This window comes from Primulina tabacum, chromosome 1 (genome assembly GCF_025594145.1).
Source record: "Primulina tabacum isolate GXHZ01 chromosome 1, ASM2559414v2, whole genome shotgun sequence".
Taxonomy (NCBI): domain Eukaryota; kingdom Viridiplantae; phylum Streptophyta; class Magnoliopsida; order Lamiales; family Gesneriaceae; genus Primulina; species Primulina tabacum.
The window spans coordinates 8,310,551-8,375,507 of NC_134550.1; the positions used below are offsets into that span (position 1 = coordinate 8,310,551).

The 64,957-nt window shown below is 32.0% G+C and overlaps 6 protein-coding genes and 1 long non-coding RNA gene across 12 annotated transcripts in view; 3 read left to right on the top strand and 4 right to left on the bottom strand.

Moving 5' to 3' along the window:
* Positions 1-2,238, bottom strand: part of LOC142517651 (NADPH-dependent aldo-keto reductase, chloroplastic-like) — a 2,476-nt gene extending 238 nt beyond the window's left edge. The window contains exons 1-5 of the mRNA XM_075620012.1: positions 2,048-2,238; positions 1,495-1,670; positions 1,095-1,338; positions 628-807; positions 1-114 (exon numbers count right to left, since the gene is read on the bottom strand). The exon at positions 1-114 is cut by the window's left edge and continues 238 nt beyond it. Of these exons, the coding sequence (XP_075476127.1) occupies positions 1-114; positions 628-807; positions 1,095-1,338; positions 1,495-1,670; positions 2,048-2,167 (834 nt within the window). The 5' untranslated portion in view covers positions 2,168-2,238. The remainder of the gene's footprint in view (positions 115-627; positions 808-1,094; positions 1,339-1,494; positions 1,671-2,047) is intronic.
* A 10,928-nt stretch (positions 2,239-13,166) lies between these two features.
* LOC142517658 (putative aquaporin TIP5-1) lies at positions 13,167-14,654 on the bottom strand. The gene is made up of 3 exons (XM_075620023.1): positions 14,471-14,654; positions 13,812-14,059; positions 13,167-13,651 (listed from the first exon to the last, which is right to left on the bottom strand). Exons 1-3 carry the CDS (start codon positions 14,592-14,594, stop codon positions 13,265-13,267), a joined length of 759 nt encoding a protein of 252 aa, XP_075476138.1. The 5' UTR covers positions 14,595-14,654; the 3' UTR covers positions 13,167-13,264.
* Positions 14,655-15,273: 619 nt separating this feature from the next.
* LOC142556967 (cell number regulator 6-like) lies at positions 15,274-18,022 on the bottom strand. Its single transcript, XM_075668452.1, has 3 exons — positions 16,538-18,022; positions 15,439-15,671; positions 15,274-15,331 (listed from the first exon to the last, which is right to left on the bottom strand). Exons 1-3 carry the CDS (start codon positions 16,961-16,963, stop codon positions 15,274-15,276), a joined length of 717 nt encoding a protein of 238 aa, XP_075524567.1. The 5' UTR covers positions 16,964-18,022.
* A 14,910-nt stretch (positions 18,023-32,932) lies between these two features.
* LOC142539443 (putative trehalose-phosphate phosphatase F) lies at positions 32,933-38,213 on the top strand. Of its 3 annotated transcripts, none has more exons than XM_075644917.1 (13): positions 32,933-33,407; positions 35,285-35,339; positions 35,424-35,902; positions 35,996-36,136; positions 36,236-36,307; positions 36,417-36,539; positions 36,638-36,694; positions 36,803-36,904; positions 37,012-37,089; positions 37,199-37,268; positions 37,372-37,442; positions 37,526-37,618; positions 37,868-38,213. In XM_075644917.1, the coding sequence occupies exons 3-13, from the start codon at positions 35,612-35,614 to the stop codon at positions 37,922-37,924; spliced, it is 1,155 nt and encodes a 384-aa protein (XP_075501032.1). In that variant the 5' UTR covers positions 32,933-33,407; positions 35,285-35,339; positions 35,424-35,611; the 3' UTR covers positions 37,925-38,213. The 3 variants fall into 3 exon arrangements, with proteins under 3 accessions (XP_075501032.1, XP_075501042.1, XP_075501025.1); XM_075644927.1 differs by having other exon boundaries at positions 32,933-33,355; XM_075644910.1 differs by lacking the exon at positions 32,933-33,407 and adding an exon at positions 33,810-34,767.
* A 4,771-nt stretch (positions 38,214-42,984) lies between these two features.
* LOC142539456 (monocopper oxidase-like protein SKS1) lies at positions 42,985-47,441 on the top strand. Its single transcript, XM_075644941.1, has 9 exons — positions 42,985-43,367; positions 44,052-44,161; positions 44,275-44,545; positions 44,630-44,768; positions 45,052-45,418; positions 45,930-46,295; positions 46,380-46,458; positions 46,788-46,990; positions 47,077-47,441. Exons 1-9 carry the CDS (start codon positions 43,233-43,235, stop codon positions 47,174-47,176), a joined length of 1,770 nt encoding a protein of 589 aa, XP_075501056.1. The 5' UTR covers positions 42,985-43,232; the 3' UTR covers positions 47,177-47,441.
* A 1,591-nt stretch (positions 47,442-49,032) lies between these two features.
* LOC142539481 (uncharacterized) lies at positions 49,033-51,308 on the top strand. The gene is made up of 2 exons (XR_012818925.1): positions 49,033-49,513; positions 51,088-51,308. It is a non-coding gene; the product is annotated as an uncharacterized LOC142539481 (long non-coding RNA).
* On the bottom strand, positions 49,507-54,249 carry LOC142539464 (NAC domain-containing protein 7-like). 4 transcript variants are annotated; one of them, XM_075644976.1, is made up of 4 exons: positions 53,904-54,249; positions 52,332-52,517; positions 51,904-52,175; positions 49,507-51,690 (listed from the first exon to the last, which is right to left on the bottom strand). In XM_075644976.1, the coding sequence occupies exons 2-4, from the start codon at positions 52,489-52,491 to the stop codon at positions 51,094-51,096; spliced, it is 1,029 nt and encodes a 342-aa protein (XP_075501091.1). In that variant the 5' UTR covers positions 52,492-52,517; positions 53,904-54,249; the 3' UTR covers positions 49,507-51,093. The 4 variants fall into 4 exon arrangements, with proteins under 4 accessions (XP_075501091.1, XP_075501083.1, XP_075501066.1 ...); XM_075644968.1 differs by having other exon boundaries at positions 53,856-54,249; XM_075644951.1 differs by having other exon boundaries at positions 52,332-52,514; positions 53,856-54,246.
* Positions 54,250-64,957: the final 10,708 nt, after the last annotated feature.

The window sequence follows — 64,957 nt, forward strand, 5'->3', positions numbered from 1 at the left end:
ATCATCGTCTTCAAGTTCGAGATCAAGGGCTCCTATATTCTCCTTCAACCTTTCTTTGCTGAAACTCTTTGCGATTACGCTTACCCCCTTAGACAATCCCCATCTCAGAGCAACCTTCAAGAAACATAAAAACATGTTACTTTTGGCTGAAGTGATGTACTTGGTCCAACTTCATCTAGATTTTTCATGAAGGCACGTGTCTATGCATTGTTAACCGGGGATGTTTCTAAGTTGGATACCATTTTGTGTATTTTACATTTACACAAATTCACTTTTTAACTGTTAACTCAAACACAAAAACTGTTGCACTCGACGTATATGAAATTTCTCATACGTTTTTTTTACTGTTAACTCAAACACAAAAACTGTTGCACTCGACGTATATAATATCTCTCATATGCCTGTACTAGTTTTGCATGGTACTTTAGGTCTCTACAAGAACACTAGGGATTTTTCTAGGTTAGTTAAATTGTATTTGTTCAGTTATTTAACATAAATGGATGCTTGAGAAAATCGCAAAAGACACACAAGGGAGATATGAATCATTTTCGTATATGCCAATGCAACATGGAGTGAACGTATAGCAAGCACTTTACCAATTCGAGGACTAAGACTTTCATGGCTTACCTGAGCTGGGGTCGCATTGTGTTTATTTGCAATGGATTGAATAATGGGATTTTGAACCACTGCTGTTGAACCCCAATAATTGCCTGGTCCACCAAGGGCTGAATATGCACTTACATGGATATTGTAATCCTTGCAAAATTCCCTCAGTTTACTTTGCCTCCACATAGGATGCATTTCCACCTGTATCAAATCAACTTTATCAGATTTCCTCACCATTAATTTCTCCTCTAATCATCTTTTGAATCTTTTCCTAGTTGATCACTCGTAGAAAAAGTTGATTACACTATCCATGTTCAATCATTCCTTTTTAAAAGTACTGTTTGTACATCATTGTCTCTCTTGTGATTCAATGGAAAATATAATTTACGTGCTAGCATTTGATTTTTTATATGATAAAATTGTTTTTTAAAAACGTAATAATGGTGACTCCATACAATATAGCCCTTTGAGATTGACACAAAATATACCTGATTGACAGCAGGAATGACTGATGCATAATCCAAGAGCCTCTCTATCTTTGTGCAAGAGAAATTGCTCACACCAATTCCTCTACACAAACCCAATTCCAGACATCTTTCCATTCCTTCCCAAGTTGTCTCAAGGTCTAGTTGATCAAAATCTTCTTCATTTGGCAAAGGGTTGAGAACCCATGGCTTCAATCTCACAGGCCAATGCACCAAGAACATATCTACATATTCCATCCCAAGATTGCTGCAGAGGACATGGATACTTTCAAAACCAAGACCTTGTAAACTTTCTAGAAATGTAAATTTTATTTCAAAATGTACTGATTCGCGATTTTCGCCAGGATTTTCTGGATTAGGCCTCACTAAAGTGTACTTTGAAGATTTTGTAATTAGTACTTACTTTAAAGTTTGTTCAAGGGCTGAAACAGGGTCGTGGTGATTACTTCCCCACAGTTTAGATGTGACAAAAAGTTCCTCTCTTTCAACAAGACTATTGGAGATTGCTTTGTTCAAGGCATTTCCCAAGGCCGGTTCCGAGCCGTAAATTTGAGCAGTGTCAAAATGGCAGTATCCCATCTGTAAGAGTTAAATCTTGGTTGAGTTCATGTTCAACATGCCACTAACATTTAGAGATATATAACAGAAACATGACTGTATTCGCAATGTATTCTTTTCCATCATAAAGGGCGGTTCGACGGATTTCGAGGGCGGAGGCGAGGCGATTGTTCCTGCTCACCATCACACCAGAAGTAAATTCTTATATATGCATGTTATTTTTTTCTTGAAAACCTTTATCACACAAAGCGAAGGTGAAATCAATACATATTCTTGCAAACCTTGAAGAAAACACATTATGAAAGCTAAATTCAAAGACAAAAATTTGAGCAAATATCTACTAAAGAAGCACATTGGTTAAATAAGATTTTATCGAAAATGTTTCAAAATTTGCATACCTTGATGGCCATTTTGACAGCATTTTCAGTGGTTCTTCTATCATTTTCGGGGGAGTAAGTCCCCATTCCAATTGTTGGTATGGCCATTCCATTATTCAATACCTGATAATTGTCTCTCATTCTTTGAAATCCTCAAATATATTCTCTCTCAATTTGTATTCACGATTTGCATGGAAAACTCCATATGTGGATTGGCTTATTTATACTCAAATTCTAGAGGGAAGAATGCCCATTTAATGTAATAAACTAGATTGTTATCTTTGAAGTAGTTATTTGAAGATGTCAAGAAAATATTATAATAATAAAGAAATGAGGGGATCTTCCATGTCTTGAGAGATTACCCAATTCTAAAAACAGTATCCTGAAGTACACAACAAGGTTTAGGGATCTTAATGTATTTAACTTTATTTTTAAAAAAAATACTTTAATTAAAATGAAAATACGTGGTACTTTGTTGCAGATCTTCTCTAATAAGTTTTACAAGTTGAAAACCAGTTTTAATATATTTTTGACAAAATACATTATTAAATAAGACAAAAACTTGTGTGAGACGGTCTCACGTGTCTATTTTGTGAGACAAGTCTCTTATTTGGGTCATCCATGAAAAAATATTACTTTTTATGTTAAGAGTATTACTTTTTATTGTGTATATTGATAGGGTTGACCCGTCTCACAGATAAAGATTTGTGAGACCATCTCACAAGAGACTCTCTCATTAAATAATTATTAAAATAAAACTAGAATTACTTTTTTTCCTCCTTGTTGAACACATTGTTAAAAATCAATTTCGATCACTTCCTTTTCGTCACAAACTTGACATGGAAAAATCATCAACAAACAGAACATTAATATTTTACAATCAACGATTTAAAATTCTATGTAAAATTATCCTAGGATAATGTATAGGAAAATAACATTTTTCGGTTCATGAACTTGTCTCGTTTTGGTCAACAAAATGTTCAAATATTAGTTTTGATGCATTAACTTTAAGTTTCATGTTATTTGATATAATTATTGATGTGACACCAGACACGTAAACAATTTCTGATATTCGTAAGTAATACATTGGTGTATATTAGTATTTTTCAGTGTCATGTCAGAATTTTTTTATTCCATGCCAACACTTCGATGAAATAGAACTAAGGAAAAATCAAAATTAATGTACCAAAACCAAAAACTTTGAATAATTAATAGACCAAAACCCAAAATGAGATAAATTGGTAAAGAAAAAGTTGTTTGCTCTAATGTTTAAGGTTGTTGAATACTGGATAATATCTTCAATCCAATTATTTTTTAGAATTAAATTTATCTTAGCATCATTTTATCAGTTTCCCAATAACCATGTAGCAGCACAACGTTGTAATTTAATATTATTTTCAAAAAGTCAAATTAATTTACATCTAAAAAAGTGCATACAATTCAAATATTAATTCATATTTTAATGTAATATTAATTCATTAGACTGAATTGAATCAATCAATCCTCAATCACAAACGATCACTATGTTAATTAGCTTAATTCATTTTGGAGGGTGGTTGCTTGTTGACTTTAAACATTTTCCCTTTTTATATAAATTGACTTATTTCTTTGTAATTAAAAAAATAAAAAAATTGAGATAGAGCGAGGTTGTAAGTATTTGTTTGTCGAGAGTCAACCGCCGCCGTCTTCTCCGTAGATTCTCCGGCGGCTAGGTGGCGTTCGGGTATGAGTTTGACCAAAAACTAAAAAGAAAATTAATTAAGAATGTCAAAAGGTTGACTTAATTCATCTTGAAAGAAAAAAAATGGTGTAATTATATATGATTAAGGCTCCCATTTTTAAAGTCAAATGTACTTAACTGAAAACATTCATAATCACAATTGATTATTGGCTGATTTAGTCAAGCTCTAGGGTACTATCTATCACGTTCCAAATCAACCATGATATTTTATATAGTTGATAGTCAACTAATAATAATAATTATATTAAACACACATTAATATCTAAGTTTCATCTCACTAATCCCGTCTAACGGGATGATACTCTAGGTAAATTTGGATGCAGTCACAATCTATACTATCTATATTTTTAGGACACTCCATATACACAATATATTTACGTACACATGACCACGTAAATCTTATACATAATCTCCGGATTTATTCCATCATACACTAATGACAATATCCAAAGTGTTCATCTGATTTTTCACGTTGTCCAATGCATTATCTCGTATAAAAAATCATATATGACTAACTCCTTGTATGACATTCGATTCACCTTTTAGACATTGCCGCAAAGGTAGAGGATCGAACAAACTCTAACTTTTTATAACGCACAAACACTACGAAAAAAATTTGATTCGATGTATAAACTATATGAGTATATATCAATTGAGAAATGACCTAATCTCAATCTTTTGATAATAGAGAAACACTAGGAAACTAATTATAATATAATCACTTCTTGAATTTTCCTCAAGTCAATCTCAAAACTGACATGAAAATTGGTCGGCACAAAATAATCTTTAAAGTCAAAAACAATTTTAAAAAAAGATGGAAGCACCTGTCCGCTTAAATCTCAGATGGTCTACGCGCATCCCTAAATAGATTTTAAGACGTGATTACAAGATTGAGTACTACTCATGACCAACTATAAAATAATTATTTAATAATATACCCAAAATTTGTATGTCTTATATTAATTTTTTTAAAACTATATACATGTAGTTATTGTTGAAAAATATATTTAAAATGTGAGTATTGAATATTTGAATGTTGAATATTTGAATGTTGAAAATAAGAGTTGTAAATATTGAAAATTAGTGTGTGATGATGTAGGTAATGATGTATTTTATTTTTGGATTATTTGTAAAGATTTCCTATAAATAGATCTCTCATTTGTGAAGAAAATCACAATTGAGTAGAGAGAAAAATATTATAAAGTGTGTAGTTTGGTAAATTTTGAGAGTTTGAGATTTTTACTTTTTACCATAAATTTTTACTTTTTCACAACACGTTATCAGCACGAAGCTCTAAAAGTCCTACATACTTTTCCAAGCTCCAAACAGAAGAAAAAGGTAACAAAAATAATTATATTTATTTTACTGTTATTTATTTATTGTGTATTTATTTAATATACAATATAATGTTATTATTAGAAATAATAAAAATAAATTTTTCATAAACTTGTTATAAATCCTGGGAGGATGTTAAGACGACATCCCACACTCCCGGTAAGGGATACGACAAGTATAAAAGCCTATAAGGTTTTTAAACAAAATAAATTATGACACTCATTATAATATTATGATATGATATACATAATTATTTAAACATGTCTAATATTATATATATCATATTATTATCATAAAATTATACAAATACATACCTTTATTTTTTTTGTACCCCAACGGTCATAAATGGTAAACAACGGCTATTTTTTGCCCTATAAATATGATCTCACAAACACATTCCATCACTCCAACTTTCTCTTCTTCTCTAAAAATTATTCATCATCAAATTTTTCGAAGAAAAAAGAAGATGGCTTTCTCAAGGTTATTTTTAATTATTTTGGTTATCATACTCACGAGTCTTTTATTTATTGGAGAATATCCTCCTCGTGTGTTTTCTTTATTTTTACAAATACTTGTACTTGTTGTTTATCCGTTACTTTGTATTGCAATAATTATTAACTAATAAAATGCATCGTAATTTTTTAGTACCACCATGTCAAATTTAACAAAGCTCGAATTTGTTGCGCTCGACATCACGGGAAAGAATTATATGCCATGGACTCTAGATGTAGAAATGCATCTTGAGTCATTGGGTCTAAGCGAGACCATTAAAGAAAATGGCATATGCACGTCACAAGAAAAGGCAAGAGCCATGATATTTTTGCGTCGACATCTCGACGATGGATTGAAATGTGAATATCTGACTGAAAAAAATCCCATGGCTTTGTGGAAGGGATTAAAAGAAAGATTCGAACATATAAGAGAAGTTATACTTCCGACCGCCCGGGATGAATGGAATACATTGAGATTCCAAGACTTTAAAAAGTCAGTGATTACAATTCGGCGATGTATAGAATAATCTCGCAATTAAAATTTTGTGGACATGAGGTCACAGAATCTGAGATGCTTGAAAAAACATTTTCCACGTTTCATGCATCAAATATTACTCTACAGCAACAATATAGAGTACGTGGATTCGCGAGATATTCTGAACTCATCGCCTGTCTTCTTGTGGCGGAAAAAAACAACGAGCTATTAATGAGAAATCATCAGTCCCGACCCACTGGATCAACAGCATTTCCAGAAGTAAATGCTGTAAGTAAAAATGAATTTAAACCTGAAAACCAAAATCAAATTCAAAGACAAGGTTTTGGTCGAGGTCGAGGTCGAGGTCGTGGATGTGGACGTGGACGTGGAATTGGCCGTGGTCGTGGTCAAGGCCGTGGTTTTGAAAATAATCGAGATAGTTATTTTTATAACTCATCTCAAAAGAACGTCCCAAACCATCCACAGAAAAGGCATCATGAGAATACAAGTGTTAATGAGAAGCACTCAAAAAGATATGAAAGTTCTTGTTACAGATGTGGTACTCCAGGACATTGGTCCAAAGTTTGTCGAGCCCCTGAGCACCTTTGTAAACTTTATAAAGAATCATTAAAGGGGAAAGAAAAGGAGACCAACTTCACTGAACGCAGTGACTGTTTGAGTGATTCAACTCATTTTGATGCTGGTGATTTTATGAATGATTTCTCTGGAAATGATCAATATGTTGGTGGGATAGAAATGAACAATATTGATGCTGCAAATTTTCTCAACGATTTCTCTGAAAATGAACAATATAATGGTAGAATATAAATGTACAATAATCTATTTTTCATGTATTCATAGAATAATGTTTTATTGTATAATTATGATTTGTGTTATATTTAAATATATATTGCAAGTAATTTATTTCATTGCATATTTTTTTGAAGTTCAAATATGGAAAATGCTATGAGCAAAGCTGAAGTTTGCATACCCGATAGTGGTACAACGCACACTATCCTCCGAGATAAAAGATATTTCTTGGAACTAAAACCAACAAAAACAACGGTGAATACAATATCAGGTCCTGTAGACTTGATTAAAGGATGTGGTAAAGCACAATTTTTGTTACCTAATGGTACAAAATTTTTGATCAATGATGCTTTATATTCACCACAATCGAAAAGAAATTTGTTGAGTTTTAATGATATATATTCCCATGGGTATGATACTCAAACAATGAATGAAGGGAATGAGAAATATATGTGTCTTATCACATATAAATCAGGAAAGAAATATGTGATTGAAAAACTACCAATGCTCCCTACTGGATTGCATTATACACATATAAGTCCCATTGAATCAAACATGGTAGTTGATAATTCTTCGATATTAACCAATTGGCATGATCGATTGGGACATCCTGGTTCAACAATGATGCGAAGAATTATAGAAAATACACATGGTCATCCACTGAAAGACCAGAAGATCTTTCAGAATAATAAGTTTCAATGTAAAGCATGTTCTCTTGGAAAACTTATTATAAGACCATCACCAGTCAAAATCCAAACTGAATCACCAATGTTTCTTGAACGTATTCAGGGTGATATTTGTGGACCAATCCATCCACCATGTGGACCATTCAGATATTTTATGGTATTGATTGATGCCTCCAGCAGATGGTCACATGTATGTTTATTATCAACTCGAAATATTGCATTTGCAAGATTACTTGCTCAAATAATAAAATTGAGGAATCAATTTCCCGATTATACAATCAAGAAAATTAGACTTGATAATGCTGGTGAATTTACTTCCCAAACTTTCAATGATTATTGTATGTCTATGGGAATCATTGTTGAGCATCCTGTTGCTCATGTACATACACAGAATGGATTGGCTGAATCATTGATTAAACGTCTGCAAATGATTGCTAGACCAATGATAATGAAAACAAAGCTCCCTATTTCTATATGGGGACATGCAATTTTACACGCTGCTTCATTAATTCGCATCAGACCAAGTGCATATCATAAATACTCCCCATTGCAGCTTGCATTTGGTAAAGAACCAGACATTTCTCATCTGAGAATTTTTGGATGTATGGTGTATGTGCCTATTGCACCACCGCAACGAAAGAAAATCGGACCTCAAAGAAAGGTTGGAATTTATATCGGTTATGATAGTCCATCAATCATTCGATATATTGAACCTCAGACAGGCGACGTGTTCACAGCACGTTTTGCTGATTGTCATTTTAATGAGGAAATCTTCCCAATGTTAGGGGGAGAACAGAAACATAACGAAAAAGAAATTACATGGTATGTATCATCATTGTTACATCTGGATCCAAGAACAAAACAATGTGAAAAAGATGTACAACAAATTGTACACTTGCAAAGAATAGCAAATCAAATACCAGATGCATTTGCAGACACAAAAGGGGTAACTAAATCATATATACATGCTGCAAATGCCCCTGCTCGAATTGAAATTCCAAAGAAACAAATGGAAGATACTCATGATGTCATTAAACGCCTGAAGCGTGGAAGGCCAGTCGGTTCCAAGGATAAAAATCCTCGAAAAAGAAAATTTATAGAGAAACACGATGATCACAAAATAAAGAATGACGTTTCTGAAGAAACACATGATGATCACAAAATAGAGAATGGTGTTCCTGAAGAAACACATGATGATGAAAATGTTCTGTCAGAACCACAAACTGACGAGAATCATGAAATCTCTATCAATTATATTAATACTGAAAAAATATGGAACCGAAAAGATATAGATGAAATTGATGATATATTTTCTTATAATGTGGCAATCGACATCATAAATGATAACGAAGATCATGAACCAAAATCTTTTGGTGAATGTAAAAATCGGCAGGATTGGATAAAATGGAAAGATGCCATCCAGGTTGAATTAAATTCGCTAAATAAACGTAATGTTTTTGGACCTATAGTCCTTACACCTGAAGGTGTAAAACCTGTTGGATACAAATGGGTTTTTATTCGAAAGCGAAATGAGAAAAATGAAATAGTAAGATATAAAGCTCGACTTGTTGCACAAGGTTTTTCTCAAAGGCCTGGAATTGATTATGAAGAAACGTATTCTCCTGTGATGGATGCAATTACGTTTCGGTATTTGATTAGCTTGGCGGTATCTGAAAATTTAGAAATGCGTCTTATGGATGTTGTTACAGCTTACTTATATGGATCACTTGATAGTAATATATATATGAAAATCCCTGAAGGATTTAAGATGCCTGAAGCACAAAGTTCAAAACCCAGGGAATGTTATTCTGTGAAATTACAAAGATCATTATATGGGTTAAAGCAATCAGGTCGAATGTGGTATAATCGACTAAGTGATCATTTGATGAAAAAGGGATATGTAAATAATTCAATATGCCCTTGTGTTTTCATTAAGAAAACAACATCCGGATGCGTAATTATTGCTGTATATGTTGATGATTTAAACATCATTGGAACGAATAAAGAAATTCAAGAAGTTGTGTCATACTTGAAGGAAGAATTTGAAATGAAGGATCTTGGAAAAACCAAGTATTGTCTGGGTTTACAAATTGAACAAAAAGAATGTGGAATGTTTGTTCACCAGACAAATTATACAGAAAAGATCCTTAAACGTTTTAATATGGATAAAGCAAATCCTTTAAGTACTCCAATGGTTGTTAGATCATTAAACATAGAAAAGGATCCATTCCGTCCATGTGAAGATGATGAAGATATTCTTGGTCCAGAAGTACCATATCTAAGTGCCATCGGTGCCCTTATGTACCTTAAAAATTGTACAAGGCCAGATATATCTTTTGCCGTTAATCTGTTGGCAAGATTTAGCACATATCCAACAAAGAGACACTGGAACGGAATTAAACATATATTCCGTTATCTACGAGGAACGACAGACTTGGGACTTTTGTATTCAAAAGATGCTAATCCAAGTATAATTGGTTATGCTGATGCTGGATACTTATCTGATCCACACAAGGCACGTTCCCAAACTGGATATGTATTTACTCGTGGAGGCACTGCAATATCTTGGCGTTCTCAGAAACAAACGCTCGTAACAACTTCATCAAATCATGCCGAGATTATTGCACTACATGAAGCAAGTCGTGAATGTGTGTGGTTAAAATCAATGACCCAACATATCCAAATTTCATGCGGATTATCATCTGATGAGAAGCCTGTGATACTATATGAAGATAATGCTGCATGTGTTGCTCAAATGAAAGAAGGATACATAAAAAGCGACAGAACTAAACATATTCCTCCTAAGTTCTTCGCATTCACTAAGGAGCTAGAGAAGAATAAATATATTGATGTTCGTCACATTCAATCAAGTGAAAACTCATCAGATCTCTTCACAAAGGCACTTCCTACGTCAATATTCAGAAAGCACATATATAATATTGGGATGCGCAATCTACGAAATTTGTGAAGAATTGTTCGTGTCAACATGAGGGGGAGTTTACGTGACTGCACTTTTTTTCCCTTACTATGGTTTTTATCCCAATGGGTTTTTCCTAGTAAGGTTTTTAACGAGGCAGTATAAAAACACGTAATGAAGACAATCATTATGATCATCATCACAAGGGGGAGTGTTGAAAAATATATTTAAAATGTGAGTATTGAATATTTGAATGTTGAATATTTGAATGTTGAAAATAAGAGTTGTAAATATTGAAAATTAGTGTGTGATGATGTAGGTAATGATGTATTTTATTTTTGGATTATTTGTAAAGATTTCCTATAAATAGATCTCTCATTTGTGAAGAAAATCACAATTGCGTAGAGAGAAAAATATTATAAAGTGTGTAGTTTGGTAAATTTTGAGAGTTTGAGATTTTTACTTTTTGCCATAAATTTTTACTTTTTCACAACAGTTATTATATTTTATTTTTTTACTGTATTTTATATTTTTATTTAGTCAACAATTTTTATATATTTTTTTAATATAACGAATTAGTCTATTTTTTAAAAATTAAGAAGTTGGAAAAGTAGTAATAGATAGCGACGCAATAACACACAAACAACCTTTTGACCTTCAATCGATATCTCAATTAACCTTTTCATATGCATGCATCTAAATTTAATAATATACGGAGATTATAAATTCATGAAAAATATATTAGAAATGATGTTTTCATTATATCTAACAAGTATACTACAATTTAACAAGTTTAATTGTTGAAAAATAGCAAAAAAAAAAAATCCTAAAATTAAGTTAAATATTTGAGAATTTATCAGGCTTGAAAAAAAAATACTTAATTTAATTTGTATTCATGTATATTTATTTTTATTTTTTCGCAATTTGAGTCCTCTATTTTGAAATTCTAGTCTTTTTCTTTTGATATAACTAATTTCATCATTGTTTTGGATGAAAAATCACAAAAATTTCTAAAAATTTGAAATACTAAAATTCGATAACATAAAGAGTAAAATCACGTGAATATATAAGACATGCAAAATCATGTAGTCGACCAAGTTTTATCCAATAAAAATCCGATGACGACTACGACGATAATAATAAATTTATAAATATTACAAATATATGTAAATGGACTGAGGAAGTTGAGGCGAAATGTATTGGATTTCAAGATCCCGACATGTGGCTTAAAGATTATGCCAGGTTCATCGAATTCACGAATTTTGATTACATAAGATGTAGTTTCGTATCACATTATTCTCATATGTTTTTTTTTTTTTGGTGATTTATAATTTTCATTCTGGTTTCGCCAAATTAATTTCTACAAGTTTCTTCGCTTTAATAATATAAAAATTCAATCCTATGAAGCCGAAACATAATTATTTTGCTTTATATATATATATATATATATATATATATATATATATTATATATATATATATATATTCTATTTTATTAAAGTTGAGGATATGATAATAACCACATAAGAAGGACACCAATTTTTTCTTCCAATTTTACCCTTATAATATTACACTTTTTTTTTGTTTTAAAAATTTCAAACCACACTTTTATTTTTATTTTTTTAATTCAACAATTCAAATATCAAATTATTCCCTCCATAATTTCTCAAATTTCATTTTAGTCCATCGATAATGATAAAAAAGACTGTACACACACGCATCACGTGTCTATAGTAACTAGTATATATAATGTTTAAGCACTTCGATTTTGGTTCCATAACCTATAAAGTTAGATGGGTGCATGAGCAGGTAGAGTTCAATCAATCTTAAGATATTATTAATAATTCATGTTTTGTTACGTTACACTCACTGCAAGAAATTTTCTAATTAACAACGCACATACGACAACGGTTTTTTTAACAACGATTTTAGTAAAAACCGTTGCTGTATATTGTTTTTTTAAGTAAAAGACAACAGTATTATAAAACTGTTGTCTTTTGGGGGGTCAAAGATAAAAAACCATTGTCTTCTGGGGGTCAAAGACAACGGTTTTTTGGGTCAATGAACCGTTGTCTTTGAGCGTTTATGACAACGGTTCATAGAACCGTTAGACGAACCGTTGTCTATTAGCATGTTTTTTTTTTGGACAATTGACAACGATATTGTAGCTGTTGCCATATTTAGCGACGGTTTTGCTAAAATCGTCGCTAAATTTAGCGATGGTTATACCAAATCGTCGCTAATTTCAAAATTGCGACGGTTTTATGAACTGTCAACACTTAAAAATTTTTCTTTCGCTTTAATTTTTGATAAATTTTTAATTGTTAGTTAAGCTCAGGAATATTGCAAAGATAGTAAGATTATAAGTTTTTTTTAGATTTTTTAAATTAATGGTTAAAAACCATTGTCTTTGAACGAGCCCTTTAACCACAGAGGTTTTAACATTTCATCGTTGTCGTGTGATTTTTTTTTTCAGTGACTATATCATTGATTATACTCGTGTCTTGAGATATGGACTATTAGATAGATACATGATTGACATCTAATTAATCGCGCGAGCACGAATCCACGTTGACCTCGTTCTAATAAATAAATAAAATTATATTGTGAATTTATAATACATGTGAATTAATGAAAATAATGTAATAAATAAAGAAAAAGATATATTGTGCGTTGGAATGTATAAAGGTTTTTTCAACTTCTCAAAAGTTCCTAAAACAAATATATATATCAACATCATACAAAAAAATAACCAAACCTAGCTAGCTAGTTTCTTTAAGGAAATCAAACCCCACCAAGGCCTTCAGCAATGCCCCTTAACTCGGGCGGCACGGCGACGGGGAACACTACATTATCGTACAGAATCCCAGCGATGGCGGCTCCGATCAAAGGCCCGACCCAGTAGACCGCATGGTTCTTGAAATGCCCTCCTACAACGGCTGCCCCGAAGGAACATGCAGGGTTCATCGACCCTCCTGTGAATGGCCCGGATGCGAGTACATTTGCTCCGGCTATGAGTCCGATTGCCAGTGGCCCTATCGCTCCGATCGGACCCTTCTTCGGGTCAGAAGCTGCGTAGACTGTGTACACCAATGCAAATGTCATCACACCTTCGAGTATGGCTGCGCCGAATCCTGTCATCTCTTCAGCGATTCCATGCACCGGAACATGCTGAAAAACATGCCAAATAAATGGACAAATTTTTTGAAGAAATTAATTTCTCAAAAGTACTGATCATATTTTTCTATAAAAAGGATAACTGTTCATTTGAAATTTTTTTGTTACTTACATGAACTAACGTTTTCTATGTGTTGAATGGATTTAATTTTACCTGGCTAATGGTGATGGTTTTCAGCAAAAGGCATGCCATGACAGAGCCAAGCATTTGAACAATCCAATAAAATATGGTCATGGGAACCGAAATGTGTCCCCCAATCGCCATACCGAAGGTCACGGCCGGATTCACGTGTCCGCCCGAGATGTTGGCGGAGATATACACTGCCACCGATAATGCAAAGGCAGTAGCCACCGCATTGGCAACCAGGCTGGAAGAATCCGGCGCTGCATCCATCATCCGCCCTGAGATTTTACATTCAACAAATAGAGCTTAATGTCATCTTAAATTCGCCATATTATCTAAAATCTTTTCTACATATTTCTAAGACTAGAATATATATTAGCTATATACTTTATCAAAAAAATTATAATTCTAGAACATAGACAAATTTTGGGCTCTTATGTTGATCCACTAAATCACTTGCGAAGCCTAATCAATCAACTCGTTCAGTTCAATTATAACAAGAGTCCGAAATCAAGTTTAAGTTTCAACAGTCGCTCGCATTTTCAATGTCCATTCGTGACCAAATTATTTTATGATAAAATCATCCGCATGCATATATTTTAATTTTGGCATGCTTGAAATGCTAAAATGGAGACAGAGGAAGGAAAAATCCAAAGATAAAGGACGAGAACGCGAAGAAAAAAGCATACCGGAAGCCATGGTGGAGCCGATGGCGGCGAAAACGAAGATGAAAGTTGAGATGAACTCCGCCAAATATGATCTTAGAGCAATGGGAGTAATCGAGTGTTGCAAACGGGATCTGAGTGACGCCATTTTCAGGATAAATAAGCTTTCTGCAATCGATTCTGCAATTCTCAAAAATTACTCTTTTGGATTTTGTTAATGAAAAAGGATGGAAAATAGATAAAGTTGGTTATATTTGGTTTTAAGGGCGGGATGAGCAGTTGTGACGGTTGGTGATGGATTTTGAATTCTTAAGAGTGGGCCACGTGGCAGCTTGTGGTTGGCCCAGGTTTGACATTTTATTCGTTACTGATTGATTAATTAATTCATTCATTCCGAATTCCATTTTTTTCCTTTTTTTTTTGTGCATGCACGTTCATAGATATTTTAAGTCAAATTCAAGTCCAAATTGTTCATAGATACTAGTCATTCTATATACGCGATGCGTGTGTGTACAGTCTTTTTTATCATTATCGATGGACTAAAATGAAATTTGACAAATTATGAAGGGACTAAATTGATATTTGAATTGTTGAAATAAAAAAATAAAAATAAAAGTGTGTTTTGAAATTTTTTAAAAAAACAAAAAACAAAAGTGTAATATTAGTATCATATAATGGTAAAATTGGAAGAAAAATTAATGTCATTCCTAAATGATGAATATCATGTCTTCAATATTAATAAAATATAATAGATTTTAAGTCAACTTCAAGTCCAAATTATTTTTTCAACGGCGTATGAAGCACCAGAGAATTTAAATATATGTAAACTAAATGAGCTCGTGATCCCTAGTTATAATTTGACCTTTGATTAATGATGGTTGATACCTAAGTTTTAATCAAATGGATCATAAAACTCTATAGAACTCGAGCACAAAATGATTCGATTTTTAACTTCCAACTCGGGTTTATATAAAAATACAAATAACATTAACCTCGTCCAAGATAAATTCCGCTTTCCATTAACTCGCTCAGTATCATTCCTAGAGGGCGATGCCGAATCCTGTCTATCAACAGAAGCATTCATTTCTTGAACATGAGGTGGATTCACAATGGCCATTGGTGTTATGGAATCATCTTCTAGGTGAGCTTTCATCTCTCTGTGCTCCTGGCAGATTGCACACCAATGCATACAGCAATGCACCATGCAAGGGTCGCAAGGCGAGTTCTACATTGGAGCATGGATATGGTGAATTAAAAATGAAACAACATATCTCCCTACTTTAGACACTTGGTGTTAAGCCATAAGCCCGACAGCGAACCCAAACCTAATGAATGTCAGAGTCTCAAACTGATCAACCATTCCAAAATTTAACAACAAACCATGTTAGTAATATTTCATCTAGGAAAGGCATGAAATAACAGAAAATGAAAGAGCAGCACTCATGAATGAACACCAGCCAGCACTTTTGAAACAGAACTGATACCTACTCGTTTTTTAGAAGTGAAACTATTAGCGACTGAGCACTGTGTGTTCATATGATACGTTAGGATTATTGTCTCATTTTTAGTAAAAATTAATTTCACAGTATTTGGTGATAGTGATTCTAAATATTATAATAATTAACAAAAATAATTGGTTAGTTATTGTGAAGGTATTTAAACGATTTTTTTAAAAAAAAAACATGCCAAGAGACCAAGTGCAGTTATTATGTGGTTATCTCTCTTCTTAATATAATCGGCCTTAAAAACTAGGGATTCAAAAATAATATCGTTTTTTACTGAAACAAAACTCTTATATAACCAATCCAAACACACCCACAAATATTATTTGTTTGAAAAATCTCTGGCGGGAAAAGAAGAAAACTGATGAAAAAAGAATCAAAGACGATGGAACACATGCTTGACAGTTGGAAAATGACAGAGAGAAGACATTATATGAAAAACATATCTACAATGAAGCAACAGCTATCCGAAAAGGTGAAATCACATATAGCCTTTAAGCAAAAAAGAATTAAGAGCCTCTCAAAGTTTTAATATTTGGCAGCTTATCAATAATAAGTAAAACCAAATAAATAAAAGAATCAAGTTCACCTCGAGATGGTATTTCTTCTGCAATGACTGTCGTACAATCCCGGTGTATATTCCACACATCCACCAACTAAAAAACAAACCCTCCAAAATGAGGCAGGTAGTCCCTGGATCGATAAAACCATGTAGGGCTGCTGTTGCTGCAGCAAGTGCTAGGCCACCCTCCACAAACACGGCATGACAAATGCAGGGCCCAGTCCATGTAGCGTCATCTCTCACTTGTTCAAAGTTACGACCAAACAAAACGCATGGACAAAATAGTCCCGTCCAGCCTATTGCAGGAATCAAGAAAGGAAGGCCATTAATAGTATATTGAAAGTTAATGTGCTCACATAACCATGAAAGCATTTCCCCACACTTCATAATATAGTTGATATATGTGAATTTTATGACTTTTTTCGCGCATATTTCACTGTCGTGCTCGTGCATACTGACATTATGACTGTATTTTTGTTGACTGTAGGTTGACCGATAAATCAAAAATGGGAAAAGTATGAAGGAAAGCGAACAAAATTCACGTCACGTAGACTCAATGAGCCAAAGGACGTATCGCATGCCTGAAGATGGAGAGAAGACAAAGTGTTGAAAAAATTGACCAAGGTAACCATGGATCTATCCCTGCTCCATAGTTACAACCGTGCTAGGTGTCACAAGGAACTCTCGTAACACTAGGCCATTTTCAAGGAATCAAAGGAAGCACAGCCATGGATCCATGGCCATGACAATGATTGGTTCCATCACCAGGCTCTGCAGATCTAATCTCTGTTTTACACTACGGAAGCCGCTGCCCAAGAACAGAAACATGTTATGCACAACAGCTAAGCTTTTAAGGCTGATCACGGATTCCTGCGACATCTGTGACCAAATCTGTACACAGTGTCAGGCCTCAATATTGTATTGGGGGAGTGACCATGTTTTCCATCCATGGTACATTGTCATCCTAAAACAGAAATGGTATTCATATAGAGTGGAAATGGTATGTCTCAAAACCGTGCTTAAATATGAAGGATCGACTCTCTATCCAAGACTATGTAACAAGCATGGAGATCAACTACGTTACCGTGATCCACATGAAGGTCAAAGAAAAGAACAATACAAGAGACCTGTTTACATTCCACGGTAGAAACCATGATCCGGTATCTTAACTGAAGAAAGGAGGCTCATGGACATGAGACTGCACGTTTTTCATCCGCCATAGAGAGATTGTGGACACACCCTCGGATCCTTGGTTCATCGATATGGACCAACCCTAGGGATTTTTGTTTCTCATTTGTTTGGAACCAAGATGCACTTTGTGTTGGAAAATTGGTTGCTCACAGCATGCTCCATATACTGGATTCGGAAGGTTGTTAGACATGAATTATCTATTTCATTTACTTGCTGTTCACGTATCCGGCGCTAGTCTTAGCAAGTCTTTTTTAATTGGACATTGAGCTCTAAGATCAATCAAATAAATTAAGAGTGTGATCAAACATTTGACAACATCTGACTATCCCTGATTTTGTAAAAAGTGGCTGATTTTGTAGGTAGATTTGTTTGGGTGCCGAGAGGTATCCCTGATCAAAGTAACCATCAAAGAACCAATGCAAGGTAAATCACAGCTTTCTCCAAAGCTTATCACAGAACCAGGTGTATTCCCTGTAATAACTTCCAAAACATTTATATTAGAGGATGATTCTCCTTATCATCGCTTTGCTACCTTGTTATGTCGATTATTGTAACGGATTTGAAATCATTTGCTCTGATCATCGAACTTTATCTATTTCGATTGGAAATTGTTTTGAAAGGTGTGTAGTACAAGAAGTTGTATTTTTTTTTAATGACGTGGGCTCTATTTTTTGATATGCACTTGGTAAACTCTCGGAGGCTAACGTAGTAGTCTGCAAATCACGCTAGCCAAATAGCTCTAGACTGACGTTATATCACACATCAATCTTCTTTATCGTTTCATCCTACAAGTCAAATAGTCATGCTCACAAATAGCTAGAGTGCTTATCAACTGACATTCTACTGAAGTTCAACTTTGATCGAGTTTGAGTCAACCTTGTGCACCTTCTTGTGTTTCTCAAGAACATTTTATTTCAAGCTCGAACACTCAGAGTTCGAGTAATGGAAGCTTTTTATTTTTAAATATTAATTAATTAAAATATTATTTTATCTTTAATTGTATCACGAATTATATATTTTGACAATCGATTTGTTATATACGTTAAAGAATATTCCGGTCAATAAATATCGAACTTCAGCTTAAATTTTCCGAAAAATTCTTGAGCCAAAATTTTAGCTTGATAAAGCTCACTCACAATCTCAAATATTTAATATATAGTCGATTGCCAAACCATATGAAATCTATGAATCTAAAAAGTTCGATGATGTTTATAAAATTTGTAGCAGTAGACTTAAAAAGATGATTAACAAATGACTATGATTTGAAACATCTTACTCTGATTATTGCGTAAATTCGATCAAAGTTTAAGGATTTAACAAATGGTCGATTTCTTGAAATAAGAAAAGAGTAAGAAAATCACGAACCATCCATACTTTATTATAATAATATTTTCTATAAATATGATTCTATTATAATTTAAGGTCATTTAGATGAGGGGGAAAAAAAGAGAGAATCCGTATATTTAAGCAAAATCTTAAAAAACGACGATGACTATATAAAATTACATATAGTAAGTTTAAAAAAATAATTATGTTTTGTTAATAATGTGCGCTAAATACAAATAAATAGATAATAAATAAGAATGGGTTTCCAATAATAAATAAATAAATGAAGGAGTGAGTCCATCTGACCTGGCCCATAGCCCGAAGTCCGGCCCATCGAAAACTATACTTTGTTTAAATTTGTTTACAGTTATGTGATGATGATATGGATCCAAAGAAATATATATGTGGTGGAGGGTATACAATTTTTCACGTCGATCATTTAGCATAAGGCGAAAACAGCTTTAAACTTCTACAATAAGAAAAAATTAAGACAAATAATTTGATGCTTTTAATAGCCTTGATTGCTTAATACACGCAATGGATTTGTTTGTGTATTTTTTTGTTCTTGAGAAAGTTGTTGAGGCCAACAGTTTATTTGGTGCGCATTACTGCTCGACATTTTGGGTGCACAGCCACGGAAATGATGGGTGCCGTCTTTTTCGAGGTGTTGTTTCTCATGGTAATCTATTGCTATGTGAGATCAAGGTATCATCTTCTGTCATTTTATCCTTGTTCTTGGTTTATTTCAATACACAGTGTGTTGGAACTTTTCAAATTCGCAATCTTAATTTTGATGTTAACAAAACTTGTTATTTTGTGTTACTAAATTTTTACTTTAGTCTGCAGAAGATAGGATCAATTACGAGCTGTTTACATCACAAACTGAAGACCCAACTGATCGCACAAACTGAATCAGGCGAACTGATACGTCAAATGAGTAGCTCGGCTGACTGTCCAGTTGATGGGTAGCTCAGCAGGAGAACCTCAGAAGCCAGGCCAGCCAAAGGAGTGTTCAACTGATGAAGAAACCCAGCTGATCAGTTCAACTGAACGAGAGTGAAATCAACTGACGAGTCAACTGATTTCACAAGCCCAACTGAAGATCAGTTCAGCTGACTAGTTCGGAGCATCAGTTAAGAATCTTTCAGTTGTAAATGAAGACAAACTCATTCAGTGGATTCCAGATATACATAAAGATACAAATAAATTGTCCAGTCAAAGGATAATAATGAACGTTTCATCAGAGCATTAAAGACAAATGTTTCAGAAGGGCAGTCGAGACACGAAGTCCAAGGAAAGAATTCAAGATGCAACGGATACAATAATTGAGTCTCACTGTACGATCAATTTCCCGCCTATAAATAAAAGATCAGTGAATATCAAAAATATGGAGTGTGTGAAGATACAAAGAAAATGGGCTCGCATATTGCATATTAGCTTACAAGAAGCAATCAGCCTAGAGGGACACTTCAACGTGTTATCAGCTTAGATTAGAAGTATATTTCCCTCAGTGTGTGGGAACACATTTCCGGTGTATTCTTTGTTCAGTTCCCCCACACACACACGCTCACCGCCTCCACCCAAATACAGTCTTGTACAAAGACGTTAAACTTGTGTATGTAGTCTTTGACACACAAACGTTAAAGATGTGTAGACTGAAAGGTGTTGCCTTCAGTTTAGGCTAGGAGTTCAGTTGAAGCAGTAGTGTAAGTCCTAAACTGAGTTGGTTTATACAAGTAGTTGTATAAATCAAAGTTTTCTAGTGGATCCTACCCGAGGTGGAGAAGGGGTGACGTAGGAGCGGTTGAAATCTTCGAACATCCATAAACATATCTTGTGTATTTAACTGATGAACTGTTGTTTTCAAACTGACTTGATCAGATAGAGCATCTGTCGGTTCACTTCTTGCTATAACTGAACTGATATATGTGACAACTGATCTTCTGTTTTTCAGTTATTCAGTTTATATAAGTTAAAATGTTTTCTAATTTAACAGTCTTCTTCACGAAGTATTACTTCGAGTTTCTTCTACTTGGTTTTTAACCAAACTCGATTTAATTCACCGATGTTAACATTCACAGGTGGTAGTCTCGAGCTCGAGCGACCTTTATCCTTGTTTTAGACCGCTGATTCGACTAAGTACCTGTTTAAAATATACGGTACACTTGCTAATAAGTTTCATGATCTTACCTTGCGACACAGACCTTATGGTACCTATTGTATATTCAAGAACTTTATTTATGCAGTTTGAATGGGTATACAGATAAAGTATAATGTCATAATCGAATAAAATCGTAAAATATGATTAAAATAGACATTGTTTTACATCAATAAAAGCATAAACCACAAGTTGGCTTGCCGGACACCTAACACTTTCAAATACTATCTTAATATAATAAAAACCATCCTATCCCAGGCCGTAGACATCGGTAAATTTTCACCTTGATCATAGTAGGCGAAGTCTTCTAAAGGCTTTCTGAATAACTTCAACGTGCTTTCTATGGTAGTCGTAAAGTTTGAGACGTGGAGCCAATGTCCAGCTTGGTCCCAAAGTCATTTAGCAAAAGCGCTTTCGAGGGTAGTCATGAAGAAGGAGACATGGAGCCAATGTCGAGCTCGGTCCCATAGTCATTTTAGCAAAAGCATGACGAAAATTGACACGATTGAATCGTGGGCGGAGTAAGTGACAGAGAATAGACACACTGTTCAGTCTTTCTTTATATTTAGCTTGTCTTTGGATCATTCGTTGCGTTTGGAGTGGATCTCCACATCTTGGCATTTTTTGATAAAGTAAAATGGTGACACTTCAACCTAACAGCCTACCGCATCATGTGTTTCAGGTACCATTCTGAATTCTGGTCCAACTTTCTGGGCCACTTATTTTGACCGACAAAATGGTGCTGGGCTGAAAGGGAAAGTGAGGGGTAATTTAGTTGAAGTATGGAGCATAGGATGTGTTTCAAACCGAGTTCATGATATTCTCGATGCGTGCGTGCGTCGACGCAATTCTATACGGTGTTTGAATGAACCTGTTGTGACTGTTTTTGTCTTGCGACCACCAGTAAGTTATCATATCAAACACTTCATATGCATGCCTACAAATATGAGCTATTTTGCTACTCTAAAAGAACCGGTATTTCGGCGCACATGATGTGTGATAAAATAGTGGATCGTTCTTAATAATAATAATAATAATAATATAATGATATAACACATGTTATATACATGAAACGAAATTAGTTTAATGATTAATTTGGTTGATTTTGGTTAAAGTAGTGTGAAATGCAATAATAATATTAAAAAAACACGTGTAAGAAAAAAAAGTTGAGTTGGAGGATTTTTCATGCAAAAAACGTTTTTGTCTTATTGTCTCGCTAGTAAATTTTGTGAAACGGATATGTGATTCGGCTCAACTCAAAAAATATTATTTTTTATGTCACAATTGTTACTTTTCATGGTAGGTATTGATTGAGTTGATCCGTCTAACAAATATATGTCATGATTGATTTTCGAACTTGATATATCATTCTAAATTTGTATATCTTCGTGTCATATTAGTTATAAGTCATCGCATAATAATAATGATATTTTAGGTGAAACAAAAAAGTTTTCCCAATATCCAAACACATCAAAAATAGTTTGGACAATAGATATGAAGTGTTATTTTGCAATTTTCAAATTCTTGGAGGGTCCAGATGTAACTTCTATAAAATTTAAGAATCATTTTGATTGTAAAAATTACAAAGTCAGAAAATTAATGTACTTTGAAATTATAGAAATAGGGCAATTTTCACCATCTTCCATTTATGACATGGTGTGTAAAAGTGTCATTTTACTTTTATAGGTTCTTGGTAATGTTACATTATTGGTAGAAACGTATATATGTTTGTATTTTATTTTATTTTATTATTCATTTATTTGATATATAAAAATTATTTTAATCCCATTAAAGTTATACTGATTTTTTTTTTAAAAAAAAAGCACAGTAATTTGAATAATTGCAGTGAAAATAACATGTTTGAACAAGGGATTCCTTCTAGAACATTTGACCCACAACAATAAAAACATCTTCGAAGAAATTGACCGAACATCCTCGAACAAGGTCCCAACAGCTAATTAAATCTCGGGAAAATATATTTTTTAAACGAGCTTTTATAAAAGTTAAGTTTTAGGTTAACCGACGGGAGAACACAAGCTTAAATAATTATCTTTTGTTTTATTAAAAAATGAATATGTTAAAACCTAAATTAGAAAAAAAAAAACTAAAATTTTCATTTTTAAAAAAAATTTCAGTAAATTTGGTTTTTTTTTTTCTTTTGAAATGCCGATAATATTATTTTATACTAGTTTATTGGGCTCTAATTCAATATAACTGGTAATATTTGAGTTTTTTTAGAGTGAATTTTAAAATAGTTTTTGCATCATATATATACATCATACCTTTTTGTGTACGGAACGGTCCAATCTGGTAGGCGTAATGTCGATCATGTTGCGTCTTGGCTTTTCATCCGACTTTGGTCCATTTTAGGGAGTCTTGTTTTTTGTTTTTTTTCCTCTTTAAACAAAACTTATGTAGGAAAATGTAAAAATAAGACAAAAATACATATTTGTTGAAAAATAATATTTAAAATATGTGTATTGAATATTTGAATGTTGAATATTTAAATGTTGAAAATAAGAGTTGTAAATATTGAAAATTAGTGTGTGGTGGTGTAGGTAATGATGAATTTATTTTTGGATTATTTGTAAAGATTTTCAATAAATAGATATCTCATTTGTGAAGAAAATCACAATTGAGTTGAGAAAAAATATTATAAAGTGTGTAGTTTGATAATTTTGAGAGTTTGAGATTTTTACTTTTTATCATAAATTTTTACTTTTCACAACAATAGATATATTAGGCACTAGAAATTTGTCATTTATAGAATCCAAGGAGTCAATACTCAATAATCTGTAAGTTGGCTGCGGTAGCTGCCTGAGACAATTACTTTAAAATAATTTCATGACTAAATTATTCATATTTTTTAAAAACGTGTGGCATTCAACGAAATCAATAATTTAGTAACAAAAACTTGTGTGAAACAGTCTTATGGGTCGTATTTTGTGAGATAAATATCTTATTTGGATCATTCATAAAAAAATATTACTTTTTATACTAAGAGTATTAATTTTTATTGTGAATATCGGTAGGGTTTTGACACGTATAAAAATTCATGAGATCGTTTTACAAGAGACCTACTTTAATTTAATACGCATATAATCATCATCTCTATGGTGGTATAGTGATATAAATTTCTTTATATTTGAGTTTGAAACTTGCTTACAGCGAAAAAACCGATCTTCCAAAAATTACGAAATTTCATATTTTTAACAACATTTCCTTCAAATTTGGTTCTGAAATTTTGAAAATAAAGTCGTTTCATTTAATTTTAAAAATCGATAAATTTTATTTAAATAATTTTTCTTTAAAAAAAAAACTAGTTTATTCTGTTTTAATTTTGATCACATGCATCATAAATATCACTGTCTATTGTTATATATATATATAGTAAACACCTAGAAAAGACACCAACTTTTTCTTCCAATTATATCTTTATATGTTACTAATATTACACTTTTGTTTTTTTGTTTTAATTCCAACACACATTTTTATTTTTATTTTTATTTTTTCAACAATTCAAATATCAATTTAATCTTTTCATTTCATTTTAATTCATCGATAATGATAAAAAAAGATTGTATACATCTATACTATATTATTAAGTGTGAGGACATGATAATAACTAACTAGAGAGAACACCAAATTTTTTTCCAATTTTATCCTTATATTATATTAATATTACACTTTTGATTTTTGTTTTTTTAAAAAAAATTTCAACACACACTTTAATTTTTATTTTTTTTATTTCAACCATTCAAATATATATCAATTTAGTCTCTGCATAATTTGTCAAATTTTACCTTAGTCCATCGATAATGATAAAAAAAATTGTACATACATGTATCGTGTGTGCAGAATAACTAGTATATATTGTGTCTCAAGAGTAAATGAGAGAGAGACAAAAATCCAGCTGACATTGAAAGTGACAAAAAGGAAAAAGGAGCCCACGGTATTAACGTGGCCGTGTCATCACTGACACGGTTCACCCGTGGCATTACAGCAACTATCCCCACGAAGTCGTACGTCCACGTATGCGCCTTTACAAAGATTTCCCTTTTAGGCCCCATTTTTTATGAACGCTTTTTCTTTCCCTAATGTATATATATATAATATTAAAATATGCCACAAATAGTTTGATACATACGTGCAGCCGGTGGCTGAAGTTTGTCATAATTGTGATTATAATTTAAATTTGTAAAATAAAAATATTGATGTTTTTATGTAGGTGTGCATAGGGGTGGGAAAAAATACCGAAAAACCGTACCGAAAAAATACCGAACTTACCGAAAAAATCGGTATACCGAACATTTCGGTACGGTATCATACCGTACCGAAATTTTCGGTATCGGTATCGGTATGAAATATTTTTTTTTTCGGTATTTCGGTATATACCGAAATACCGAAAATAATTTTTTATTATTATTATTTTTTAAATTTAAGTTCGGTATACCGACAAAATTTTCGATGTCGGTACGGTACCGGTATGAAATTTTTCCATACCAAAAATTCGGTATACCGCACAGTATACCGTATCGATATGAAAAAATTACATACCGATATTTTCGGTACGGTATACGGTACCGTAGTTCAGTACGGTATACCTACCGTACCCACCCCTAGGTGTGCAATCATTAGTTTGTTCGAAAATAAGAGAATGAGTGATGAAAATAAAAGTTGTAAATATTAAAAATTAATATGTAATAATGTATTTATTTTTAGATTATTTTCAAAAAAAATTTATAAATAGGTCTCTCACTTTTTGTGAAGAAAAACGTTTTTAAGTGAGAAAATTTTATATAAGCGTATAGTTTAATATATTTTGAGGGTTTGATATTTTTACTTTTTGTCGTAAATTATTACTTTTAATATGTTATCAGCACGATACTCGAAGGATCTCCATATTTTTTCAAACTCCAAAATACAAGAAAGGGTAACAATATTCAAAAGTAAAAATATTTATTTTACTGTTTATTTATTTTTTGTATATATATATTTAATATATAATATCATGTTATTATATAAAAGGAGTTTATGACACCTCATTATAATAACGTGATGTAATAATATTATTACACTGCTTATATATTTTTATTGCATATATTTGAATAATATCATATTATTATATAAAAAGAGTCTATGACACCTCACTATAATAATTTGATGTGATTATTTCATTGTTTATATATTTTTATTGTGTTATATAATAATTATATATATATATATATTTGTATAATGTCACAATATTATATAAAAGGAGTCTTTGACACATCATTATAATAATGTGATATGATATACAAATGATTTAAACATGATTCACATTATATACATCATATTATATCATAAAAGTTACATATACATACATTTATTTTTTAGATATTTTGTAATGGTCATAAACGACTAGTTTTTACCCTGTAAATATGATTTTACAAATACATTCAATAACTTCAAACTTACACTTCTTCCCTAAAAATTTTCTTAATTAAAATTTTCGAAAAAGAAGAAGATGATTTTTTCAAAGTTATTTTGTATAATTATTTTGGTTATTATACTCACTAGTCTTGTATTTATCGGAGAATATCCGCCTCATATTTTTTTTTATTTTTAAGAATGCTTGTATTTATAATTTATCTGTTACTTTCTATTGTCATATTAATATATTTATAACTTAGTTAATAAAATGCATTGTTATTTTTATAGTACCATCATGTCAAATTTGGCAAGGTCGAATTTGTTGCGCTTGACATTACGGGAAAAAATTATATGCAATGGACTCTCGATATAGAAATGCATCTTGAGTCATTGGGTCTAAATGAGACCATTAAAGAAAACAGTATCTCATCATCACAAAAAAAACAAAAGTTATGATATTTTTGCGTCGACGAATATCTCACTAAAAAGATCACATGGCTTTATGAAAAAGATTAAAAGAAATATTTGAACTAATAAGGGAAATTATACTTCTGACAACCCCGGATGAATGGAATACATTAAGATTTCAATATTTTAAAAAAGTCAGTGAATACAATTCAGCGATGTATCGAATAATCTCGCAATTAAAATTTTGTGGACATGAGATTACTGAATCAGAAATGCTCGAAAAAATATTTTTCACTTTTCACGTATCAAATATAACTCTACAATAACAATATAAAGTGCGTGTATTTGCGAGATATTCTGAGCTTATCGCATGTCTTCTTGTGGCAGAAAAGAACAACGAGCTGCTAATGAGAAATCATCAGTCCCGACCCACTGGATCAATAACATTTCCAGAAGTAAATTTTGTAAGTAAAAAATGAATTTAAACCTGAAAACCAAAATCAAAGTCAAAGATAAGGTTTTGGTCGAGGTCGAAATCGAGGTCGTGGACGTGGACGTGGAAGTTGTCGTGGCCGTGGTCGCGGCCGTGATTTTGAAAACAATCGAGGTGGTTATTTTTATAACTCATCTCAAAATGATGTCACGAGCACCCACTGAAAATGCATTATGAGAACATGAGTATTAATGAAAATCACTCAGAACAATTTAAAAGTTCTTGTTTTAGATGCGCCACTCCATGACATTTATCTCGTATTTGTCGAGCCCCCGATCACCTTTGTAAGCTCTATAAAGAATCGATAAAGAGAAAAGAAAAATAGATCAAGTTCACTAAATCCAAGTGACTGTTTGAATGATTCAACTCATTTCGATGCTGCATATTTTCTAAATGATTTATCTGAAAATTATCAATGTATTGGTGGAATAGAAATGTAAAATATTTTATTTTTCATTTGCTTATATGCTAATGTTTTATTGTATAATTATGATATGCATTATATTTTTCAATAAATTACATATATATTGTAAGTAATTTTTTTCATTGCATGTTTTTTTTGAAGTTCAAATATGAAAAATGTTATGAACAAAGCTAAACAGGGAACCAATCTCATAGAAGTTTGCATACTTGATAGTGGTACGCCGTACACAATTCTCCGAGATAAAAAAATATTTCTTAGAACTAAAACAAACAAAAACAGGTGAATACAATATCAGGTCATGTAGATTTGATTAAAGGTTGTGGTAAAACACATTTTTTTGTTACTTAATGGTATACAATTTATGATAAATGATGATTTGTATTCACCACAATCAAAAATAAAATTTGTTGAGTTTTAATGACATATATTAACATAGGTATGATACTTAGACAATAAATGAAAGAAATGAGAAATATATGTGTTTTACCACATATAAATCACGAAAAAAATATGTAGTTGAAAAGCTATTAATGGTCCCTGTTGGATTGCATTATACGCATATAAGTTCAATTGAATCAAACATGATAGTTGATAATTCATCAATATTGGCATGATCGATTAGGACATCCTGGTTCAACAATGATGCGAAGAATTATAGAAAACACACATGGTCATCCGCTGAAAGACCAGAAGGTCTTTCAAAATAATAAGTTTCAATGTAAATCATGTTTTCTTAGAAAAATTATTATAAGACCATCATCAGCTAAAATCCAAACTGAATTACCAATGTTTCTTGAACATATTCAGGATGATATTTGTGGGCCAATTCATCCACCATGTTGACCATTTAGATATTTTATGGTATTGATCAATGCCTCCAGCAGATGGTCACATGTATGTTTATTATCAACTCAAAATGTGGCATTTGCAAGATTACTTTCTAAAATAATAAAATTGTGGAATCAATTTTTCGATCATACAATAGAGAAAATTAGACTTGATAATACTGGTGAATTTTTACTTCCCAGACTTTCAATGATTGTTGTATGTCAATGGAAATCATCGTTGAGCATCTTGTTGCTCATGTACATACACAAAATGGATTAGTTGAATCGTTGATTAAACGTCTAAAACTAATTGTTAGACCAATGATTATGAAAACAAAACTCATTGTTTCTATATGGGGACATTCAATTTTATACGTTTTTGTATTAATTCGCATTAGACCAACTGCATATCATAAATACTCCTCATTGCAGCTTGCCTTTGATAAAGAACCAGATATTTCACATCTAAGAATTTTTGGATGTATGGTATACGTGCTTATTGCACCGCCTCAACGCAAAAACGAGACCTCAAATAAAGATCAAAATTTATGTTGGTTATGATTGCCCATCAATAATTCGATATTTTAAACCTCAGACAGACGACGTGTTTACAACACATTTTGCTGATTGTCATTTTACTGAAGAAATCTTCCCAATTTTAGGGGGAGAAAATAAGTATATCAAAAAGGAAATTACATGGTATACAACATCATTGTTACATCTGGATTCAAGAATTAAATAATGTGAAAAGGATGTACAACAAATTTTCTACTTGCAAAAAATAACAAATCAAATGCCATGTACATTTTCTGACACAAAAAGGGTAACTAAATCATATATACATGCTGTAAAATGCTCATGTTCAAATTGAAATTTCAAAGAAACAAATTGAAGATACTCATGATGTCATAAAACGATTGAAGTGTGGAAGACCAGTCGGTTTCAAGGATAAAAATCCTCGAAAAAGAAAAGCATATAGAAACACGATGATCACAAAATAGATAATGATATTCCGACAGAAATATATGATGATGAAAATGTTCTGTTAGAACCACAAACTGATGAGAATCGTGAAATCTCTATCAATTATATTAAGACTGAGAAAATAAGGAACCGAAGGATATAAAAAAAATTGATGAGATATTTTCTTACAATGTGGCATTTGACATCATAAATGACAATGAAGATCACTAACCAAAATCTTTTGGTGAATGTAAAAATCGACATGACTGGATAAAATGGATCAGAATGTGTAAAACCTGTTGGGTACAAATGGGCTTTTATTCGAAAGCGAAATGAGAAAAATGAAATAATAAGATATAAAGCTCGTCTTGTTGCACAAGATTTTTCTCAAAGGTCTGGAATTGATGATGAAAAAACGTATTCTCCTGTTATGGATACAATTACGTTTCGGTATTTGATTAGTTTGGCGGTATCTGAAAATTTAGAAATACGTTTTCTGGATGTTGTCACATCTTACTTATACGGATCACTCGATAGTAATATATATATATATATATATATATATATATATATATCATTAGAAAAACAACATTCAGATGCGTAATTATTCATGTATATGTTGATAATTTAAACATCATTAGAACGAATAAAGAAATTTAAGAAATTGTGTTGTACTTGAAAGAAGAATTTGAAATGAAGAACCTTGGAAAAACAAAGTATTGTCTAGGTTTGCAAATTGAACAAAAATATGTGGAATATTTGTTCACCAGTCAAATTATAAAGAAAATGTCTTTTGTAGGACCGAGCGCTTGCCGCTTTACCAAAAGCTATAGCTAGTAGTAATGGTGCAACTCAAATCTTTTAAACCACACAGCAGCCCAAGCACCACGATTCGATCGCTCTACCAATCAAGGACAATTATTGCACACAACAATCTCCCTCTCAATAATTGCACTCCTTGCAATCAATGGGAACCGAACCCATGACCTTGGCTCTGATACCAATTGTAGGACCGAGCGCTTGCCACTTTACCAAAAGTTATAGCTAGTAGTAATGGTGCAACTCAAATCTTTTAAACCGCACATCTGCTCAAGCACCACGATTCGATCGCTCTACCAAGCAGGGACAACTATCGCACTCAACACCATTAAACGTTTTAATATCGATAAATCAAATCCTTTAAGTACTCCAAAGATTATTAGATCATTAAACATAGAAAAAGATCCATCATGTCCATGTGAAGATGATGAATTCTTGGTCTAGAAGTACCATATCAAGTGCTATTAGTTCCCTTATGTATCTTGCAAATTGTACAAGATCTGTATATCTTTTGCTGTAAATTTATTGACAAGATTTAGCTCATATCCAACAAAGAGACACTGAAACATAATTAAACATATATTCTGTTATCTACGAGGAACGTCAAAATTGAGACTTTTGTATTCAAAAGATGCAAATCAAAGCATAATTGGTTATGCTTGTGTTGGATATTTATCTAATCCACACAAGGCACGTTCCCAAACCAGATATGTATTTACTTGTGGAGGCACTGCAATTTCTTGGCATTTACAGAAACAAATATTCGTAACAACTTCATCAAATAATGCCGAGATTATTGCACTACATGAAGCAAGCCATGAATGTGTGTAGCTAAAACCAATGACTGAACGTATCAAAATCTCATGCGGATTATCATTTGACAAGAAGCGTGTGACACTATATGAAGATAATGTTGCATGTGTTACTCAAATGAAAGAATGATAGATAAAAAACGACATAACTAAACATATATCCGCTAAGTTCTTCGCATTCACCCAAGAGTTTGAGAAAATTAAATATATTGATATTCATCATATTCGGTCAAGTGAAAACTCATCAGATCTCTTCACAAAGGCACTTCCTATGACAATATTCAGAAGACATATATATAATATTGAGATGCGCAATCTACAAAATTTGTGAAGAATCGTTCGTGTTAACATGAGGGGGAGTTTACGTGACTGAATTCTTTTTCCCTTATTATATTTTTTATCCCAATGAGTTTTTCCTAGTAAGGTTTTTAACGAGGTAATAAACACGTAATGAAGACGATCATTATATCATGATCATCATCACAAGGGATAGTGTTGAAAATAAGAGATTAAATGTTGAAAATAAGAGTTGTAAATATTGAAAATTAGTGTGTGATGATATTTTTATTTTTGGATTATTTTCAAAAAAATTGTATAAATAAGTTTTTCATTTTGTGGAAAAAACACAATTGATTTGAGAAAATTTTATAAAAGTGTGTAGCTTAATATATTTTGGGAGTTTGATTTTTTTTATTTTTTACCATGAATTTTTAATTTTAACAGGGTTTTTCATTATACCAAAACTATATATATATAAGTATGAGAAAATTGTTTTTGGTCATACATATTTATTTATTCGTGATTTTGATCCTTTATGTTGTCAATTTTAGTTTTAATCTATTATTTTTGTTGTTTTAGTAATTTTAGCTTTTTTATTATGAGGTTGCATTGATGGAAGCTAATGTTATGTTGATATGAAGCTCACGTGTGCATTGTCATGTCAATATTTTCCATAAAAAATTGATTAAATTGCAAAAAAATGAAAATGAATTACTATAATTGAAATTTGACAATACAAATGATCAAAATTATAAAAATATATATTTATAGAACTGGAAATACAATTTTCAGTTGATGAAAGGTTTTTTTTAAATAATTGACTCATAAGCTCGAGATCTAGTTATAAACTTAGTAGTGTGGAGGAATTACAATTTTACCCATGGACCACCCGAACCTAGCTCGAATCCTCCGAATTATATATATATATATATATAATAAAATATGTACTATAGGAGCGGATATGTGTATATATCCTTGCAAGGATGAAGATTCTCTAAATAAAAATGAGGTCTTTTGTGAGACGATCTCACGAATCTTTATCTGTGGGACGGGTCAATCATACCGATATACACAATAAAAAATAATGTTGTTAGCATAAAAAATAATAATTTTTAATGGATGACCCAAATAAGATATTCGTCTCACAAAATACGATCCGTTAGACCATCTCACACAAATTTTTGTAAATTAAAATTTGGTACGAGGGAAATGGGTTTAGACTTAGTTTTCACATATACGAGAACGAAGAATCTCCAATTATTAAAAAAGAAAAAAAAAAAGAAAAAAGAGACTGAGACGGAACTTAGATCGAGTTTTGGATTCTCTCCGCTCCAGCCATTGTCATCTCCAGTAGTAGGTGATAGAATCATAGGCCCCAAAGACCAAATATTAGTCAATTAAATATATATCTGGAAAGCGTCATTAAATTTACACAAAACTCGCAAGCAGCAGTCAAACGAAATCGCGGGCAGAATTGAAACTTTCCAGCATTGTGCTTTAATTGCCTCCGGCTTCAACCATCCAGTAATCTGCAGTTTCCTCTCGTTCCCACGTCTCCTCCTATTTATACTCCTGCCAAATTCGTATTCCCCTCTTTCCCCTTCCGCTTCGTTTTTCATCTAAAAGTGAACGTGCGTTCCCCCCTGATTTTCAATTTCTGCACATTTTCATCGTTTCTTGGAAATTCTCCACTGGGTTTCTGCGCTTTGTTCGAGGAGTTGTTCTTTGGGAAGGTGACGTCATTTCTGCTCTGTGAGCTGGAATATTTATCTTTGAGCCTTGACTGTATGTGCGATTTCTTGTTTCTTGAAATCTGATTCTTTTTTTGTTTGCATTCTCGAATTGGTTTAGGTTTTGATCTGCATTTCCGATTCCTTTATTCCTTTTCTTTTTCTTTACAGAGGTTGGAAAATCATGAAACGAAATTCTACATGCATTTGTGAATACAAAATCATATCTTTTGGGCTTTGTTTATAAATACTTTATTTGATTATCTTGTTGGAAAGGTTTGAATCTCTCATATGATTTGCGTTCGGAAATTTTTCCCTTCCCACTATGGTTTTGAAGTGTCTCAAGATTCAAATTTTCATTTAGTGTATTCCTTATAAATCGCAACGATTGAGAGTTGTAGCTGCCCATAGTTCATCTTTCTTCTTCAGAAAAGTTCTGCTTCTCTTTGCTGGAGCCACAACGAAAATGCTATTTTGAATTACCTTTTTCTCAAAAAAAAAAAACAATATGTGAGAAAATCTTGGAACAAGTTTCTTCTGAATAATTTTGTTATTTATTTTTTTAAACCGTGTTTTTCTTTCTTTTTGGTAGTCGTTTGAGTCAGTTGACGTGTTTCTCAACATTTTCTTTTGATATCATTTTTTGATTTTGTGACCTTTTTTGTCCTGCAATTTCAAGTTTGGTTCTTTCCTTCTCTCTTTGTGACAAGACAGATTGAATAGGAATCTAATATGTCGGCATTATAGTTGTGTTATTGTTAGAATATAAGGTGCATTATTTTTTACTTTTATCTCCAATTATATATATATGTAGTCCTATTGAGGCATTTAGTTGTCGGCTGGTTCATTGTCGAAATTATTTTCTTATCTTTATCTGTTAAGTTATTACCTAGTGAGCACCATGAAACCTAATGAAGGGGGCCAAAATAATAAATTAGTATATGAAAACTAGAGACCAACTGCTCCACCAATGGACTAATTAATTTGCATCTGTGATCTCTGATGGTGACAACGTTAAAGGGACATCCACCCGAATTTTTTTTCACATACTTTCATGAATAACATGGTTTATTACATTTTTGTGAATTTTGATGAAGCCGGGTCCATATGTTTAATGATACCCTTGTTTCTTTGTAGGACCAATAATATGTGGTTGTACACGGTTTTATTTCCTCTGTATAGATACTATTGGTTTGGGAAAACATAGTACAGCTATAAACCATTGTTTCTCAAGCTTTATGCATTAGCTCTGACTACCAGTCTTTGAACTCTGTGACTGTATCTTCATGGCCTTTAAGTGGCCAAACTCTCAGACAATGTTTGTTCAAAGTCATTGAGTTGCTGGATTCATTCTCTAGTTATTATCCTTCCTTGCATAAAGGAACTTTCTTGACTTGAAGGCCGTAAGTTCTTTGGTAATGATGTGTTTGATCTCTTCATCTTGTTGTTAACTAGTTGTTTACTTGATCTCGCCAGTTTACCGAGTTAGATGGGACATCAAAGTTTAATGTGGATTTCCTTAATTTTTGGGTCAGATAGTTTCAGTTTCTTACTCTTGCGGTTTGTTCAAATGTCAATTATCTGCCGCTGATGTGCAAATTTGTCCATTTATTTTTTTCATTCATGGTTTGCCACATGCCCATGGTAGCTCTACAATATCGCTATATTATTATATTATAATTATTGAATTAATATATTTAAGCACGATGATGGGTAAGAAACATCCAACGTTCAAATATGTTTTTTGTATCTTTATTTTAAAAAGCATTTCTTTTGATCTGGCATGGTATATGTCTTTATTTTTCCTCCACTTTTTCATGGTTTACTGATTTAGAGTTCTCATTTGTACGAGTGGAAGTGGGTGTGTCTTGATGCAAACTCTTGATGTATAATCACGTTTTGTCTGAAAATTCAGTTCTTGAAATTTTGCAGTTACTTTTGCTGACAAGAACATTTGGAACGACTTAGAAGGAATAGAAATGCAAGAGTAAGATTTGGCTTACATCTGCTAGATAAGTTTTAAATTCCTCTTATCAATTAATTAACACGCGCTTTGATTATTATTTGTCAGGAATCATCTTCTTGATGGACAGTTTTCCCTCCATCAGTGATAAACATAATCTTAAAAACTGGTTCTCTATTGACAAAACTGTTGGTTAAATTGGCTTTCAAGATTTTGCAAATAATCTCATTCTATCTGATTCTACCTGCTAACACATATTTGGAATTTCATTCTTTTCAACCCAAAATCTTTATACAATGGATCTGAAATCAAAGCATACGTCCCCTGTTCTCACCGATACTGTCCCTATGAATAACTCTAGATTGGGCATCCACTCGGCTATACTGCCATACCCAACCAACGGCCCTGCTTTCTCTTCGAATCTCTTCCTAACAATCCCAAGGAAAAAGTCAGGAATCCTTGATGATGTCCGGTCAAGCCTGTTTGATACTATGAAATCATCATCTCCGACTCATAATATGTTAACAAAAGAGTCAAGTACAGAGACCGCTTTAAGTGACTCTGATCTTGCTTACCGTGACTGGCTGGTAAATTTCTCGTGCCCTTCTGATTTTCCTCTAAAATGCTATCATGAATATGAAACTAGTATCATGTTGTAATGTACTGTTTTGGATCTGCAGGTTAAATATCCGTCAGCACTTGCTGCATTTGAGCAAATAGCAAACATTGCAAAAGGAAAGAGAATAGCATTATTCTTGGATTACGACGGGACTTTATCTCCTATAGTGGACAACCCGGATCAAGCCTTCATGTCAAATACGGTACCATTTTCCTATCCTCCCAAAAATGTAGAATTCCTTAATAGCCTTTGGCCCCGTCTCCTTGAGTTGTTTCTGAATCTTGAATAACTCGTTTTCCAGATGCGTGCTGCTGTCAGCGACGTTGCCAAGTATTTTCCCACGGCAATAATTAGCGGAAGAAGTCGTGACAAGGTGAATTGGCTACTTTAGATTGATTTCTTTCTCACCCATGTTTTAAATGTACCAAGATTAAAATCAGTGTTCGTAGTTTTTAAATCTGTGTCTCACGTCATTCATTCAGGTTTATGAGTTCGTAGGACTAACTGAACTTTACTATGCCGGAAGTCATGGTATGGATATCATGGGCCCAGTTCGGCCTGTTAGCAGCGATCACAAGAATTGTATTGGGTCGACCGACAAGCAGGTAATGGTCTGAGAAATCCATCTTTCTTGAATGTGTGAACTCAAGCGATTCTGCATGAATTTATGGACCAATTGTTGACAAGGTTTTCTGTGATATAGGGCAAGGAAGTTAATTTATTCCAACCTGCTATTGAATTCTTACCTATTATTGAAGAGGTATGTTAGTAACAACCTTGGCGTCATTTACCATTTAATACATCAGTTCAAGAAAGATAATTTTTATTCTGTATTCTGAAATCTGTGTGTTTTTGCTGCGAAACTCAGGCTTTTAGATCTCTTGTTGAGATTACTAAAGGCATAGTCGGTGCTAAAGTGGAGAACAACAAATTCTGTGTATCAGTGCACTACCGCAATGTAGATGAGAAGGTATACAATGGGTTTCAAGATTTTAGTAGTTCAATATAGTGTTTTTATCTTACTCTGTTTCAGCTAATAAAATGTGTTTTCCCTCTTCTTCTGTGTTGGTTTAACAGAGTTGGACAACAGTTGGTGAATATGTTAATGACATTCTGAAACAATATCCTCGTTTGCGACTAACACATGGTCGGAAGGTAGTATACAAGCCAGTCATATTGTTAATTATCTTGACTGCCTATTTTCAGTATTCCTTCAGTTTTTTTTCCATCTTTCTAGTTTCTTGATGGTTCGGTTATGATTTAGGTTTTAGAAGTCCGACCAGTCCTCAACTGGGACAAGGGTAAAGCAGTTGAATTTCTACTCGAATCACTCGGTGAGTGGTTTTATTATATCAGTAAAACAAAACATTTCTATGGTGCTAAAAGGTTTCCTCTCGTATGAAGCATCTCATGAAATCAATGCACATAAAACTACAGGTTTAATGAACTCTGATGATATTATCCCGATATATGTTGGAGATGATCGTACCGACGAAGATGCATTCAAGGTCTGTTAACAAACTTTTGAAAAAGCTTTCTGTAATTACTTATTACAACAAAACATTCTTAACTAGACTTCAACAATGTACAGGTTTTGAGAGAGGCTAATCGAGGCTATGGTATCATAGTTTCTTCAGTGCCTAAGGAAAGCAATGCATTTTACTCTCTCAGGGATCCATCCGAGGTATTACAATATCTTTTCTTAAATTTTGCATCAACCTCGTATTTCTATTGTCTCGACGTACTATTTCTCCGAACTACACTGCATAGTTTTCTTTAGCATGAAGTCTAAAAGTAAATCTCATGTTTCTTATATGTAAATAACACCTCAAAATCGCACAATAAAATGCTTCAAACTTGATGGACATCCATTTAGAACTAAGATTTCTCTCCCTATTCGAAAAATAATTCGCATTTTCTTCATCATTTGCAGGTCATGGTATTCCTCAAGACCCTGGTGAAATGGAGGAAGAAAAGCGTGATACATTGACGTTTGAATACATTGTCGTTTTCGATGCTACTTGTCGTATATGTTAGAAGATGGAACATGTTAATAACTACAAGAGGTTAAGGAGCAGAGGTGGTTATTTCTAGCACCAAGGATGCCTGTACCCATTTTTTCTCCCGAGTTTGTATTTGGTTCCCATATATTTCAAAAAATTGTTGATTTTTAAAGATCTCCCCAAGGGAGGCTTCAAGGTTGATTTGTTATTGTGTAATGAAACTTGTCCATTCTTCTTTGGACTGGTACTCAAACAAATCTAGCCGAGAGCAGGGAATTAAGCAAGAAATCTACAAATATATAAATAATTTCATGATAATCGTATTCCTTCGTGTTAGACAATATTGTGATCATTATGTTTGACTGTCTGATTTCAGGCAAATCAAATCATTAAAAAAAATGAAAATTTATAATTTTTCTTTGAATAAATTAGAGTTTGAATTCATAATTGAAAATGAATAATTTTCACCGATTCGAATTCGAACTCATCTATATAATAAGGGATGTTTGATTTTTTTTTTCTTTTATATTAATATACTATCAGATTGTGTTTATTTTCAAATACTTATTTATAAATAAATACGTGTATTTATATATTATGGAATATATAAATTATTATATTATATTTTGTTAAGAATTTTTATATTACCTTAAGTTATGTGATTGACAATATAATTAGCATCGAGTTGTTACAAGAAATGAATCACTATATTGTTATGTATTTCAGGTTTTCGATCACTGATACACAGTCTAGACGCTATAAAGTTTTTATTCATCACCAGCAGCAGATCACATATTTTTAGACTGGCCCATATCGGTCATAAGTATACAAATCAATGAAGATATGTTTACTTACAAGCGCTTAGAGACTTCCAGTTTTAGCATGAAGTAAAAATACATTAACTTTAATTGAGACACTTAGAATAAGTGACTTTGGTGTCATGATCTGTTTTTCAAAAACCAAAAAATACAAATTTTTTCAAACGACAAAATTTTTTGTTTTGTAAATATTCTTCAAACACATTTTAGTAAATTGACATTTTATCAATCTATAATATCCTAATAATTGTTTTTATCTATATATAATTGAGCTTTTAAATTAAATAACCATATATTTAATAACAAATAAAAAATATTTATTTATAAAAAAAATTTAAAATTTTAATTTAATCTCTCGAAATTTAAAACAATTATTTAACACCAAAAATTTTAGTATGTATGTACACCACATGTGTAGAAACACTGATATTATTTATGCGTCCATACATTAAATTATTGCATATACTTGCTTAATATGTATTTATAAATTATATATATGCTCGTAATATATATTATACATACACAATATATTGTATTTATAAATTATATATACACATGATATATTATATATGTACAATTATCCCCCTCTCCCGCTTGTACAGAAGCAAGCCAAAAAACGTAAAATATTTTTTTTACTGCCTCACCAGAAGCGGGGCATCGTGCACAAATTTTTTTTTTAAAAAATTCAATTTATTTTTATAATAATTTAATAACATATAAAAAAGGTATTTTGATAAATTAAAAAAAAAAACTATATCAAGAGTTATTGTTGATAAGAATAGTACACTCAAATCTTTTAAATCATACATTAACTCAAATATCAAATTTGACCATCATCCAAGCAACACGATTAGAGGTGTAAAGAACCAAATTCAGTAGAATATCAAGAAAATTTTAAGGCTCGGATTCTTATAGAAGTAGATATATTTGATCTAGAGTTTGATTCGAATATCGAACTTGGCTCAAATCCGATAATTTTTTATATGAATCTAATATTTTTTTCAAATCAATTCGATCATTTACAATACTAAACACGATTGTTGTTGAACGAAAATTTTTGTATAGATAAGAAATATTTTTATAAGTCATTATCAAATTAAATTAAATACAATAAAATTTTATCAAGAATTTATTGTAATCTTAATAATCATTATCACAAATTCATCAACCAATCCATCTCCCAACTTTCAAAATTTTTACGCTCATTTTGTCAACTTCTTCTTCCATAATTTTAGAGCTACCACTCCACTCCCGATAAAACCCAAGGAAACAAAAATTAAATGCTCAAATTGCGTGCATTAAATAGACAGAGTAAAATAAAATAAATAAAGAAGGGAGGGGGAAGAGCGGATAAATTTAAAATTTGTCATTGGTGGGGCCCACATAAACCGTGTGTAGAGGAGTGGAGCCCACAAACTTGCATGTGATTGGCCTTTCAACGTTACACCACCACTGGCGCCGACCTATAATCGATAAATAATTATAAAAAATATCGAGAGAGTTTATTATTATTTTAAATGTAAATTAAAAAATAAATAGAAAAAAAAATTAATAGAATTTTAAACTTAATAATACAGTATAGATATAATATTTTTGTTAGTAGAAAATAAAATAATAAAATTTCTAAATATTTGATCAAATTTGGGTTCGAATAAAAAATTTCATTTAAAGTTAATATAAAAATATATAATTTTTAAGAACAACAACGGGTGTATTTGCATAAATAAGATGTTTGTGCAAAAATCGTTTTGATATAACTAAGGAGATTGTTTTTGGAAAAAAGATGGGTGGATTGCATTTTATCACCATTATAAAATAAACAAAAAACCTTACGAGACTGTCTATTGACCCATATTTTTTTATTTGAGTCTCGTTTCACAAATAAAAATCTATTAAACCAACTCACAATATATTTACTTTATATAGTGTTATATCTTACTACTCATGCTTTTAAAAATTCAAGAACAATCTCCATGTTTTTAGGGAGTTATCATGTGATTATAAAATATCATTAATTTCATATAAAAAGTTAGAGTAGGTCTCTTGTAGGGATGACAATTTCTTCCGAATCCGTTGGAGGATCCGATATTCGACCCTAAATGAAGAGGGTATGGAGAGATTTTTAGACCCGATTAAATAATTGGGTAATCGGGTATGGGGATTTTCGAGTTTGGGTATAGAGACGAGTTTGATATAATCCGACCCACACCCGACCCGAATACCCGTTTAAATTAATATATATATATATATATGTATGTATATATGTGTGTATATATATATATATATATAAATTATATTTATTAAAGATTCATCTTCTGAAATCCAAGTACTTTTGTTCAACTAATATAAACTATTTTTAATATTTTATTATTTTTTCTATAAAGTTTATTTTGCAAATTTTTATCATTAATAATTTTTTTTATTGTTCATTTAAATAATTTTTTAAATATTCATAACTTCATTGAAACAATTTAAATTTGAAAAAATTCAATTGTATATGATAATAAGGTATTTGGGTAGGGTATGCGTATCCGATAATCCGATGGGTATGGGGATGTGGATGGAATTCAATACCCGATGGGTATGTGGATTAATTTAATAAATGAGTATGTGGATGGATGTATGAAATCCGACTCATACTCTACCCATTGCCATCCCTAGTCTCTTGTGAGACAGTATCACGAATCTTTATCTGTGAGACGGGTCAACCCTACCGATATTCACAATAAAAAGTAATACACTTAGCATAAAAACTAATACTTTTTCATGGATGACCTAAATAAGAGTTCCGTATCACAAAATACGACCAACGAGATCGTCTCAGACATCGTCTTTGTAATAATAATATAATAATAATAATCTGAACGTTACCGGTGTGGACATATGCTGTGTACCGAGTGAGGCATCACTTTGGTCACCGGTTATAGCCCGTTTCCCTTTGAACCAATTTAAAATTTCCAATCTGAGACTCTTGTCGTCCACATCCACATATAAATGTTATAATCTACTACATATTGGATCAAATTATTTAATGTTTAATAGAACTAATATTTTAATTAATTTGGTACTCATGTAATCTAGTGTTGATTTGGCATAACATAAAAGTTGATTGAACTTTTATAACATCATATTGTATGGATATCTTAGTGTGAATGATGAAATTCAATAGTCTTGTATTATCTCTTGTTTAATTCGAGTTTTACGACGATAAGAAAATAAAAATAAAATGTTATCTTTATCTTTAAATTTATCATCTCATCATTCATTATCTCGTCTCAAGAGTCTAGTGTTGACTTCTTGTTATTTCTGTATCATCTCGTGTTTAATTCGAGCTTTACGAAAACAGTAGTTTACAAAAATAAAAATGTTATTTTGATATTTTCAATTTATTTTAAAAGAATATATTCGTTTTAAATTTGTCACTTGATGATAGAGGCTAACATTAAAAGAAGAATTTGAGGGAGATGGAGCTACACATTAATTAATGAAGCATTAATGAATAAATTATAATAAAAGATCTTTAATGCCTTTTTGGCTACATAAGTCGCAAATTGTTAAAGAAACATCATGCCGTGATGTTTGGGAAATTAATTTACGGGTGTGAGCACTTTCTCATATTTTATTTATTTCATTCTCACATATATATATATATATATATATATATATATATATATATATATATATTCTTCTCTCTGTTTATTATGTAGTAAATGCATTACATTTTACTTTATTAAATGATAAGTTTATCAAAAAGAAAAAAATATTATACCAATATGATTAAAATATTATAAATTTGCGAATTTTGTTTATAGTTTTTTATTTATATGTATAATTTATTCACTTACTTTAATTTTCTTGTGACACGATCTCAAATATCTTATTTATGAGACAAATCAACCCTACACATAGTTATAATAAAAAACTATTAATAATTTTGACATAAAAAAATAATATTTTTTCATGGATAATCAAAAATAGAATATTTGTCTCATAAAATTGATATTAGAGATCGTCTCACATGAGTTTTGTGAATAAGATAAACAAAACAAACCAAAAAATCTTTAAATTTAAATTTTGATATACTCGAAAAAATTCATCAATATAATTAAATCATTTTGGTTAAATCAAAACTTTAACAATTTTTTATTTTTTATTTTTCTAAAGGGGACACAAAACTAAACGGGTTTAACAAGTAACCGGTAAAGCAAAACGCCCCACATTTCTAGAGCGAAGAGAGATACGGAATTCAAAAGGCACCATTTCACAGCAAAGCACAGCAAACTCCCCCAGAGCCTCTACTTACTCTCCCTGCATTTCTTTGCTGTCAAAGTCGAAGCTCGCACTTTGTTATCCTTGTGTCTGCGGCTGCATTTTGCTCAATCTGTGCGTGTTTTCATGTGATAATTAAGAGGAACGGACCTCCCTTCCTTTTTTTTCAAGATTGGATTTTGGAAACTGCGGCAATTTGTGTTGCGTTATGGGTTCTGTTGCTTGGTTGCGTTTGATTTGTGCGGTTTTGGTGGTGGGAGTGTGTTTTGGCGCGGACCCATTTGCTAACTTTGAGTTGGTGCTCTCGTACATCACCGCTTCTCCACTTGGTGTTCCTCAACAGGTAAAATGGTGTTTGTTTTTCAGTTTTTGGGTGTAGATTTGGAAATGAGTGTTTTTTGTTTGCTCATCTTTTGGGCTTGCCTTGTTTGTTTGGAATGTTTGTGTGAAATGTGAATGGACGAGGATTGTGAAGTTTGGTATTGTAGATTCGAGATGTGTTTTGGTACAAATGAGATTAGGAAATTTTGAGGAAAACTTTATCCGATTTATATCCCATCAACCATTTACTTTTCGCTGTTGTGTTTGATATTTGTCTGGCTGGAGGAGAATTTGGGTTGATAATTGAAAAGTTGGTGGCGGACCACAGATTTTAAGTAAAGGAGTTCTTGTGCTGTTCTGTTCTGAAATATATTTGTTCAGATAAAAGTAAGGCCCAGCAGACATTGTTGTTTCTAGTTTCATTTGATGTTTTTTGGCTAACACTAGTAAGTTCTTGCTTGAAAAAGCGAGCTAAATTTAGATATTTTTATTTTGTCATTTCAATTTCCATTACTTGAGGTCATATATCGTGTTTAATTAGCTTTGGGTCTCAAGTTTGTACATTTGGTAAAAGAAAAAAGATAAGTATTTACTGCTCAATAGCTTTTCATGGTATTTGTTTAAATCTTTATCTCCTTTTTTTATAACTGTATTATGCTTATGATGCAAGAAGATAAAAAATTTATGCTGTTCATGGCATTTGCAGGTGATAGCTGTTAATGGGAAGTTCCCAGGTCCTGTTCTTAATGTCACTACCAATTACAATGTTGTGGTAAATGTTAGAAACAAATTGGATGAGAGTCTGCTAATCACATGGTATGTGTGCCACAATGTATGGACCACAATGTTTTATATCTTATAAAGTGAACTGTTTTGAATCTCTAAATTTTGACCCTTCAAGGATCTGATACCTCTGATTTTGACGATAGGTCGGGCATACAGATGCGTCGTTCATCATGGCAAGATGGCGTTTTGGGCACTAATTGTCCCATTCCTCCTAACTGGAATTGGACGTATCAATTTCAGGCCAAGGATCAGATTGGCAGCTTTTTTTACTATCCATCACTTCATTTGCAGAGAGCATCTGGTGGATTTGGTCCATTTATTGTGACAAATCGTGAAATTATTGCTATTCCTTTTGCTGCTCCCGATGGCGATATAATCATCTTGATTGGTGACTGGTATACGCGTAATCACACGGTGTGTATCATATTGTCTGCATGACTTTTATTTTTGTTTCAGGGTATAATGTTTTTTGGTCATGATCATTGCTTGAAATACCAGGCCTTGAGGAGAGCACTTGACGAAGGACAAGATTTGGGCATGCCGGATGGAGTTCTTATTAATGGAAAGGGACCTTATAGATACAACACGACCCTTGTTCCTGATGGAATTGATCATGAGACCATTAAAGTTGATCCCGGTGAGGTTCTTAAACAAGTCCTTGGACATCGATGGCAATTTAATTAATTAAATTTCAAATATTGCACTATAATATCTCCCATAATACAACATAAATGAGAGGGCTGATTTTCTGCACTTCTTAACCACACCCAAATGTTAACTCTTTTATGAACGTAATTTTGCAACTTATTTTTAAAATCTCCTAGACATTAGTGACATTAATGGGTAGTTTGTGATTCTCTGTGTTGTCTTGGGAGCTACCTTGGTATGTTATTTTTGATATAGTCATTTGGACACTGCAGGCAAAACATATCGAATTCGGGTTCACAACGTTGGAGTCTCTACTTCTTTGAATTTTCGAATTCAGAACCATAATCTGCTTCTGGTTGAAACAGAGGGCTATTATACAACACAGCAGAACTACACTAGCATGGATATCCATGTTGGTCAGTCTTTCTGTTTTCTGGTCAGTATGGATCAAAATGCAAGCAGTGATTACTACGTTGTGGCTAGTCCTCGATATGTGAATCAATCAATCTGGCAACGAGTGATGGGTGTTGCAGTTCTGGGTTATTCCAACTCAAAAGGAAAGGCCTCAGGTCCCCTCCCAGACCCTCCAAATGATGCTTTTGATCCATCATATGCGCTGAACCAGGCCATGTCGATTAGGTGCCACATTTTTCTTCTTTTTGAGCGCATTAAATTATGTACCTTGTTTGTTTGTATTCGTAATGGAATTAGGATTCGTTAAAAACTGGATTAGAAAAACACATTTATTTCGTACTCATGTTTCAAGGAACATATGTTTTCTTGGAATTGCTTTAAGTTCATGTTAGGAGGCACGAAATCATGTATCCGTCCTAAACAAAATAGGCTCGGGACCCATGTATCATTTGAAAGATATTATACCGAGAGTACTCTCGATGTAGTATAGACGAAACCCATGGTGTGTGCTACCCTCTTGATAACATTAAAGAAAAGAAAGTTGATTAATTCAATTTATTTCAATTTTTTGAAATATTATCTTCAAACTTCCTTCTTGCAGCAGTTTGTGTGCGGAGACTGATGCTACTTCTCAAATGACTTCATATCCCCCATTATGTATTTTATTGTGCATCTAATGACCATGATATCTTGCAATCTGTCTTGGTTTTCTTGTCTCTATTTTTGTGTTCATCAGGCAAAACGTGACTGCTAGTGGAGCTCGTCCTAATCCACAAGGTTCCTTCCACTATGGTTCAATCAATGTCACTGACTCTTATATGCTCAAGAGTGTTCCACCATTGATTATCGATGGGAAACTTCGAGCTACGTATAACGGGATTTCGTTTGCCAATCCCGAAACACCAATACGGCTTGCAGATGAATTCAAGGTGAAAGGTGCCTACAAGCTCGATTTTCCAATTAAGCCCCGGGACAGGGCACCAAGCTTGGATAGATCTATTATCAATGCTACTTACAAGGGGTTCATCGAGATCGTATTGCAGAACAATGACACTGTTATTCAGACCTTTCACTTGGATGGTTATTCCTTCTTTGTCGTGGGGTAGTGTCTAATCTGTAGTCTTATGCGTGCTTAGAGTATTAATGGATCTTAGGATTTAATTATTGCATGAACATGGATATGCAGGATGGGTTTTGGTGAATGGACTGAGAATAATCGAGGTTCATACAACAGATGGGATGCCATATCTCGCTCTACTGTTCAGGTATGTTAAAAAAGTTTTCTTTTAATGGTATTAATTAGGGATCCAGTTAATGATTGCCTTTGATTCAATTCCAGTTGTAGAATATAGTGGCAAATTATCCCCATACATTGTCATCGGTAGCCAATGGTAGTTTAAACACTGAAACCACATGTTGACCCTCAACCACAAGATTATAGTATATCTTAAAAGGGGGCTTTATGCAAAGTTCACCCCAAAAAAGAATATGATTCACTTTTATATCCTGCTAATTTAGGCCTTGGCATCAACCATGTTTCTGATCGGAAAACACCGTTCAGCTTTCTATCACACTTGCCTTCGTTTATGAACAGGTTTATTCTGGAGGATGGACTGCCGTTTATGTGTCTCTGGACAATGTTGGCATCTGGAATCTTAGAACTGAGAATCTCGACAGATGGTATCTTGGCCAAGAAACATACATGAGAATCACCAATCCCGAAGATCCCACCAAAAAGACAGAACTACCGTTGCCAGACAATACTCTCTTTTGTGGTGCCCTCAGCAAAATGCAGAAGTATGGAACAACTAAACTCTAATTAGCTGTAATGGATGGAATCCCCTTAAATCTTTGATACTTAAATATTTACTGTTCACTTGCAGGCCTCAGAAAGGTTCTGCAGAATCAACGTTTCACTTCTCCACCAAGCTCTATATTTTTTTGCTCGTGCTGTTTTCTACGTTGATTTCCGTTCTGGCTTGAGAAGTTTTTTCCCAGTTGGTATATGTTGTGTTCTAGGGTGTCTGAATCGAACATGGCTTGGTTTACTAGATTTTTTTGTATGAATTTTCGAGTATTTCGAAACAACCTTCTGTGGTTGGAATTTAGCAGAGCCAAGGGTCGAGTTTGAAACTGAGTTTAGGTTAACTGTGTATTGTTTCATTATTGGTGTGACTGTATCATTCTTTATTTATCAATAGCAGTACGTTGCTGATACATTTAATCCATATTTGTTGATTTCTTATCCGCTGGCCTCTCCGTTTTATGGTGTTCATATATTTCAAGTTGAATTTGGGTATCTATACTTGTTGCATGATGAACTTTACTAAATAAATCTCAATTTTATTTAATGTTTCTTATTGTTTGAGTCGGACCTTTGGTAGAGTAATTATTGCTACTGAAGTTAGTTTTTTAATGATCATTCAACTTTGATAAAATAGAGATAAATTTCCAAATAAGCTCATTCAATTGTGTGTGTCCATATACTCAAGTGTAAATGGTAAATGTGTGTTTATTATATATATATATATGTGTGTGTGTGTGTGTGTGTGTGTGTGTGTGTGTGTGTGTGTGTAATACAGAGGTCCACTTTGAAAGTATTTTTTATAAGTATTTGGTTGACTGCAAGAGATAAGGATGACACACAAGACACCCTGTGGGAGACATCAATGAGTGACTGAAGAATGTGCTGTCTCCATGTTGGCTGGTAGATTGCTTTTATTGAAGCATGGCTTTGCTAAAATTTTGAAAATAAATAAATTATTTTGCTTTGTTCTTATTTTTTTTATAAAATTATATTTGAATCATTAATGTTTTTGTTTTTTTTACTGTAATTCTTATTTTTTTTAAGTCTATTCATATGGGATGAAATATACATATTTTCCGAAAACACTACCCACAAAAAAATTGTTTTACCAGCCCTTTTTTTTAAAAAAATAAACAAATAGAAGTATCTGAGATTATTTCAGGCTAATAACAATGCAAATATGTTGCATTTATATAAATTAATTGTATCTATATTTAAAATACAAAATATCGACTTATGCTATAGTTATATATTTATATCTAAAAAATGTCAAAGTTATTTGACACTAACAAAATAAAACTTATCATTTTACATAATTTGTGGAGTAGAAATATTCTATATATATTATATATGTATGTATATGTTACTGTGTAAAATTGGGAAGGTAATTAGGGAATCAAAAGACTCATACAAAAAAAAAAAAAAAAAAACCAAAATAATTATTAGGGCTCGACAATAAAATATAACTCATACCAAAGAGAACAAAGATCCATTTATGAATCTTTAGTCTAAAGTTGTGATTTTAATTTATATGATGTATCATATTATTTCTAAAACTAAAAGTATTTAGAATCTAGAAAAATACTGAGATATAGGAATATTATAATCCCAACGGGTATGTTCGAAAATTGAAAAGAATTACATAGACAACTAAAATTCTCAATATATTATATATACGTATAGTCTTAAAATTAACAAGAAGAAACTCAATGATGATTTAAAAGATAAGCCTTCTGCAGGCCTGTCCAAAGACCATGTTCTTCAAATCACACACACACACACACAAATATACATATAAAACTGGTGCTGAAACATTAATTATAGCAAAGTCACATGAAGTTTCTCACGCTGTTAATGATGTTGACTTCCTTTGCAAACAAATATCATAAATCTTTGCAAGGACATCCCATATTCATCAGATCATATGTATATCATGCATGCGCAGCTGCTTATGATTCTATAGATTTCAGAGTCAGTCCACACACATATATATATACTCGAGCATGATCGAACAAGGATGTATAGAGTCATTTCGTTTTATCGACAAAATAAAAGTTTTGATTATCTTAAAACTATAGATTAAATGGTGGTTCTCATCAAATTATGATGTCTCCCGGCCTCCTCTTTCTGAGTATAAACATTTATACACGTACTTTTGACCTCAAGCATACACTCGAAACACAGATTGACTTGGAAAAGCTAATTCCCTTTATTTCCTAGGATACCAAATTCTTGTATCTTTTTTCCCAAAGATCAAGGTCAATGAGTTGAAGTGGGATTACATGCATTCAATTTAGTGAGTATATATATCCATTGTACATTACATGAATTTTACAGCTTCTGGAAAAGGGCTGTTGAGCTTCATCCCTTGTATATATATTGATTGTGCTTCCAAATTCTTTTGACAAAATTTAAGCAAAAAAAACCAACCACGGAAATGCATGACATTTCTTGTCTATGCTTCATGTTCTTGCAATAGTTTCTTGGTATTGCTGTCGAGTACTTCACCAAAGGTATATAGATTTTCTCCTTAGTTTATGAACTTTACGTGTCAAGGCATTAAGTTCGGAGCTTGGATTGCAGCTCCTATTCAGCTCCATCACCTTGTCAAAATGTACATATACAGAAGGATATAATAATTGAAAAAATTTCATGCATGCATTTTGAATCTTTTTTTCATAAATATCTACTAAAATCACGATGATGTTGAATGTATATGAGCAATAAACTGCACTTTTCCCTTCGGAAATGTTTTCTTATTCAAGGGTTTTAACTGTCCCATTTTCTTTTGCAATTTGGAATCTCAAACTCTCTCAAAGTTTAAAACCTAACAAGCAGATCATGGGCTGTTTTTAGTTTGTCCATATTTTGAGGACATTGATGATTGTGTACAAAATCATGGTCAGTACAGTATAGGGTCAGAATTCAGATCGCTACCTCTCAATTTTTTTTTATAGATTTCATACGTAAATATATAAAATATAAGTATCACATCCGCAAACGTTTTTATATTGCGATATTTACCAGTCGTTATCTCCTCGTAAATTTCGTTCTGCTCTTGATAAGTCTATTTTCAGCAACTATACCATAGCCGTTGGACCATTTTTATCCTTCTTTATTTCAAAATTTCCTGGCTTTACTACTACAAGTTTACTTGCATGTAAAGTAGAAGAAACCCTTTTTGCATAAAGGTTTTTGTAACCGATTGTTTGTGCCTACTTCCAAGAATTGGAATAAATAATTTCATGAGGCTAGCCTTCGAAGTAAAGTTATCAAATGGACCGCAAAACAAAAGGGAAGTTATATACATTCCTTCACTTGAGATCGCTTTAAATTGAGTATACCACCCCGAAATCGCCTTTTTATAGGATAATATTATCTATAGATAATAGTAGAGACAACAGCGATATTTCAAAACTTTATTCTATATATCTTTCTCTATATCGATGGAATATTCGCGGTATATCAAATATATGGAATCATATGAATGGAACAAATAACAAAATTAATTGGCATGTATATAGCACATGATCATAATACACCAAATGTGAGAAGTTTGCAATGAGAGACTATATATAATGAGCATACATGAATACTTAAACACGATCACTCAAATTTTCGAAATAATTGATAATGTTAAAAATTTAATTTCACTAGTTATATGGCTTGAAGACTTGTTTTCTTCTATTTAACCAAAGTTTTGCCTTTTACTTGAACAGATTAATATGAAAAAAATTGAAGGGAAATTTTACAATACATTCATTTTAGCAGTACTTAATTCTTCAATACAAATGCATATTGCAGCTCTAGAATTAACCACAGTTTAAGAACATAAACAGCACTGTGGTTATCATCAGATCATTACAGAGACATCGTCCATCTTACAATTAATAAGATCACTTCTTGAATAATATACTATATATATGGTGTATTCCAAGATTCAATATTAGTTAGGTTGTATATAATATAATAATAGATTCATTTTTTATTATTTACAAGAAACTTATAATATCAATAATAATGATGATGATGATAACTCTTCATCCATAGCATATCAACATATAGTACTCATGCATCTCTTTAGCAGATCCATTCACTTCCACATATCAATCTGGCAGCTTGACAACGTTGAGTTCGAAGCATTATCCAAGGCCATTTCTTGCTTCTCCAAGTTCCTAGCAATCATATTGGAATTTTCAGCGACCGGGAATGTTTCGTTTTCTTCAGAAATTTCTTCTTGGCTAAGTTGGGATGCCACAAATTTGTCAAGAATCCTCCAGTCTGTAACCTGGTCGTTTGAATTTTTTTCATCATTGTTTTTAAACATTGAGTGAAAATTTTGATCAATGTGTATTTGTTCTTGATTAAGCCCCGATGGGTGCAAGAAATTGCTGCCAATGTTCATGTTGTTCAGGCCTGGAAAAGAAGCCATTTTCGAACTTTCTAAAAGAGGAAGCTGGAGGAAATGGTCTTGTGTGATTCCATACTGCAAATCGAGCTCTTTCTTGCAAGAATTATAGTTAGGGTACGGATATTGGAGATTTGAACGAGAGTGCTGATTAGGGGAGTCCATATCCTGCATGAAGGAAACTTGATCATCATACCAGATAGGTGAATCGTGCTCGCCCATGAATTTGCGAACCGTTGCTAATCGTTTCTTGAAAACCCTGCAAACAACCCATCCTTCTTCCTGTGTATACAATGATCAGAATTATAAGACTGTATTAGATGCTGCCACCATATACGCATTTTTTCCACGTAAATTGTGTTAAATTCTGTAATTTTTTTTAATCAAAGATTATGCTGATTTTTTGCTAAAGAGATCACGAAAAGCCTAATTTCCTATGGAATTTTGAGGAAAAAAATTATATTCATGTATTTGCATAAGTACTACTTTACTTGCCTGAGGGGTTCCATTTTCATCAGTCTCCAGACGATATTCGTGCATGATCCAATCTGATTTTTGACCATTTGGTGCTCTTCCTTTGTAAAAGACCAAGGTTTTTCTCATACCAATTAACTCTTGCTTCGAATAAATCGCCTTGTCTCGTCCAGTTGCCTTCCAAAACCCTGCTCCAGTGGCTCTATTCGTGCGCGTTCCAGTTGGATATTTCTTATCTTTGTGGCTGAAAAAGTACCATTCATTTTGCTCTTCTGTTCCTATTCTGCATAGCTCTAATGAAAAATCAACTAATAATGTTAGATTTATTTTCTTCGTTACACTAATACAATATTTATTAATATCACATTAGTGTGTGTATGTAAGTGTGTGAATTCGTGATAATAAAAACATATGAAAATATGAAGTTTGTCAAAATCATAATGTCACACCTTCAAGATCCCATGGCTCAATTTTGTAAAGATCAACATCTTTGATTACATCCAAGTCGATTCGTCTTGAATTAACCTTTCTCCTTAGATAATAATCAACAAGTTCTTCATCGGTAGGATGGAAGCGGAAACCGGGAGGAACATGTGAAAAAGTATTCATATTTTCTTGAATTATTCAGAGAGCTGCTATTCAAATTCATAGTTAATTTAGCTGATCATGGCCCTAGACTAGAAATTTTTTTGGTATTTAATTAAAAGAAAAATATTTAAACAGTTCAATTCCTCTTTCTAATCTCACGCAAATTTAAATGTAAATGATACCAGATGTTTAATCTTCAAATTGGTTCCAATTCAAAAGAATTTGAAAAAAATGTTACCTATGAAATGCAGAATCACATGATTATGTGTTTGTGATTGTACATAGGGCAGTGCTGTAATCATCATTCAGAATTCTAAATATTTTGCTAAACAAAGAAAAATTAGAAAACGAAAAGAATAAGTTTAGGAAATTATTTAAAATCACAGAGATAGTAAGTTAAAAAAACAAGGGATCAATTGATTATAATGTAAATTTTGCAAAAGAATTTAACTGCCATATTCATTACATAATGGTACGTAGTATTATAAATAAATAAAAAAATGTACTGCAATCTTTCTTTGATTTTGTTTTTAATATTGGCTGAGATTAAATTCACATATATTCAATGAATTCTGATATATTTTTTAGAAAAACCTAACATAATAAGTGAAGGTGCAGCCAAGCATGCAAGTAATCATAGTAAACACAATCACATGTTTTTTATGGTTCGATCTAAAATTCTTCCAAACATTGATAAGATCCATCCATTCACTGTACTTTAGCGTGTCGTAGGCTACTAAAACAAGATACCTACGCCATACGCTTTTCGTGTATCCCATAAACTATCCCTTCGGATAGAAATTATCCATGCAATATATGTCGAATATTTAAAAAATAATAATGAATTCACTCACTTGATTGCTAGAAATCATGCATATGAAATATATTGGTAAGGTTATTATTGTACATAGAAGTAGAAATTTGACATGTGATGATAACTTTTTTTGCATGAAACCTAACTTATCATCACTTCTTTAGGTCACTTTACACATCCTTGGCAACAAAATTATAGCGCCATAAAAAAGGGTTGCAAGAATGAAGAGAATAATCAAAAGTAGGGGAAAAGTGAAATTGAATATCGAGTTCGAAGTAAATATATAGATTAATTAGATCAGTTCTAGTATAAAATATAAGAATAAAAATAATTGTTGAAAACGTGAAGGTGTTGATATTATTGGAAGCATACTCAAGAAATTAATTAGCTTCGATCGATCAAACAAATATAATCTTGATTCAACACATGATATCAAGTAACATCGATCGATACATTTTAGAATACAATATCGAAAAAAAGAATATGCTTAGAACACTTTTGAAAGTAGTTGATGAGCAAAAAAAAGAGCATTCCTACATAAAGAATTGAAATGAATCAAGAAAACTCAAACCTTAAAGTTTTCAAATCCAGTGATATAGAACTGGTCACAACTCATCACTCGATCCGATCAACCCAAAGCAGAAAGTGTCTCTTAAAAAACCCTTACGGACTAAACTAGCAACTTCTGCCCAAATCCCAAGAAACATGTTCCGAAGCTATTGGAATATATAGGATTTAGCTAGAAAGCCAAGACAACAACAAGACAAGAAAAGACAACAGATGCTTTCCTCGGGCATCGAAGAACTGCACGTACTGTCTTCTTGTTGTCTCGACCGGGTTCGATCCGGAGAAAACGGGTGCAGTTCTCGTGCGAACGAAGGGAAAAAAACATCAAAGGAAGGATTAAAAAAAACCCAAGTGGGTGAGCAAGGGAAGAATGGAATATCAATTGGGATTTGTATATATATAAGAGAGAAAAGCAGCAACAAATTCTGCAGAGGTAGCAGAGGAAGAAAAAAGGGAAACCCTAAATGATGATTACTTTACCTAATATATATTTTTTGTTAGATTATTATCAAAACTCAGTATCAACAGTGAGCAGAATTGTGGGGAAAGTTTGATGGGTGAGAGAGAAAAGGTGGCGCAAAATTGGCAATAGAGAGAGAAAGAACGTGTGGGCACCTCCGCCAACCGCCATTGATGGAGACGAGACCCCTTTGTAATATTTAAAAGGTTTCGTTACAGACAATATATAGTCAATATGTTTTCATGTTAAATATCTATCAGTTTTATGCAGATTTTGTTTGGTATATTTATATATGGTTCTATGGTATATTGACAAAAAGTATGAGATACAATTATTTTAGCAGATTTTTTTTTTAAATATAATATTAGTCTTCGGGTTATACAATATATTTTAGATAGAAAGATGTAGGCGAAGTTTGGTTTCATTTGTAAAGTCTTGGGAACAAATCTTGAAAAAAGTTTGAGAGTAATGTTTGTTTTGCGGGTTGAAATATGTAAGATTTTGTTTATACGTTTTGAGAAAAAAACATGTTTAGGGATATAATATAATTGTACATCCCATGATGTTTTTAGGGAATAATTATAGTGTGTCAAATATGCAAGATTGTCAAACATATATGTCCGTATCAGTGTTTCGATAAAATAAGACTAAAACCAACAAAAACAAAGTTATTGGACTAATATACAACTTTGAAAAATTAGAGAACCAAAAAATTAAACATGACAACTTTGAAGACATACTAATTAACTATTTTTTCAATTTTGTTATCTTAGGTTTTGTCTATTTTTATTCTATTTCAATTTTTAGCATTCAAAAAAACTAATTTCATGTTTATCAAATTTTAACTTTTCATCCCTCCCAAAGAAATTCTGTTTAGCAATAGCATCTAATATAGTATTAAATACTTATATAACCTGACTGCTATGGAGAATATTACTTTTTTCGTCATCTGTATTTTCCTTTTTACGATATTTTGGTATTTTATATTGTCAAATTGAATCTTTTTCTTGTATTTTTTTCTTTTTTTTTTGAAAATTTTAATCATTCTCCATGGGAGTGATTTAGATTGTCAGCCACATATCAACTTTACACGAAAAAGAGCTAAAATTGAGAAAAAAAAAAAGTGAATTAAGATTGAATTTCAATTATATAAATTATGCCCATTTTTGAAAAATACATAATTGAACATTCAATCTCCGAAAAATTTCGAAAAGACTATTTTCCTCAAAACAAATTTTCAAACATACCGGAAAAACAAGCAAATAGATACCAAAAATTTTAACTCAGCTCAGTCCTAAAATTATAATTTCACTTCCACATTTTTTTTTCTTCAACATTTCAATACATATAAATGAAAAATTATATTTTTGATCACATAACTTGTGTTTTTCATTTTTTTTCTCATACTGTAACTTACGGGCTTAGCCCACTTAATTCATCATATATATTTTTTATTTAATTTTTTTAATCCTTTTTCATCGAAATTTTTACGTGGTGCCAGAAAATGAGATGTAGCACCAAAAACTGTTGGCATGGTGCAGGATTTTCGACGCGTCTGATTCCAAGCCATAACTAGAGGAAAAAAGATTGAAATTGAAAAAATAATTGCAAATTAGTGAAAAATACCATGAATTCATTGACAACAAGAAAAAAAATTAAAATAACATACAATTCACAAGACAAAATATAAATTTCCCATGTAAAGTGATGTCAATGGGGCGGAATGGGGATGATAGTCTGTGCCCATTCCGCTGTTCTATCTAACCACAAGGATTAAATCTCCATCGTCCGCTTCAAATACCTATTGAGTTGGCCAAAAATCTAAATCGATTAATCTCAAGCGATATTGAGATGGACGAGTGTTTAATTTGTTCAGATTTCTTTATGTTTTTTTAGTTAAAAGTTCCCCAAACTCATGAAAAAAACAAGAGCATGTTTTCTATGAGACAATCTTACAAATCTATATCCGTAAAATGGGTTGACTCGATTCATACCTACAATAAATACTAATACTTTTGGCATTTGACATAATACTTTTAATAGGTCAAATCAGATATTCATCTCAAAAAATTGACATGTGAGACAATCTTATAGGATTTTTGTTGAAAAAGGGTCTAATATAATTTCTATTAGATTTGTGAAAAAAAAAAACTCGTAATTTTATTAGTATTTATATATATTTATTAAAAATGTCCAACTAATTAATATTTGGGGTGTTACATTATTATTATTATCGAGATGGGTTTGAAGACGGGGCTGATAGCATCCTCATACTTGTCTCATTTTGCATTTTCAGCCCGGGAAAAATTGACAACCCTAAGTCCAATATAAAGCAATTATTCTCCAAAAATCTCCTGATTTCCACGTTTGGTATGTATAACTATTGTGTTCTATAGTCTTTTATAGTTTTATTAGAGATAATATATAATAATATAATATTTAATATTCCGCATCTAAAACAATACGATATGTTTATGAATTGACTCCTAAGAAGAATCCGTGTCGACGAGAAGACGGCAAAAGGAACTTTCACGTAAAAAAAGTTTCTTCGAAGACTACCGCAAGACACCATAAAAAGTGCCAGAAAATTCTGCCCACAAAATGCACTATTTAACTTGCCTTTTTTTTTTTGTTTTTTGTTTTTGGAAGAGATTGTTACAGTTAGGTCTTGAACCTGAAATCTCGTCACAAATTTGAGAATTTGGTGATAGATAAACCACAATTCATCCGTGCCTCCTTTACTCGATTTATATATCACCCAAAAAAAATTTAATTGTAAAAATCACCAAATATTATATTTTATTTACGTTAATTGACACCTTTATTTGTTTCCATTAGTGTTTTCTCAAGTTATGGTGACTCAATTGAAACCTTGAAGCCAAAAGGAGAGTAAGGGTAAAGTGCCTATGGGTCCTTTGTGCTTTTGATAATTAAGCTAAAATCCCCTGCAAAAAAAAAAATATCCCTCTGATCTTAAATATATTGTAAAATACTCTTTGGTGGATTTTTTTTTAATGAGGTCAATTATATATACTGGTTTTTCTATGGGTTAGCCATTTATTAAAAAAAAAAAAAACAGGAGCCAAAAAAATAATTTGTTCCTGAAAAAACCCATCTATCCAAATGGGGGAAAATGGTCCCATTTAGGCGAACAATTTCCCTAGTCCCTACCATTTCTTGTTCATCACTAATGACCGATCGGGGCCCGAATGCGCACGGGCAACACTTGATTCTTTGGTTGCATATTTCGATTTCTAGAATGAATGGTAATAATTTCAAGAAATTAGACTTTTTGTATGGTGAAATAAGACTTAAGTTTGGGGTGTTTGTTATGATAATGATTGTAATTAATTTCTTGTCCTATCTAATTTATTTCACTTAGTGGTTGGGTTGTTAAAAATATTGTTACCATCATGATTCAATCCATTTTCAATAGTTAAAGGATTACCCAATAAGAGTGATCCAATTTTTTTGTAGAATAAGAAATACATTTTAAATAATTTATAATTCCTGAAAAGTTACAAATGAAATATATGATTTTTGTTTTCCCTTTTATTTGTCATTCATGGCTCCCGTGCAAGAATGATGAACCCAAATTCGGGAATAATTTGAATCTCAATTCTTTCCATTTAATCCTGTACTTATGTATGTATTCAATTCATACACAGACACATGAAGTTTGTTCATATCTCATCTGACATTAAAGTTTCAAATTTAGAACCATATCTTGAATTCCGATACTTAATTTTAAAAAATCTCCTCTCTCAACTCAAAAAAAATAAAATAAAATTCACTGAATTATACTTACAATATTTCTTGAAATTGTGGAAAAATATTTGGGGAAATTTTGAATTCTTTCCAACGTATAGATTATTCTTTGTTTTTTTAAACCAATAATGGTGACCAGTGGCGGATCCACATTATATGTAAATTTGGATTAATTTGATATTAGCCCGGGTAGATCAATTTAAAATATTAAAAAATTATAGAGTTTAAAATTCTAGTCCGAATATAATCACATTCCTGGCTCCGCCAGCGATGGTGACATAATTTAACATATCCCATTAGTACTATATATTTGCTGCACAAGATTGAATATAAACCAGTAATCTTGTTCCTCGTCGCCAATACGCTTCCTCACCACCACCGACTGTCATCATTATACTCTGTAATTTATTATGTTTACAATTGTATGTATAATCATCATCTACTTTTCGCCACTATTTTTTCTATGTTAGAAATATAAGCTTTTGTGACACATATACGTGTGTATTTGTTTGAAATTGGGTTTCAAATTTTAGAGAGGAACATAAATATAAGACTCGGAACTTCTTTTAACTACCAAGTATAAAATGTGTTCGATATGGTCGGTGTTGCGTACAATAACTGTTAAATCAAGTAGATCTCATGTGATGTTCATACGATCCAACGACTCTGTTATACAATATCATGCTATGCACGGTAAAAGATCCAAGTCCATATAAAGCTTAAAGAAAAAATTAAGAAGCCCCGTCTCGAAACAATCGAGTTAGTATCCAACAAGCTAAATATTTATTGCGGGACAAAATTTATCTTAAAGCCCACGGAACATCGGAGATGGAGATTTTGTGAATGCTATATATAATCCGTGAAAATATGATTCCCCACGGGATTTCTATGATCATCATATTGAAACTAATATCAATGATATGGCACCGTTACAAAGGGTAGGCAAAAAATATCGAATTTTTGGTATAAAAGATTATCATACCGAATTTTCGATATGATACGGTAGCAATACCGAATTTTTCTGTACGATAATAATATGAAATTTGAAAATTTTGGCATATACCTTAATGCCGAAATACCCAAAATATATTTTAAAACAATAAAGTTAAAAAATTTAAAAAATGTAAAGTTTTTTTTTTTTGTTATAAAACGATACATACCGATATCGTACTGAAATCTCGGTGTACCATAAAATTTTGATATAATCGGTCTGATAGTTATATATACTGAAATTTTCGTTGTATCGGTAAAAAACTTGCTTATACTATAATTTTCAATATGATATACGATATATAATTTCGATATGATATGATACAATATACCACCCTTAATAGTTACACATTAAGGACGTTCGTACATGTATATGGATCACGAGAATGTATATATTAAATGAACAACACGCTAATTATTTACGAGAGATGTTATAATCTTGTAATAATTTATCATATATTATAAGTTCGATAATTTTAAGTTAGAATATATTCTGGAAAAGTTATATTTACATATTGCGGAACGATTATATTAAAAGTCCAAACTAATAAAGTAATTTGAACGTGAGTTGTGTAATGTAGATGGAACACAAAGGGGTCAATTTCCAAAAAGTCGTTTTTTATTAAATATAAAAGTTATTTTAATTCCATCAGCTTATATATAAATATTTTATTTATCAAATAGTTTCAAATAATAATAATAATAATAAGGATTATTAAAAATTACAAAATATTAATGTTAAATGTAACAGTGGAACGTGGGTCCCGTAACAGATACGGGATTTCAGTTTTGCGGCTTACTGGTCTGGCGTGGCCTAGCTGATATCATTGAGTTTGGTTGCATCAAATTATCAAAATATATTTTTATTATATTCAAATATATATATAAAATCAAAAATAAAAAATTTACACAAATTATTCGTCACTCATTCTTCAGTGGTAAAAATTTTTATGAGACGATCTCGCGAGTCGTATTTTGTGAGACAGATCTCTTATTTGGGACATCTACGAAAAAATATTATTTTTATGCTAAGAATATTATTTTTTATTGTGAATATTGGTAGGATTGACCCGTCTTACAGATAAAAATTCGTAAGATTATCTCACAAGAGACATATTTTTCTTTAATTTGTGTATCTTTTGGGGCAGTTGGAGCGATTGGATTTAAGTAAAAAAAATTAAAATTTTTATGTATAATTTATTACCAAGTTCAAATTTGAGCTCTAAAAAATAAGGGGAAAAAATATTAAGAAAATTTAAATATAATTAATATTTTTGTATTTTTGAATTTTACTCCAATATATCTAAAAACAAATTACTCTACTTTGCACCCCCTGTTCTAATGGATTGGGTGCTGAATACAAGATCCCCCATACGTGGCACCTTAGTATTGGTTATCAGTTTGCGGAATACATACTCGAAAATGGGTCCCACCTAGGGCATCTTTAGTACTCATCTCCCATTGGGTGCTTGCCACGTCAGAGAGGCTCAATATCATGAATTTTTTTACTAAAAAAAATAATGAAAATTTTTAGGGTTTTCTGAATTTCGGTCAACTTTTTCAGGAAAATAATGCTGGAGAATGTTTTTAAAGGAATAAAATGCATGCTTGATGTTTTTTTTAGAAATATATTTGTTATTATGGATTTCAAATCATGTCGATATAAAATAATTACATAAAATTAGACATAATTTAATAATAATAATGGATATTTTCGAAAATGGCGAAAATTTTAAGTGAAAATGATGATCATGCTAGCATATGTGAAAATGAGGGGGAAATTGGTATGAAAAAAGAGAATATTAAATAATAACAAACATTATTATATTTTTGATGGAAATTCGTTATAAAAATTTTAAAGGTAAATGGCATTCACTCTTTAGAGGACTATTGTCACTTATGGTTGAATATTTAAGTCAGGATGAAAATAAATAAATTAAGAAATAAAGATTTATGTGCCAAGCAAGTTGATCAATTCATGTAGTCTCAAATATTTAATAAATTGTCTATGACTTATAACTCATCTGATATATATTTCGGCGAAAACTTGAAACGAGATATCATGTTTGAGATTCAACTATAACTTAAAAAACTGATAATAATAAATTGGTTTAGAGTATTTTATACATGCAAGGAGTACATTATACTCAAGTATAGAGTATGAATACGTAAGTAGGCCACATATATATAAATAATGCTAGTATTCAACCACATAATCATTTTGTAGAATACAATACATGAGAAGATTGTTTACCACTCACCCCAAATGTTTTCTAAAAATCTTATATTTTAGATTTTTCAAAAGTTACTGAAATATATTTTTTTATTGAAAACAATAATAAGAATTTATTTATTTATTTGAAGAAAAAATTGATTTATATTTTCGTAAAGAAGGTATTTATATTTAAACTTATTTTATTGCAAATGTAACGACCATTTCACGAATGTTATGAAAGTGGAATCGTGGCTAGTAGGATGGACATGATACCCTTCTTTCAAACCATATTCTTTCCTTTATATTTTATTTACAATTATATGCTTCGTGTATTATACAATATAAAAATAATTACAATTTTGGTTTGATACATTTGCATCTTTTCGATTTTGATCTCATATATATGTGTATATATTTATATATATATATATATATATGTATCAAATTTCGTTCTTAATCATGTATATTCCAATTTCCATAAATGTCACACAAGTGCCACATCAGTGTTACGTTTGGCATACATCGAAAAAGACTAAAATTGTAGGGTACTGAACAAAGATAATGTACTAATTAGACTGAAATTTGATAACATATACAGAATATCGAAATGACAAAGATAAAATATACATGACAAAAATTGTCATTTTTCCTATAAAATATTAATATAATACGATTATGTATAAAATAATATTAATGGGAAATTGAACTATATTTTTTGAGTATCTATGTGCTTTAAAAAATATTATTAAAAGGTGTGTGTGTGTGTGTGTGTGTGTATATATATATATATATATATATATATATATATTATGTGTGTGTGTGTGGTATTAACGGGCAAGTAATACTTATAAAATGGGGTTGACTTGTTACCTTTTTAAAAAAAATAAAAAAAAATTAGATCTGTTTTGAGTAAAAAAGCAAAGATTTATGCATCACTAAAAAATATGTATGAAACCTACATCATAAATATGAGATCTTCAAATATGATCAATTCAATTAATATAAAACAAATAAATCAAGGGCGAATGAGGTGGAATATACGTCTAAAATATCGGATAAAAAGTTCTTTAAATTAATTCTCGAAAATTCTTTCGATTATTTAGGAAGCTTATTAGAAAATATTTACACTTGATGGAAAAATAAAGCTTATTAAATCTTGATCGCGAACCCATGTAACAGATATCGAAGAGTTTGAACAACAAGTTTCCTAAATTTCTCGCTCCAAATCAAATTTTTTTATCAGAACACAATATTGTGTAATATTCGAAAATCGAATGTCGACTCAAAAAGACGGGAGTAATTGCTTGCTAAACTGTGCAAGTAATAGCAACGATCTCTAGAATCGAAAGTAAGATTAATCTTATTAACAAGGAATACTTAAACTAATTAATGTGATATTAGTAACTTCTTTTTGTGCATGGATAAATCAACGTACACACCACCCATTTGCACCATTATTGCTAAAGTTTTAGGTGTATCATAATTGTCACCATTTCATGAAAAAGAAACCCTAACCTAATGACACATGATTATGTACAACAATTGTGGATTATGATTGCTAATTGGTTTAAAAGTCTCCTTCGAAAATATAATTACCACTCGAGTTTCATTATCATGAGAAAAGACGACGAAAAATGTGTAACAATTTAATTGAAACGTATGATTTATCGCGGATAAAGTGTTGTCTTGTGCTTAAATTTGAGTTGTTAGTTTTGTCACAATTAATTATTGTGGGAAATAATCATCAGTATTTTCTACTAGTTAATAAAGAGTTTTCGTAATGGACACAACATAATATATTTTTAAAATTTTTAATTATATTTATAAACAAACAAATAAATATGTGCGTGCGTGCGTGCGTGTGTATATATATAAGAAAGATATTAAGTACCTTAAACTAGTCAACAAAATACATGGACAGCCCATAAGTCTTGCAATTGGAAATTCGACATTTGGATCTTAGTACAAATTTAATCGTTTGTGAATCATGTGAATTAATTTTAAAATTGAAATCAGTGAAGAAATAGAGAGTGAGCGAAAAGCTCAAGTAGAAGTATTGTAAAACTGAATAAGGAATGCAAAGAAATATGTTTATATAGCTAAGGTAAACACAAAAAGATTAAAATGACTAATCTACATTTGAGAGCTAACAATAATATATTCTAACACCCCCCCCCCCTTCAAACTCACAATGCTACAGCTAAAAGCATTGAGAGTTTGTCAGACAAAAAACGGAAGCGCGAAGCGGAATGTGCCTTGGTAAACATATCAGCTATCTGCAGAGAAGAAGAAACGAAAGGTAACGTGATGGTCCCAAGCTGGAGATGATGACGAGTGACGTGACAATCGATCTCAATATGCTTTGTCTTCTCATGAAAAACTGAATTGCGCGCAATCTGAAGCCAGTGGTTGACTTACGATCCGTGGGATCGCTAGCCCAATCAGCATCAGAGTATGCACACAGCTCTAAGGAGGAAGTAGAAGGAAACAAAAGACTCTGAAAGTGAGTGCCCCGAAGATACCTGAGAATGCGAAGAACGGCAGCCCAATGAACTGTAGTTGGTGCATGGACAAACTAACTTACTACATGAACAACATGTGCAATATCTGGACGAGTCACAGTGAGATAAACCAAGATGCCAACAATAGTACGGTATAAGGTAGGATCTGGCAAAGGAGGTCCATCCGACAGAGAGTACCGAGCATTGGTCTCAAGAGGAGTATCAACTATCCTGTTATCAGTTAGACGTGCACGCTCAAACAGATCTGCTATGTACTTTGACTGGGATAAAAGATAACCTTTTGGAGAATAGGCAGCCTCAATTCCTAGAAAGTAACGTAGCAAACCTAAGTCCTTCATAGCAAAGCAGCGAGCTAACTCAGACTTCAAAGCCTCAATACCATCAATATCATCACCGATGATTATCATGTCATCAACATATAAAGACAGAAGTATACGACCTGCACGAATACACTTGACAAATAATGCGGAATCATGATGACTAGGACTAAACCCAAGCGAAGTAATCACTATAGAAAATTTCTCAAACCAAGCACGAGGAGCTTGTTTCAGACCATAAAGAGCCTTACGAAGTCTACAAACTTCACCAGGTTGGTGAGCAATATCAGGAGGAGGAGCCATAAAAACTTCTTCATGAAGATCACCATTCAAGAAGGGATTCTTGAAATCCATCTGAGAGATTTTCCATCGACGAACAGAAGCAACAAAAATTAGAGTACGAACTATCGTCATTTTAGCAACGGGGGCAAATGTTTCTCATAATCCATGTCATGCTTCTGAGAGTAGCCTTTAGCAACAAGACGAGCTTTGTATCGTTCAATAGATCCATCATATTTGGTCTTGATCTTGTAGACCCAACGGGAGCCAATGGTGTGCTTTCCTGGTGGCAACAGTACCAAATCTCATGGCGATTGAAACATAATATTTTGATTATTTTATAGTTAAGATTTGAGTTGTACCCAAGGATGGAGCCATGATTCAAAGTACATAGGGTTAACTTTGTCCCGAGTTAGATTGTAATTAATACAATTAATTAATTAATTTAGAAATATAAAATAAAAAAATATCTGTGAATATTAATTTTCCAAAAATATGGAAAAAAAATATTCAATATTCAATAGATTAAAAACCATTGAGCAAAAACACAATTGA

Coding starts and splice junctions, on each gene's coding strand:
- LOC142517658 (XM_075620023.1), bottom strand. CDS start 14,594: ATGGCGTCACTCAGATCCCGTTTGCAACACTCGATTACTCCCATTGCT. Junction 14,060..14,470: donor CGGCTCCACCATGGCTTCCG/GTATGCTTTTTT, acceptor GTAAAATCTCAG/GGCGGATGATGGATGCAGCG. Junction 13,652..13,811: donor AAACCATCACCATTAGCCAG/GTAAAATTAAAT, acceptor CATGTTTTTCAG/CATGTTCCGGTGCATGGAAT.
- LOC142556967 (XM_075668452.1), bottom strand. CDS start 16,963: ATGCACGAGCACGACAGTGAAATATGCGCGAAAAAAGTCATAAAATTC. Junction 15,672..16,537: donor AGAAGAAATACCATCTCGAG/GTGAACTTGATT, acceptor GCTCCAATGTAG/AACTCGCCTTGCGACCCTTG. Junction 15,332..15,438: donor CGGAATTTATCTTGGACGAG/GTTAATGTTATT, acceptor ATTAAAACTTAG/GTATCAACCATCATTAATCA.
- LOC142539443 (XM_075644917.1), top strand. CDS start 35,612: ATGGATCTGAAATCAAAGCATACGTCCCCTGTTCTCACCGATACTGTC. Junction 36,695..36,802: donor TCTTACCTATTATTGAAGAG/GTATGTTAGTAA, acceptor TGCGAAACTCAG/GCTTTTAGATCTCTTGTTGA. Junction 37,443..37,525: donor CCGACGAAGATGCATTCAAG/GTCTGTTAACAA, acceptor AACAATGTACAG/GTTTTGAGAGAGGCTAATCG.
- LOC142539456 (XM_075644941.1), top strand. CDS start 43,233: ATGGGTTCTGTTGCTTGGTTGCGTTTGATTTGTGCGGTTTTGGTGGTG. Junction 43,368..44,051: donor CACTTGGTGTTCCTCAACAG/GTAAAATGGTGT, acceptor TGGCATTTGCAG/GTGATAGCTGTTAATGGGAA. Junction 46,459..46,787: donor TATCTCGCTCTACTGTTCAG/GTATGTTAAAAA, acceptor GTTTATGAACAG/GTTTATTCTGGAGGATGGAC.
- LOC142539464 (XM_075644976.1), bottom strand. CDS start 52,491: ATGAATACTTTTTCACATGTTCCTCCCGGTTTCCGCTTCCATCCTACC. Junction 52,176..52,331: donor TGAGCCATGGGATCTTGAAG/GTGTGACATTAT, acceptor ATTTTTCATTAG/AGCTATGCAGAATAGGAACA. Junction 51,691..51,903: donor ATGAAAATGGAACCCCTCAG/GCAAGTAAAGTA, acceptor TTGTATACACAG/GAAGAAGGATGGGTTGTTTG.